Raw genomic sequence first — 71,651 nt, 5'->3', positions numbered from 1 at the left:
TTTAATCCCAAGAGTGCTTAAAAAATCGTATTTTATTAAAATCATATTTTTGAAAGGTCTATGGATCAGTCTTGATGTTTGGTAAAAGCATAGTTTTAATTTTAGCCTAAGTTTGTTAATTAATTTTAAGCCCAAGCCTTTTTATTTTATTATATATTATTTATTATTTGGCCCAAACATTTTATTTTATTTTTTTATTTTATTTTATTATTTTAGTCCAAAAAATAAAAAAGCCCGAAACTATCAATCGGCACTTAAAAAGTCGAAAGAAATTAGGGTTAAAAATGAATTTAGACGGAAAAATGGACTGGAACTGACCGTGTCACGGTACATCCTGACCGTGTCACGGGAAATCTTCCCGTCTGACGGTGGGACATCCCGTGACGCGGGAGGTCTGCCGTGACACGAAGAGTTCTGTGTCCTTTCCGCGTAAACCCTTAACGCGTTTTCCGTTCCGTTTTCTGAAAATTTCCCGCGTTACTCCAAAACTGACCGTGTCACGGGAACTTGTACCGTCTGACGGTACAGTCTGACCGTGTCACGGGATACTTTTTTAGGGTTTTTATCATTTTAGGGTTCCGTGTGCTCCCTCAGCACATTTCCCTATAAATACCCCCTCATTTCTGATGTACGGGGCAACCAGAATTCGATTATTCTTATTTTTCTCTCTTCTATGCTCTTAACCTAAACACTAGCCTACCCTTTTCACTTCAAAATTCCTTCTTCAAGCACTCAAAGGAGTCCATATTTCACTCGAGGTTCTGTCCTTAAACCAAGGCGTGAAAGGTAGAATCGTTTGAGGGTTTGGCCTCAAAATCAACCTTACTTTATTTAATTTAATTTAATTATTGTTTTATTATTTCCTTGAAGTTACTAACTCGTTTATTATTTTGTAGTTGCAAACAAACAGATTCAAAGTAAGGATCATGCTCTTTTTACTATTGTTATTTTTCTAACGATTTTTATGTTGTTGGAATTATGATTAAATTGGTTTTTATATTAATATTGATTCTATTATTTATTTTGATCACCATATTGCATGTTTAAGGGGAATATGTAATTGAAAATCACGACTAATAAGATAATTTGGACAACCGGTTTAGGATCCTTTTTAATCTTGTTGTTTAATCAAGTGATCACCAAATTTTTAGAATTATGTGTGCATTAATTTTGAACCAATTTAGTTAAATAATAGTTTGGAGCGAATTGAATTATTGTTTGTATGCCTTTGAGATCACAGGAATGCTTTTCAATATAAGAATCGAGTAGAGGCCAATACGGGCGAATGTGACTCCATGACTCACTTCGTACCATCATCCCCGATCCTCCTTTCGTGGTTCCGAACCATATGGAGTTAGTAATCTCATGGATTATGAATGGGGTGTAACCTTCACGGGTCAATCGTTGTTTCCTTCTTTGTCCCTTATCGTGGTTGTCTTTTTATGATCCGTGAACGGTTTACAAGTTCCTTAAAAACTTGTTGGCGGCTCCCTACTTTATTTGTCCCTAATCGTAATGTCAATTCCCACTTCCTATGAGTGCCAAGCATATTCACCACATGTTTTTAACGTAGGCGCACTTCGAGCGACGCCTACAATTTAGCGACTCCACTGGGGAGGATTCTTAATTATTTATCGATTTGAGTGATCGGTATTTAATTAAGATGAGTGGATGAGACTTGAAAGATTCTTGAAAAAATATTCCTGTGATTAATTTGGCATTTTTGCATCTGCATAGACGTTTTAACGTCGCATTCAGGTCTGTCCCGTAGGAAAAATTGAATAACTTGGTTGCGCGCAAAAGCAAACAGGGCACCAGTTAGATTTTCTGACTGCCGTGTCACGGCAGAGTCTGCCGTGTCACGGTACAGTGTACCGTCTAACGGTGCACTGTACCGTGACACGGGAATTTCTGCCGTGTCACGGCAGTCCTAAAATCAGTCCGGTGGCCTATTTTCTTTTCCCACAGTCGACTTCCTTCGATTTTTCTGAAAAAACGTATGTGTTCTACATGCGTCTTAGCCCCGGGGAATTTAAGCTTTATCAACCCAAAAATGCTCATGGCAATAAGGATTCATCCGAGTCATTAAATTCACCCAAACCATGGAGTCGAGTTCGATTTCATCACGATCTCGCGGAGCCGCCCGTTGGCATACACCCTCAAGGGAGGCTGCCTTGCTAACGCGTCCAAACTCTTAACCATGGTACCCTTTTGACACCCAAAGCTTGACCAATAGTTGAACATAGATCTTGACTTTAGGTTGCGAACTTTTTTTTACATCATCGTGCCTAAATGCTATGTGTTTGTTCGGTGCTAACCCTAATGTGTTTGCTCTTTTTGTTTGACCCATGACCGAGGGTTTTTATTCTCACATAAAAATTAGTACGGACTTAAAATCGATTAAAATCTGAAAAAAAATCACAAAACTGACCTGGAACTGCGCACCGTGTCACGGCATTTTCTGCCGTGTCACAGTGAACAGTGTCGTGACACGGTAAAGGCTACCGTCTGACGGTAGGCTTAACCGTGTCACGCCAGTCTGCACCGTGACACGGTGCCCAGGAAAGTGTCCCGTCAGTCTTTTTTCTCGAATTTTGTGTCCAGTATTGAGTCGTGTCTAGCTATACGGTCAAAACACGCGTCTATAACCTAACCTAATCACTCACATATTATGTCCACACATTTTTTTTTAGTCATGCACCACTTTTGACCGTATTTTAGGGAAGTTTCATTTTTTGTGTCGTTTTTTTTTTTTCGGAGTAAGTCGGATGGTATCCTCCCATGTGTTTTTTTTTTTTAATAATAAGTAGAGCTTCAATAATTTTTTTTTTTTTTTTTTTTAATAATAAGTAGAGCTTGGGGAAATTCCACCGTGTCACGGGAACCTTTGCCGTGACAATTTTTTTTTAATAATAAGTAGAGCTTCACGGTGACATGTGTTTGGTCATTAAGGGTGTGTTTGTTTTGGTGTCACAGCACTTGGGCAAGAAGCAAGGGTAGATTGTTACGGTTCGAGTCCATACCTCAACAACCTCTTGTACCAAAGAGGCGTACAAGGAAACCACCTCAGTCATCTCCACAAGATCCGTCTCCAGTCTACTTTCAACCAATGGCCACTAAGGAAGACATCGAGAACCTCAACAGGACAATCGAAAGGTTGTCTGACATGATGCAGACACTCACTACTAGAGTCAGCACTGTAGAACAAGACAAGCAAAACAGTGTCACTGCTGCTGCGATGGACAAGATCAAGGAACAGATGAGTAAGATTTCAGAAGAGTTCACTTATGTGGAACAGCCTGTCACTTCCTCGTCCATAAGAGAGAAGCTTCCTGAAAAGTTTTCCACTGTTGATATTCCCAAGTTCAAGCCTACTGATAACCCGCTGTTCCATTTGAAGGCTTTTTCTGCAACTATGGCTCTTAAGGGAGTAGATGTGACACTCTTCCCTACGGTGTTTCCTCTTTCCTTAGAGCATGCCTGTCAACAGTGGTTCTATTCTCTGGAATCCAAGCATGTCGCGACCTGGGAAGATGTTGCTGAAAGCTTTATGAACCGGTACAAATGTAACATCCAGGCCAAGACTTCTGAACGTGAACTCTCCATTCTCAAACAGAAAGAGAATGAAGGCTTCACCACTTACTTAAGCAGGTGGAGAGAAACAGCTGCGCTCTTGGTAGATCCTCCCAAGGAGAAGGAAATGGTTCACTTGTTCATTGCCAATCTGACGCATAAATACAAGCAACACTTGAAGTTTCTACCTTTAAGTACCTTTCAAGCTGTATACGATATTGGAATCAATTTTGAAGATGAACTGATGAAGTCTGTTGGTAGTAACAATAACAACAGCACTTGGAAAAACAAGAAGAACGACACTCCTTCTTCTTCGTCTTCTAAGCCCAATAATGCTACCAACAATATCAACATTAATGATGTGCTGGCCCTTAATGCCTCTACTCAAAAATTCCAAAGGCAAAGGAGGATTTATACGCCTTTGGGAATGACTTAAGATGCGGCTTATGACCGTGTACATGGTCAGGGACTGATTATGCCAATCGGACCATTTCCAGAACCTCGACCTGAGAATAGGACCGCCAACTATGACCCCAATGCTTATTGCAAGTATCATCAAGGCAAGGGTCATAACACTAAGAAGTGTTGGAGGCTGAAAGACGCAATCCAAGATCTGATAGATGCTAACCAACTTCCTGTCCCTCCAGGGGGCAAGAAGCCTAACATTCAAACAGGTCCTCCTTCTGATGCTTTGGCTATCATGGGAGATGAAGTCTCCTTTGATCCGTCAATACTCATTCAACCTGTGAATGAACCTCTGCCGGAAGTTGTATTTATTTCAAGCACTGCAGAAGTGAATGGGATTTGGGATAGTGATGATGAAGATGTCTATCTCAAAGATATAGCTTGTTCATCTCTCGACATCAGTAAAGATATTTGGGGGGACCTTGAGGTCAAGGTTCTCACTAGAAGTGGACGGTTGCAACAACCTAACCCACCTCCACCACAATCAAATCCGATAGTTGATCCCATCAACCCTGTGAATAGCGATGTGGTCAAACAGCTACAAAAGACCAAGGTGGAGATGAATGTATGGAAGCTTTTGGCCACTTCCCACGAGCATCGAAAGGCTGTAATGAATGCTCTGGTGAAGATAGGAGTCGATGACGACATGACTCCCCAAGGACTGGTCAACTTTCTCACTACTGAGCTGCCGAGTACCAGCAATCTGATTTCCTTTTCTGATAAGGATCTACCCCCGGAAGGGGACCAACATAATAAGGCCTTACACCTCACTGTAGTGTGTAGGCAGATGAATGTTCCTATGAGCCTAGTTGATAATGGCTCTGCAATCAATGTGTGCCCACTCCGTACTGCAAAGAAGTTGGGTATAAAGAATGAAGAGTTGACTCCCTCCACTCAAGGGATTCGAGCTTACGATAATACCCGCCGTCAAGCCGTGGGTACTATCATACTGAATATAACTACTGGGGCCGTTGAGCGTCGCACCAAATTTCAGGTGGTGGACATTAAGGCCTCTTTCAATCTGTTGTTAGGACGCCCTTGGCTTCATGAGTTAAGGGCGATTCCGTCGTCGCTTCATCAGAAAGTGAAAGCCATAGTTGGAGGGGTTCCGATTACTATCGATGTTTCTCCTATGCGCATTCAAGTTATTGATACCCCTATCGTCCATGTTGAACACGACGAGGAAGATGAAGATCTGTGGGGGTTTTCTTTAGATGATGTTCTTGCGATCGAAGAAGAGGAAAAGTGTCATCTCGACTTCGATCCTTATTCAAACACTAGTATCAACGCCATTCTGAAGAAGCAAGGTCACTTTCCTGGAATGACCCTTAGGCTCAAGAAGAAAATGGCTAATCTTGGGGCCATCCTGGTGCAATCAAGAAGGACACTTTCGGCTTAGGATTCGAGCCGACAAAGGAAGACCTGAAACGGGCTGCGTTGAAATTGAAGGCTCACAACAATGCTCGAATCACGAAGACAGAAATGGCCATGGATCCATATCCGTTCACTCTCAACGGCCAGTACATCAAAGAAGGGGAAGACTTCCCATGCTATGAATTCCCCGAACCATTTGTCCATGATGGGATCCGTGAACCAGGATTCGAGGTGTTCCTCGATTGTGACTTCATCGATGAATAATTCTCCACAGTCGAGAAGTCAGCCAGCCTGAACTCTGATGATCTGGGAATTAACCTTCTTTTCGGAATGGAGAAGAATGAATCCAAGCCGGTCTACAATGATAACTCTGAGCTCGTTCAAGCGGTCATAGCAAACAAGGAATTTGATCCCTCCGAGTTAATTGTCCAAGCTGACAACATTTCAAGGGGATGGCGCAAGACATTGAGGATCACTACGCCGAGTGGAGAGAAGTTGGAAATAACCGCTGGCGAGGGTCCTATGTTTGATGAGTCTGAATCTTCTGGGTCCGAGTCCGAGTCTGAGTCTAAGTCTGTAGATGAGTCCTTAGAGTCTGAGGCCAACCCTCTTTCTGCTATAGAGTTCAACCCTGAGCTTCTTGTTGAGCCCTATCCTTCTAGTCCTAATAATTCTGGTGAGGTCGCAACTGACCTTGCCTCTCTTGATGTATTAGCCAGTGATTTAAATAAAATGAGTACCTTTGCTTACGATGTGTGCCATTCCCCTAGCCCTGATCAATATTGCTTTGCTAATGATAAAAATGACAAAGAAATAATAAAAGCAATGGAAGAACACGAAAATAAAACAGCAGTCATTGAAGATACAGAAACAGCTAACATTTCCAATGATACGACCGTTAAAGAAGTAAAAATTGGATTAACACTAAGTCAAGATGAACGCAAAGAGCTAATTAACTTGCTTAGTGAATTTGTTGATGTATTTGCTTGGTCATACCAAGATATGCCAGGAATTGACAGGGATATAGCTCAGCATACGATACCACTCATTCCAGGAATGAAGCCTGTCAAACAAAAGTTGCGCCGAATGAAACCAAATGTGGCTCTCAAAATCAAAGAAGAAATCAGGAAGCAATTAGCCGCAGGTTTCATCAGAGTATCCAAGTATCCGGAATGGATAGCAAATGTGGTCCCAGTTCCAAAGAAGGATGGAAGGGTCAGAATGTGTGTTGATTACAGGGATCTCAATAAAGCAAGCCCAAAAGATGGGTTCCCTCTACCTCACATTGACATTCTGGTCGATAATACAGCAAACCATGCACTCCTGTCATTCATGGATGGTTACGCCAGATATAATCAGGTATTGATGGCCGAAGAAGACATGGAGAAAACCACATTCATCACACAATGGGGTACATATTGCTATACGGTAATGCCATTCGGGTTGAAAAACGCGGGTGCCACCTACCAAAGAGCAGCTACAGCACTTTTACATGACATGATGCATAAAGAAGTGGAGGTCTATGTCGATGATATGATTGTCAAGTCTAAGGATCGCCCAGGCCATATCGTTGCACTTCGCAAGTTTTTTGAAAGACTCCATAAGTACAACATGAGATTAAATCCAGCAAAATGTGCATTCGGAGTCACGTCAGGCAAATTACTTGGATATGTGATCAGTTCTCGAGGAATTGAAATAGATCCTTCAAAATTAAAAGCAATCATGGCCATGCCACCACCCAAAAACGAGAAGGAGATTCGAGGCTTCATTGGAAGGTTGCAGTACATAAGCAGGTTCATATCAAAGCTCACAGCGATATGTGAACCTATATTCAAGAAGCTCAAGAAGAATGTCCCAGTCACATGGGATGATGACTTCCAAAAGGCTTTCTACAAAATCAAAGAGTATTTGGCAAACCCACCCGTGCTAGCGCCAGCAATACCTGACTTTCCTCTTCGACTCTACCTTACGGTCACAAGAGAAACGATGGGGGCAATGCTACCACAAGAGATCGAAAGCAAGGAGAATGCAATTTATTACCTGAGCAAGAAACTCCAAGGATATGAGACGCGATACACGCCTCTCGAGAAGTTGTGTCTCGCACTTGTATGGGCCGCACAGAAACTAAGACATTACATGCTCACTCATACGGTGCATGTCGTGTCTAAGATGGATCCTCTCAAATACCTGTTCGAGAAAGCAACACTCAATGGCAGATTATCAAGGTGGATAGTCAATCTGGCTCAATTTGACTTGAGATTTGTGCCACAAAAAGCCATCAAAGGTTCTGCAGTTTCTGATTTCTTAGCAGACTTCCCGTTAGAAGAAGCTGAAAAAGAAGAAGATGAGTACGATTTCCCTGACGAAGATTTACTCATGACTGAAGACGATAGTTGGACGCTCTATTTCGATGGAGCTTCAAACCAAAAAGGATGTGGTGTGGGAGTCTTGCTCGTATCGCCCAATGAAGAACACATCCCAATTTCCATGAAGCTCGACTTTGATGTCACCAACAATGCCGCAGAATAGGAAGCATGCATTTTGGGATTAGAAACAGCTGTCGCCTTGGGAATCAAGAAACTCAGAATCTACGGTGACTCTTCACTAATCATTAACCAAATCTCTAAGAGATGGAAAGTGAGGAGTGAAAGTCTCGCTACGTATCAAGCTCATCTGGAAACTCTCATGGAGCAACTAGATGAAGTAGAATATACGTATCTACCAAGAGAAGAAAACCAGTTCGCTGACGCACTAGCTAAGTTAGCATCAATGGTGCGAATTCCAGCTGACACGATCAGAATGCCACTGACCATAGAGAGAAGATATGAACCAGCTTATGTTCATACACTTGATGATGAACAAGAATCACAGGAAGAAGATGAAGAACCATGGTATACAGACATCCTTAATTATGTAACAAGAGCAGAGTATCCTCCTAATACTGATAAAAGGGCACGCCGTGCTTTGAGGCTCCTGGCCTCACATTATGTGCTCATCAGGGGAGAACTCCACAAAAGAACCGCAACGGGAAGGAATCTCTTATGTATAACCAAGAAAGAAGCACATAAAACCATGGAAAACCTTCATGCCGGTATATGTGGAACTCACATGAATGCAAAGATGTTAGTCCAAAAAATTCAACGACAAGGTTACTATTGGACTACTATGGAGCGAGATTGTCACGAGTACGTCAAAAAATGTATGAAGTGTCAAATCTATGCAAACTTACAACATGTTCCACCTTCACTTCTCTACACGTATACTTCTCCGTGGCCTTTCTCCACTTGGGGCATTGACATCATTGGGAAAATCACACCACCAGGACAAGGGGGGCATGAATTCATTCTCGTAGCAATCGACTACTTCACCAAATGGGTTGAGGCGGCCTCATATGCCAAGCTGACGGCAAAACATGTGGCTCAATTCATTGAGAAAAATATTATATGCCGCTATGGGGTACCACATGAGATGATCAGTGACAATGGAACACATTTCCAAGCCGAATGCGCGGAATTGTTGCAGAAATATCATATCAAACATCATCGATCATCACCTTACAGACCACAAACGAACGGAGCAGTCGAATCGGCCAACAAAAACGTGAAGACCATCATCGAAAAGATGACGGAAAATTATAAAGATTGGCCAAGTAAGCTACATTTTGCCCTTTGGGGTTATCGAACCTCTGTTCGTACATCGACAGGGGCTACCCCCTTCTCCTTGGTCTATGGCGTCGAAGCTGTACAACCAATCGAGCTCGAGATACCTTCTCTCCGAATCGCATTGGAAAGCCAACTAGATGAAGTCGACTGGATTAGAGCAAGATACGACGAACTGGTCTTGCTTGATGAAAAACGCTTGGCAGCTTTGCATCATGTCCAAACCTACCAACAGCGTATTGCACGACATTTTAATAAAAAAGTCAAGACCAGGAACATCAAAGAGGGTGACCTTGTGCTTAAGGCACTTCGCAAAAACGTGTTAGATCCAAGAGGAAAATTCAGACCGAACTGGTCAGGCCCGTACATTGTTAAAGCCATCCTGTCGGGCGGAGCGGCACAACTGGTAGACATGGACGGCCACGGCTTCCATAATTTAACCAAATTGGATCAACTCAAGAAATTCTACGCCTAGTCGCATGGGTTCATGACCCAATAGAGCTACGTCTGGCCTGATTCCTTTAAGGATACATAGGCAACCCCTCAAGGGGGCCCGGCCACTTTAAAATAAAAAAATCCTCCCTCTATTGATTTAATATGTGCCCAGTTCAACATTGCGTCACAAAAAAAAAACAAAAAGGGTAAATATGCCGCGACACGGGAGGCATTCCCGTCTGACGGGAGAAAATCCCGTGTCACGGCAAACTCTGAACGGCAAGAAAGGACAGAGTGCCTCCCGTGACACGGGATTTGTTCCCGTTTGACGGGGGAACTATTCCGTGCCACGTTACCCTATCTGCCAAAAAAAAAAAAAAAAAAAAATTTGCCGTGACGCGGGAATTTGCACCGTGTCACGGGACCCTCTGACCGTGACACGGCAGATTTTCAGTTTCCCGTTATTTATTGGCGAATTTCCTGTTCGAGTTTTGTTTTCGTTCTTCCATTGCGTCCGACTCCTTGACTCGGATAAATAAATAAAAAGTCATTGTAATTTTTATTTTAAGGCTAAAATAAATGTGCTATTATTATTTAAATAAATGCGACTACAAGTATTGGCATCATGTGCCTTATTTTAAATAAAAATAAATAATAAAATGCAAAGCACTATTGATCTAATCTCTCTTCTCTTTAGGAACATCCTTCTCTTGTTCAATTAGGTCGGCCTTCACCATTAGTGTGTCTTTTGTAGCCCGAACCGTCACACCCCTAGTCGAACTTTCGCCCCTTTCACCTTTCTTGAATTTTTCGGTTGTTTCTCCCTACACACCATCTTTTCTTTACCCTTTCCTTTCACATAGGTCTTCTTTCTTGGCATCTTAGGAGTCTTAAACTCAATTCCTTGTGTTCTCGGACCTAGGCGATCTTTAAGAGGAGCTTTCTTCTCTCCAAGACGACTCTTTACATCAGACTTGCGCGATCTGAATCGTTCCCTCCCACTTCTAGGATTCAACCACGCCTTGTATGCACTAGATAATGGAGGAGGAGCTTGGTCACTTGCAGAAACGGTCCACAAAGGCCTTCCAATCCAATAAGCTCGTACTTGTGAACGTTACTTTCATGCAACGATACTTCACGAGGACTATCGTTATAGCGTGGAATTACTTGTTCCAGTCCATACTGCCGCATTAGTCGAGAGGGACAGTAAAAAGTCAGTTTGGAGATACTAGGAACACGGCAATATGGAGTTTCATTCGTGCCAACCATCCTAGTAAGCCTCCACCAAGGCACCACCCAACGAATGGAAAATTCTCTCTTTACAAAGAAATTTTTCCAATCTTCATACGACATGTTCGCAGAATAATTCTTCTTCCTACGGACTAAGTCGTTAGGGCCATATTTTTCAATATCGTCGGGGGCTTCAAATAATTCCAAACGCTCCATCAACCAAGTCTGCAAAACAAGGAAAAAAAAAAGAATATTAAAAAAAAAAAAAAAAAAACTGCAGTTTCCCGTGACACGGCAGTTTTGTGTCACGGGGGCTGTTCAGAGCATATTTTTACCTGTAATAGTACCAGAGAACCCTTCCTGATGGCTTTCCAGTCAGATTTTGCCTCGTCAAGGCCACGAAATGTTTCTCCAAGGCACGTTGGCATAGGAGATCTTCCGGATTCTACATGCTCAAGTACAGACGCTAGACAAGCATGTCCTACCCTACCGTTTGCAAATAGTAGCTTGCTAAACATGCAAAAAATATATGCCCTTCTACGATATACATGATAAGATTCAGAGATAGGGCGATTAAAATATAAGTTAGCAAGTTTTTCTAAGTCTACTTCATTACCACAAACAATTTTATTTAAATCTGGATCTGTTAGATTCGGATGGCGTTCAAAGTCTTGGTAATAATATTCACGTAAGGTAGGCATGGCTATAAGATTCCTAGCAGGAAATCCAAAGATTGCACCAAATTCCTCCGGCAGAGGACAGATTTCATCATAATCAAATTTGAAACAATGAGTTTCTAGACTCCAATAGTCTAATGCTGCTCTAAGAAAATCATGTTCAATAGCTACATGTCGCAGGGCTAGCAAACCCCTGACATGAAATAATTCTAACTCTCTTTTTTCAGCATTGGTCAAAGAATAAGACCAGTCGCGCAATGTATTATCAAAATTCTGAGACATGATTATTGAAATATGAAATTCTAAATTATTTTGTGTTTCGTAATTATGCACATCATGAATAATCTGGTCTTATTTTATAGCAAAAGCGCTCGGAACTGCCCAGAATTTATCTTTTCGCACGCGTGAAACAAACCGCTGAATAATACGCTTCCCGTGACACGGGAAATTCCACCGTGTCACGGGAACCTTTGCCGTGACACGGCAGGTTTTGCCGTGACACGGTGAACAGTGCCGTGTCACGGCACTTTACGCGCCTGATTTTTTCATCTTTTCCGTATCTATCCGGATTTTTTATATTTTCTTATCTTTAACATTTATTTTTTTAGTCTTTTCTGAGAGTTTTATTTCTAATAAAATTCTCACCTTTTTTTTTATCTTTATTTTAAAATTTTATTTCTTTTTTTTAGTCTTTTCCGAGAGTTTTATTTCTAATAAAATTCTCACCTTTTTTATTTTTATCTTATATTTATTTTTCAGTCTTCTCTGAGAGTTTTATTTCTAATAATATTCTCACCTTTTTATTTTTATTTTATTTGTTTTGTTTTCACGAAGATTTTTTTAATATATATTTATTTACTCATCATTTTATTTTATTTCTTTTCTTTTCTTTTGGGGAAATTTTATTTTAAGTATTTTCTTTATTTATTTCTTTTCTTTTGGGGAAGGTCGGTACCCTCCATTACTCCACTTATATTCTTCGTCGCGTCATTAATAAGTACACAATCACACACAAAGAGTCTCAAACACACACTAACACACGTAATAATAGATGTATAAACTGTAAATAATGTACAAAGAGTCGTAATATAAATATGTCAAGTGTCATCATAGTATGTACAAAGAGTCATAATACAAAAACCCTCGGTCAAAAATCTCTAGAATCAGAATCAGTCGCGTCTCCACCCTGTGTAGGTGGTTCGCCCTGGGTATATGGGAACGGCGAACCAAAGAGTCCCTCGACCATCCGAGTACGGGGAGTAGCATCCCTACTAGTCCCCGTAGGCCCAGTAGTAGTCAAGCTCAAAGCAAGACCCGTCCAGCCGGAGAACGGAGTAGACTGGCCCAAAGATACTGGAATCGTCGGCGAAGGCATCGTCCCATACAGCGAAACCGAGAACAAGCCCGACAGTGGTGGAGGAATCCCGGATAATGGGGCCGAGAATGAACCAGGATCCAAAGGAGACCCAAACTCAGGAACGGGAGGCTGTGAGAATGACGGACGCTGAGAAGACTGACCCTGCTGCCACTGAGCCTCCTGGAACGGCTGAGTAGTCTGCGGCTCTCGCTGAGAACGCCGGTGAGCCTCAGGAGATCGTCTACTACGACCAAGCTCCTCCTCGTCCGAGCCTCAGGGCCTCGAGCGCGAGCGGGACCTCCGTCGCTCCTGAAAAACACAAAATCAAAAGGTGTCAAGGATGCAAAATAAAACAAATGGTAGAAATGAAAAAAATAATAAGTGATACCTCAAGGAAGTCGCTAGAGCTCCGACAACTCGCACCACGCCGAAGCTTGATGATGCAATACTTCAGCGCGTCCACCAGCTTCATGATTCCCATCACCTCCGGGTGGTTAGGATGAGGATAAAACAAAGGAAAATCAGTAATAAGCAGCTTCAAAAGAGTGGGTAATGCGTCGAAGAAAACTCACCGGCTCAAAAACCTCGGGAACTGACTCCTGCGCCTGTCTATAACCCTCCGGCGCGTCGGCAATATGGTCCTCCGTGATACCGATCGGCCCAGGGTAGCGGACAGACTGAGGAGGAATCTGAATCCTCCCCACAGGGTGAATGGTCGTCTGAAAATATGATCGAATAATCAAGTTATCCGACTATTTAAAACAGAGACTAGAAAAGAAGATTCTCGAAAGAAATCATACCTCGGGAAGACGGGGTGGAGGAGCCAGAGAGGGAAGCAAATCCCGCGTGTAGTCGCTCTCCATATGAACGAGCTCCTGCCACGGAATAGTGTAGCGCTCTCCCCTGTTGATCGGCCCTCTGATCAAACGGAGTCCAGCATCGACTCTGGCGGGGAAGAAGGCACCACAAAACGATCGCCGCTATGCTGACGGACGACTCGCTCCCCTAAATACCAGACGAAGCGCCCGGTACCAACCAAGATGGTACGGTACGCTGAAAGACGTAGGGCCTCGGGTAGGTTAGTCATCCCGGCCCAAGGACGGTACTGGACATCGATGGGGACCTGGAAATCATAAAAAGTTAGGCGTGAACAACGGAAACAATGTCAGAAGGAAAGAATGCGACAAAACTAATCCTTACGCCAACAGAAGAGGTGCCACGGCGTAGTAGCCCACGAAGCGCCGGAACAGACTCCACCCGCGACTCTCCTCGGTCGCGCCAGCTAGCCCCGACAGGAAAGTCGTGGACCGCTCCCCGACGCCGGCGAGGAGCCAAGCCTGGGAAGTACTTGTAGAACCATAACTGCAACAAAAATAAAATTCAGCACACGAATCGAACAAGCCGAAATGAAACAAGAAGGGAAAAGATCATCACCTCTACGACTCTCCACAGGCCGTAAACGGTGATAGGGGACTCGTCATTCAGCTGACGACAGCCATGACGTAGAGATAGAAGAAGATCTGCGTACCCAAGACTGGCCCAGCTGTAGGATCCTATCTCGGGAATCCTGGCCAAAGAGGGGAGGTAGCAGAGGAGCACGCGTGAACTCCTTTCGGGAGAGAGGGTCATAGAGATCAGGATCAAGATGAAGATCCGCACCCGCTACTCGGCCGTCGTATCCTCCATATCAAATCCACGAGCAAGAACTGAAGCCGACTCCGATCGTCCACTCCTAGGACCACCTCGAGATACCGGTCGAGTCCTGATGTGCTGAACAATCGGACCCAACAAATCAGCTACCTCAGCCGATGTCCAAGATAGATCAGACATCTGGCCTACTGCCCGGTCAGTAAAGCGCAGCCCGCTGATCATGCTGAAGTCTAAAGGGGTCACCGTCATCTCCCCCCAAGCGAGGTGAAACGTGTTGGTAGTATCCCAGAAATACTCCAACAATGCGCGAACGACCGTCGCGCCACAACCCCGGGGGCTGCGAAACCCTACAACTGCCGCGTAGAAATCGACCAAGTCGGACGACTCCCATAAAGCGCGCGTAGCAGGATCCCTCGTAATAACCTGGTGAAGCCGAGGGATCAAATCACCGGCCCCGGAACCGTGCTGGCGAAGTGTGCCATCGACTATGCCAGAGAGTGCGCGGTGAGAGACGTGGTTTTCACGGTAGAAAACCAGCTGGTCTGGGGTCCATGAAGGTGGAACCCACCTACCCCTACTCGTAGATGTCCGAGGCTCGGACTCCAAGACGTCGTCGTCCATGTCCTCAGGGACCGTGGGAGTGTCCTCCCGAAAAGCCCGACGCCGGCCGCGGGTGGAAAGGTCGCAGTCTCGTCGTCTAGGCATGCTATTGTCAAAATCTAAATGTTTAGCATCATTTCCTAAACATTTAATTCAAGTTGCATATTTATAATAAAAATCTAAATACTTAGCATCATTTCCTAAGTTATTTAGTTGTTTATTGAATTATAAATGTTTAGCATCATTTCCTAAATATTTTAAAATTACAAAATAATAATCTAAATACTTAGCATCATTTCCTGAGTTATTTAGTTGTTTATTGAATTATATGCTAAATTTTTACCTCAAGGCTAAAAATTGGCAAAAATTATGATATTTAGTTTTTCCATGACAAACTAATACTACAGTTCTCCTAGCCGCATGATACTATGTTCTCCATGACAATATAGTACATATGCAAAATATGAATCAACACATCATTTCACAAGATTCACCACCATTTTTTTCGCCATTTCAAAGCATGAACATTATTTCACAAAGTAGCACCCAAAAATGGTGATTTGTTCAATTCTCCATCAAATCATGCAATTTTTGTCTCAAATTTCTCACAAACACACATGTACACATATACAAATAAAATCATGGCAAGAATTTCAACATAAAGCTTCAAAATCAAAAACCCCCAAATTGATTTTTTAGGGTTTGTCATGAAATTGTTAATGTGAAGCAAATTCAAAGCAAAAATCAAAGGGACTTACATGAATGTTTGTAAAAGGTCAAAAATGAGGAGAAGATCGAGAAATTACAACGAAATTGATGGAATTCGAACTCCAAAACTCGAAAATGTGTTCCGGCCACCAGCGCAGCTGCCGCGACACGGACAAGACTAACCGTGTCACGGTCAAGAGCAACCGTGTCACGGCAAACCTTCAAGGCTGACGGAGCTCCGGTGAACTGGGCGGCAGTACAGTTACAGAAACAGAAGCAGCAACGAAACAGCAGCAGCGCAGTAGCCAAACAACCACAGCAAAGCAAAAAGAAAAGGAGAAGAAAACAAAAAAGAGACTAACCGTGTCACGGTCTCCGTTACCGTGTCACGGCGAGTTTTGAACGGCCGGCGGTTAACCCCAGGCGTGGCGCGGCAGCTTTTGGGAAGAGAGAAGCTAAAATGGTGAAAGCAAGTTTGAAAGCAAGAAAAATGAAAAATGTGAAATAGTGGAATGGTGCACGCAGATTTAAAGGCAGAAAAGGACAAAAAAGAGCCGTTGTTGACTGATTCAAACAACAAAAAAGGAAAAAAAGAAAAAAAAGAAAAATAGGTGTCCCGTGACACGGGATCCTTGTCCCGTCTGACGGGAAGCCTTGACCGTGTCACGGCGACCTGCTTACGTGGCGCGGCAAATCTGAGCCTGGTGAGGGAATATTCTTAGCTTTTTGACCAGTTTGATTGACTTTCCGAGTTTTTTGGGCGATTATTTTTCGCTACAGTTACGCAGAAAATCCCAACTGATATTTAAGGGGGGCTAAAATTACTATTTTACCCCTGGCAAGCGTCAAAGCCTATTTTTCGGCATTTTAAGCATTTAATATGGTCGGATAATCGGCTTAAAATTGTGAAATATCTGCGGCCCACGTTCGGGGATAATCGAACCACCATACACTTATCAATTTTCAGCAATCGTCGGCTTTCCTCAGGCTTGGAAAGCGTTATCGTTGGATTTTTCTTCAAGTATAGAAAACCGCCAAGTCGGCTTTCCTCAGGCTTGGAAAGCGTTATCGGTGGATTTTTTCTTCAAGTATAGAAAACCGCCAAGTCGGCTTTCCTCAGGTATGGAAAGCATCATCCGTGGATTTTTCTTCAAGTATAGAAAACCACAAAATCTCTTTGTCGGCTTTCCTCAAGTATGGAAGGCATTATCGGTGGAATTCTTCAAGTATAGAATGACACCAAATTCGTTCGTCGACTTTCCTAAGGCATGGAAAGTATTATCCGGTAGCTTTCTTCAGGCTTAGAAAGGTACCAAATTCTTCAGTCGGCTTTCCTCAAGCATGGAAAGCATTTCAACCAATGTCACTCGGTAGATTCCTTCAAGCATAGGAAAATACCAAACTCGTTTGTCACCGACACACTGGTGTCAGATATGTATTCTATTCCTTTACTCTTTTATCTGTGGAATTAACATTTTTCTGCAGGTATTGGCGTATACAGAATGATTTAGGGTCGCAGAACGTCTTAAATCATTCTCCGTCCCTATCGACAACTTTGACTATCGTTTTCGAAACTGACGTTTCTACAAACTCAGTCAAAGTGGGGGCTTCTGTAGACACCTAAAAATGTCTCCCCAAAACCAAACCCGATGATAAATAACCTTTCACCGCCACTATTGGTCGGGTTTAGTATTTAATCCCGAGAGTGCTTAAAAAATCGTATTTTATTAAATTCATATTTTTGAAAGGTCTATGGATCAGTCTTGATGTTTGGTAAAAGCATAGTTTTAATTTTAGCCCAAGTTTGTTAATTAATTTTAAGCCCAAACCTTTTTATTTTATTATTTATTATTTATTATTTGGCCCAAACATTTTATTTTATTTTATTTTATTATTTTATTATTTTAGTCCAAAAAATAAAAAAGCCCGAAACTATCAATCGGCACTTAAAAAGTCGAAAGAAATTAGGGTTAAAAATGAATTTAGACGGAAAAATGGACTGGAACTGACCGTGTCACGGTACATCCTGACCGTGTCACGGGAAATCTTCCCGTCTGACGGTGGGACATCCCGTGACGCGGGAGGTCTGCCGTGACACGGAGAGTTCCGTGTCCTTTCCGCGTAAACCCTTAACGCGTTTTCCGTTCCGTTTTCTGAAAATTTCCCGCGTCACTCCAAAACTGACCGTGTCACGGGAAATTGTACCGTCTGACGGTACAGTCTGACCGTGTCACGGGATACTTTTTTAGGGTTTTTTATCATTTTAGGGTTCCGTGTGCTCCCTCAGCACATTTCCCTATAAATACCCCCTCATTTCTGATGTACGGGGCAACCAGAATTCGATTATTCTTATTTTTCTCTCTTCTATGCTCTTAACCTAAACACTAGCCTACCCTTTTCACTTCAAAATTCCTTCTTCAAGCACTCAAAGGAGTCCATATTTCACTCGAGGTTCTGTCCTTAAACCAAGGCGTGAAAGGTAGAATCGTTTGAGGGTTTGGCCCCAAAATCAACCTTACTTTATTTAATTTAATTTAATTATTGTTTTATTATTTCCTTGAAGTTACTAACTCGTTTATTATTTTGTAGTTGCAAACAAACAGATTCAAAGTAAGGATCATGCTCTTTTTACTATTGTTATTTTTCTAACGATTTTTATGTTGTTGGAATTATGATTAAATTGGTTTTTATATTAATATTGATTCTATTATTTATTTTGATCACCATATTGCATGTTTAAGGGGAATATGTAATTGAAAATCACGACTAATAAGATAATTTGGACAACCGGTTTAGGATCCTTTTTAATCTTGTTGTTTAATCAAGTGATCACCAAATTTTTAGAATTATGTGTGCATTAATTTTGAACCAATTTAGTTAAATAATAGTTTGGAGCGAATTGAATTATTGTTTGTATGCCTTTGAGATCACAGGAATGCTTTTCAATATAAGAATCGAGTAGAGGCCAATACGGGCGAATGTGACTCCATGACTCACTTCGTACCATCATCCCCGATCCTCCTTTCGTGGTTCCGAACCATATGGAGTTAGTAATCTCATGGATTATGAATGGGGTGTAACCTTCACGGGTCAATCGTTGTTTCCTTCTTTGTCCCTTATCGCGGTTGCCTTTTTATGATCCGTGAACGGTTTACAAGTTCCTTAAAAACTTGTTGGCGGCTCCCTACTTTATTTGTCCCTAATCGTAATGTCAATTCCCACTTCCTATGAGTGCCAAGCATATTCACCACATGTTTTTAACGTAGGCGCACTTCGAGCGACGCCTACAGATAGCATTCTCGAGCCGTCTTCTGGTCCCCGTTCAGGGAGCCAACAGTCCCATCATCCCTCTTATACTTGACAAGCATAAGAGCTGGAATGATGACGGCCTTGCACTCGTTTAGAATGGGTCGCCAAGGATGAGGTTGTAGGCGGTCAGCTCCTCGACCACCAGGAACCGGATGGTCATATGTCGACCGCTACCTTTTTCTCCCAGTTGGATGGGCAAATCAATGCGTCCGACTGGATGCACAACTCCTCCCCTAAAACCCACTAAGGGATGGGAGACATCCGTCATACTATCCGGCCTGTATTTCAGGTTAGATAGACATTTGTAGCTAATGATGTCTGAGGAGCTTCCTGTGTCAATTAAGATGAAACCAACCAATTGGTTGGCCACTTTGCATTATATGACCACAGGGTCATCATGCGACCGACGGACTTTGCCTCTGTCCTTTTTGGTGATGATGACTTCCGGGAAGGCGGATGTGCTGGCCGCCTGTCCCTCATCAAAAGAATGGACCATCTTTCTCATATGGTCCTTGTTTCCCCGGATGGTTAGACACCCACCGATGAATTCGTCTGCTATCGTATAGACCGGTTCCTCATACGTTTCAGAGCTGATAGCAGGTTGGGGAGTCTTTTTGCTTGACTTCCCAGGATTTGATTTGGAAGCCACTTTGGACTTCACATAGGATTTCAGCGCTCCTTTGTCGGCCAGACGGTCAAGCTCCCGCTTGAGGCTGAAGCAGTCGTTGGTGTCATGGCCGACATCCACATGGTAGTGACAGTGTTTGTTTTTGTTCTGATTTTCAGCGGAACCTTTCATAGGAGTTTGCTTCTCAAGAGTCAGCCGATCCTTAATCTCCATGAGGATGGAGTAGCTGTCCTTGTGGAACTCGTACCTTGGAACGTACGGTTTCCACTCTTTCTTTTTCTTCTGGGTCGGCTGATCGGAGTTGTCAACCGCCCAGATTTGTATTTTCTTTTTGCTTTCTTCTGGTTTTAGAGACGGCTGAGTAGGCCGAATCTCCTTCTGTCGGTCAGACTTCTTAGAGTCCGACTGCTTATTAGAGGAGCAGAGCTCGGTCGCCTGTATATAAGCGTCCGCCTCCATCAGGGCTCCTTGGAGGGTGAATATTTTCTTACGGACGAGTTCGAACTTGAAAATCGACCGTCCTTCAGACCTTTGAAAAAGTATGTAAAAGCCACTTCGTCAAACAGTCCTTGTATCTGGATTCTCACTAGATTGAACCGCCTGACGTATGATCGCAACCCTTCTCTATCTCCCTACTGCGCATGGCCTAAGTCAAGGCTCGTTTTCTTTATAGGGATGTTCATAGAGAATTTAGAAGCAAACAAGAACGCGAGAGTCTTGAAGCTATTTATACAACCAGCCGGCAGGTTGCCAAACCACTGCTGGGCTATGCCCTTTAGGGTGGCTGGGAAGCATCGACACCAGGTGGCATCGTCCAACCCCCTGCAAATACATGAAGTGGGTGTATGCCAAGAGGTGGTCTTCAGGGTTGGAAGTACCATCATAGGTTCCAACCATGACATTTTTAACCTTGGCTGGCTATTCGACCTCGACTATTTCCCTGGAGAATGCAGAGGGCTGCTCCCCAAGGTTTTGTAGCCGAAGTTGCCAGTCCAAGGGCTAATAATTATATGTCGCCTGTCCTCCGAAGAAGGCAGGCTGGATGTAAGGTAGAGCAGGCGGTCTGTATGGTGGTTGTGCCACATATTGCGCCGAATTGATTAAGTGAGGCCCCGATTGTATGAAGGGGCCGCTTGAGGGAGTCCTCGGCCCGGAAGGGGAATTACTCACCGAGGTGTTCAGAAAATTGTCATGATAAGTCGACGTTGAAGCCGATTCTGACAGCTGTTGATTCCTTAGCTAGTCGATGTACTGACGACCATCATGAAATGTCTGTTTACTACCATCCGGCTGAACATGCCGGATGGCTTTCCTTTTCACCGTTTTAGGGAAACAGAGCCTTAATAGGTTAAACTGAGGCTAAGCCTTCTCCGGGTGAGGAGTCGGCTGTCGGTCTCAGACCGACTTCTGCTGCCTAGACTTTACACGCCTTGTGGTCGACTGCTCCTTTCTAGGGGCAATTGTCTGCTTGTTGATTAGTCCTTTGATTTCACCCCTGAGGCTACTCATGAATTTCATGAGCTCGTCACGGGTGACTGGGGCTGATCCTGCTGCCTAGGAGGCATCAGTCGCATGCCCGGTGGGCTTACTGGGTCCAGGGGGCCTATTAATACCCGTCTGGTTAGCATTGCGCTCCCGCCTGTCTTTCTAACGGAGGCGCTTAGAGATGAGTGACCCATTAGGGGCCACATAGGTTTTGACATTAGCATCGTCACCTGAATCATGGTCCGTCTGAACATGTACTTCTTCCAGAGGTCGGGTGGTCTCTAGAGGCGGCATAGGATTATCTTGAGAAGCCATCTTAGAGGTACTCTCCCCACAGACGGCGCCAAATGTTTCGGGGTTTTTTGTGTCCCTTGGGAGAGTTACAGCTTAAGACTGGATTCACAAGGTCGACTGTACCTGCAAACACAAACGGACCGCCGGATGGTCGGTGGTCCACCTCCGAAGATTAAGTTAGTATAGGGTTTGGAGTAAAACGTGCGGAAATTAAGTTATCTGCTCGGATTCCAAGCTCAAGTGCTGTCTGTTTCCTGAGAACGACAACTCAGTAATAATTGAAATAATTAATGTAACGTTGTCCCCATAAATGAGGGGAATGTCCCTATTTATAGGGTCCTTGGAAAGTGTGCCCTCCCTAGGGTTTAATGACCTAGGATTAGGGCACGCCGTTTTTGCGGCGCCCTCAAAGTTTGGGCCTTGAAGGCCGCCATTTCAGAGACGGTATATGAGTGACACGTGTCGCTCATCCAGAGAGGTCATTTGGGCGCCTCTCAGAGAGACACGTGTTGCTCTCTCATTGGTCCACTTGGGATAATCAAATACCCCAGATCAGAGCTTGTTTCTACCTGACACGTGTCACCAACTGGAAGGTCCAAGGTGGCACCCCTTCGAGTGACACATGTTAGGTTCCGATTGGGCCACTTAGCCGGGTATAAAATACCCAAAACAATCCTTATAGAGTATTGAAACATCTTGGAGATAGTGCCTACAAGATCGAACTTGCTAGCTCTGATGGAGGTGAATTGAAATTGCTACATTCAATGTTGAAAACTAGGCACCATACATAAATGACAAGAATTTGAGGGAAAATTCTTTTCAAGACAAAGGGGACAATGATGAGGATCAAGAAACTCCAAGAGGTACATATTAGATGTGGAAGGCTTTATCTTGGCATGATCTATGATCAAATTCCATCTTATGAGCCAATTGAAATTTGCTTGGATACTTTAGGGTTCAAATTAGACTCTCACGGAAATTTGGGCTTTCTCATATGTGTTGCTTAGATTTTTATACTATCTCTAATTGCTTTATTTTATTGTCTAGCTAGCATGGTTTTATCTAAGTCCTTTAATGTGGGTTTTAGCCTGTTAGATTATTCAAGTTCAAGTCGATTCCCTAAGCTAGTTAGGATTTCATAATTTTATTATAAATACTCTACTCCACACTAGAACAAAACTTTAAACGGGAGGGGGGGCTTTTATGAACATTATTTCTGATTTATTACCTAAATTTATTTTTGTCTTATTATTGTGTTTGAGGCTAGCTTGACTAGGATATGAAGTTGTTGCCTATAATCTAAGCTTAGAGTTGTAGCCTCTAAGGCTATAAATGATTTGGTTCATGAGTCTGTTCAAGAAAGATCTACAAATTTCGCTAAAATTAGAACATTAAATTGGACACATTATCTAATGCAATATAAGAGAGAAAACAAACTATTTAATTTAATGCAAGCAATTAAAAAGTTTGAATTGTATGTTAAGGACAGAAGAGGGAGAAAGAAAGGGTGGACTAACGGAGTGCAAATTTATAAAAGGTTGTTAAATATAAGAAACATTGTAATTACAAAAAAGGTTGTTAAATCATGCCAAATAGGCAAATTTGCAATTTTAATGAAATAGAGGAAGTATATCAAGTTGAAATCATCGAATTATATACTTGCTTGTACCCCTTTTTTGTGAACAAATGGAAAGAAAAAACAATCATATGTCGATTCAATATAGTTAGAAATGCTGTTAAAAAAAAAGTTAGAAACGGATGAAGAAGACAAGTATTGCAATTATTTATATATTTTGTCCGGACACACTACATAAACAACTACTTGTAGACACCCATTTGTGTCTCCCCAAAACCAAACCCGGTGATGAGTACCTTTCATGTCGAATCACAATCGAATGAAGCAAAAGTGTGGAAAGTCTAGTGTTGCGAATAGTTTTAATTTCTTTTCTCTTCTCTCTGTTTTTGAAAACTTATTTTAAGAAAACAGCCAATCCAGTTTGGTTGGTCCATGATATGGGTCCAATAGTAGTGTAGTTGGATGGGGCTTGAAAAGACCTTTCTAACGATATATTATAAGCCCAATTCCGATGAATATTGAGGAAGTTATGGCTAATTTACTAAACTAGGCCCGGTTTGAACCTTATATGCGGCCCAATGATCTAGAGGAGGGCCTAATAGATTTATCATTCCTAATGCAATTAGGAATGGTTTTAGTCTTCTAGGTTCTTCTAGAAAGTTCTTTTCATTCCTAATTCAGATAAATTGACTTTTGTTGACTTTTCAGAGTTTTAATTAAAATCAAAGAACATTTTTGAGGAAAAGATACTATTTTATCCTCCTGTACGGCAAAATTTATCTGATTTTAGAAAACGCGTCAAAAACAGGATTGGCGCCTAACGCCAGGCATTGGCGCCTGGCGCCAATGGCCAATTCCTGGCGCCAATCTCGTTTTGCGTGCGCCAAGACTCTGTTTTGTTAATTTTATCTTTTTGGTTGATTTTCTCTATAAATAACGTATTAAAATCTCCGTTTTCATTCATCAACAACCAGCTTTTCAATTATATTCACCTACAATCAGTTTTCAATTTTCTCATTCTCTTTAATCATTCATCTTTCTCTTTCTTTCTCAAAAATTGCTTTTCACATACAAAATTCCGCATTCGCAAGATCTAGAAACACCTAGCCATATTCGAAGTTGCCTTCGCCCTAGATGTGAAAGGTTTAATTTCTGAGGGTTTGGTCCCAAATCTCTCTTTCAATTATTTAATTTAATTGTTTGTTTATTATTTTCCTTGAAGTTACTAACGTGTGTATTTTGTTATTAGAAAGAGGTACGAGGCATCAAAGTAAGTACTTTAATGGTTTTAATTGATATTATGAAGTAGAAATCATGTTTAAATTGTTATTATGATATTCCTAGTATCATGTTTAGGGAAAAAGTTATAATATCAAGTATGCTTATTATGATTCCTGCGATGCTTCCTATGTTCTTTCTAATATATATGATTGTTAGTATCATGTTAGGGTTAAAGATTTGATTTTTATTGCTTAGTGACATGCTAGGGTTTGTTATTAATCTTGTTAGTATCATGCCTAGGATCTTGCTATTATTATGCTTTAATATTAACATGAACATGATTATGATTATAATTGTTATAATGATTATGAATATTATTATTATTATTATTTTGATGATGATTATTATTATTATTTATGATGATTATTTATTTATTATGTTGCTTGATTATATTTATTGTTGTTGCTTGATCACGCCTTTTACGCATGTTTAAAGGGAATTGGTACTTGTAATCACGCTTAATAAGATATTTAATAATCTTGTTAGGGTTAATTTGATTATAATTTCAAGTGATCGCCAATAATAGTTTTATTTGTGCATTAATATTCAACCAACGCAACATAGATAAACAGGTTTAGGGTTAATCCTATTGATTGCATGTAATAAGAAAGCACACATGAATACGATCAGAATAAAGTAGAGGCCTATTATTAGGGCATGTTCAATCTCTTTTAGGTTGGATTTGTACCTTCATCCCCGAACCCTTATTTGGTTCTAGACCTTATGGAGTTGACGATCTCTTGGATCGTTAAGGGGTGTAACCTTCACCCTGTGAACGGTTTACAAGTTCCTAAAACTTGTTGGCGACTCTTTTGCTCTATCTTCTTCCCTTTTGGACGCCACCGTACTTTAGTGTATGATCACAGTGGGGTTCAAGCCAGGGGTTAACGCTTGAAATTATTCCCGACGCTACTAAAACTAATAAGGTACGTAGCACAACACTTATAATTGATAAGATGTTAAAACTGACAGGTTATACTTGTACTAGATTATATTTTAAGTGAAAATTGAATAGTTAGTTAATTCCATTAACATCTTGATAGAACTGCTCTAATTGCTATATTATTTACTTTCACATCTAAATATTTTCTATTTGCATCATAAATAAAATACCAATATAAAATCTTTTTAATAAAATAATAAAAAAAAAAAGCCTATATGCATAGATAATTAAAATAAAAGGGTCAACTATAACACTAAATATGAAGCAAAGAGTTTTTAATTAATTTAATTTTATTTTCAAATTTAGCAGAAAATAATGCTTACTTCGTATATGAAGTACTTCCTCCTTTTTATTAAAAAAAAAATTATATTTGCTCACTTACTTTTGGTTTTTTTTATTTTTTTAAAAAAATTTAATTGACATTAGTACTATATACTGCATATTTTATCATTTCTCTCTCTTCCCTTAAACCTCACTCAAAAATATTTTATCACTTTTATCTCTTTTACGGTGTCCTTAAGTGCTCTTGATAAGGTGATCTCTAAGCCTGATGACATTTCCAGTTGGGTCTCGTTATTGGAGTTACCTTTTTGCACCCTTAAAACCTTTCGCCCTCGGAGTAGTCATGAGTCTAGGTCTTCCGTAAAGCGTCGGCATTAAGAGGAGAGTATTTCTCGTGCTATATGCTCTTGGAGTTCACCAGGTGGTTGTGAGCAGCTTGTGAGGGAAACTTTGGCAAAGGATACTCCTACTTTGTCGGTGGTTGATGATGAGGACCTTGATTTGGATGAGCGTAATATCAAGCAATGTTGTAGGAAGATTTGTGATGGCCATTACACAGCTGCAGTCCGTGTTCTTTCTTTTTCAGGGGTTGCTCCGTATAATGAGGCCACTCTTGCAGATTTACAATCCAAACACCCTTCTTTTCTAGCTCCATCCTTGCCTACTGATATACCTGTTAATCAACTTCATCTCGTTGCTACTTCTGCTGTTGTTTTGGATCAGATTAAGAGTTTTCCGCGTGGTACTTCCTGTGGTAGGGACGGTTTACGTGCTCAACACCTTATGGATTGCTTGAGTGGTGCTGCTGTGGCTGTCTCAGATGAGTTGGTTGCCTCTATTTCTGGGGTGGTCAATCTCTTTCTTGCTGGAAGATGTCTTACGGAATTAGGAGAGTATATTGCTAGTGCTCCTCTCACACCACTTATCAAGCCCGGTGGTGGTATACGTCCTATAGATGTGGGTAATGTTTGGTGACGTTTGGTTTCGAAGGTCGGTGTTGTTATGGTTGGCCAGTCTTTAGGTACTTACTTTGATGGTCTTCAATTTGGCGTTGGGGTTTCTTCAGGGGGTGAGGCTATTCTTCATGCTGTGAATCGGTTGATTGAGGATTGTGGTTCTGACGTTGGTCTTTCTATGTTGTTGGTGGATTTTCGAAATGCCTTCAATCTAGTTGATCGTGCGATCATGTTACGTGAAGTCCGTCGTCGTTGTCCGGGTATTTTGCGGTGGGTTGAATTCTGCTACTCTAATCCAGCCAGATTGTATTATGGGGACCACACCTTATGGTCGTCTCAGGGGGTGCAGCAGGGTGATCCCCTTGGTCCTCTCCTTTTTTCTTTGGTTTTACAACCTCTTGTGTGTAAAATCAGAGATACTTTTGAGGTTTGTCTTCAGGCGTGGTATTTGGATGACGACACTATTATTGGAGACACTTGGTGTTAGGGAAGGTTCTACAGTTGATTATGGAGGAAGGACCTCGTTTTGGGTTGCATCTTAATGTGGAAAAAACTAAAGTTTTCTGGCCTATAGAAGACCCTCGAAGCAGGCTTGTGAGTGTTTTTCCCCCTTCTATTGCTCGACCATTACATGGTGTTAAGCTGCTTGGTGGTCCCGTTAGTTCTGATTCCAGGTTTAGTGGCGAGCTTGTGATGCAGAGGGTGGCCAAGACCATTGCGCTTATGGATAAGGTTGCTATATATGCTGGATGATCCTCAGTGTGAGCTGTTGTTACTTAGGGCATGTACTGGAGTTTCTAAACTCTACTTTGCCTTGCGTACTTGTCCTCCAGGTGCTTTCGAGGCGGCTCAGCGCGTTTTTGACGAGGCTCTTCGATCTTCCTTGGAGCGTATTGTTACTGCTTCGGGGCCCGAGTTTGGTGATTGGCAGTGGCGTCTTGCCACCTTACCATTTGCTTTTGGAGGGCTTGGTGTTTATTCCGCAGGTGATGTTCGTCATTATGCTTTTCTTGCTTCTGGTTGCAGTTTGCTGGGCTGTAGACGCAGCTTCTGCGTCGTACTGGTATTGTGGTCCTTGGTCAAGCTTTTGAGGATGTGTTGAGTTTGTTTACTGGAACGGTTGAGTATGACATTTTAGGTAATCCTTGTGAAGTCGTTGCCCCTAAACTCGTGAAGAAATTGGAAGATATATATTTCACAAAGGTTGCCGCTTTTGCCGAATCCACCTTTTCTTTGTCTCCTCGGCAGTCGGCACTATGGAAGTCGCAGTAGGGTGATCACACCTCTGCTTGACTTAGGGCAGTCCCTATTTCTGGATTGGGTCAGACGATGAACGCTAAGACATATCGATGTGTGTTGTGTTATCGGATGGGTGTTCTATTGTTCTTTGTCTCGACACCGTGCTCTGCTTGCTCTCGGGTTTTTACTGGGGATGTATTCGGCGACCATGCGGTGTCGTGCGCTGGCATTGTAGGTATTAAACATCGGCACAATGTTGTTCGGGATACATTTGTTGATATTTGCTACATATCTGGGATTTCAGCAAGAAAGGAGGTTGACATAGGATTATCTGGAGGGAATGACGGGGCTCTCAGACCTGCCGATGTGTTACTTTATTCTTAGGATCATGGTCGTGATGTATGTGTCGACTTCACAGGGTCTTCTCCTTTGACACAGACAGGGCTATCTGACTTTGTTCCGGGACAGGTTGTGGCTGATGCGGCTCATCGGAAGCGGGTTAGTATGAAGCTCGTTGTCTGGCGATTGGATATGGTTTCATTCCCTTCTCATTTTTCGTCGCTTGGGGATTTAGAGAAGGAGGTTGTTACGTTGCTGAAGCGGATTCAGAGGTTCTCGACGACGCAAGACATTGGGGCTCGTGCTGCAGCTCATATATTCACTAGGGTAGGCTTTGCTATAGCTAGAGGAGTGGGGGCCCAGATTGTATCTCGACTTCCCACTAATTTATTGTAGGTTGTATGACTTTTGTTTTTGAGATATAATAATAATAATAATAATAATAATAATAATAATAATAATAATAATAATAAAACTAATTCCCTCACATGCTATCTCTTTCATGCATCCCTTCTTGTACGGTACAAAGTATGACATTGAGCAAATAAACTTTCCTCTAAAACTTTGCGAATCATCAAGTGTTGCAAAAAAAAAAAAAAAAAAAAAAAATATAAATAAATAAATAAATAAATAAAAAAAATAAAATAAAAAAATCGATGGAGCAGTTGATAAGTCAAGTTAAATTCATATTAGAAGGGAGTGAGGAGTAGTTGGTTAGAACCCCTCTCGGTTTTAGGAAAGGCTCTAGGCAATAGGAGGGTGTTTGTTTGTAGGGATTGTAGGTGGGATAGAGATTAATAATCCCTTATATCTTATAATTCCTTGTTTGTTTAATGAGAATGTTTTTATCCCATATGAAAGGGATATGGATAAAAAATAAAGTTATCCTTATATTTTTATAACAAGGGGGGCAGTGTTATAAGGTGTAAGGATTAATATTGAAAAGTAAAAGACAATTTCACCCTTAATGAAAGGGAAGGAAGAGGAGAGATGATTAATGTTAGTAAGGATAGTTAAGTAATTTCATTACTTATCCCAATTTAATTCCCAAATCATACCAAATAATTGATAACATAATTTTTATCCTTATTCTACGTTCTTATCTTCATTATCCCTATTCCTGTTGCCAAATGTACCGTAGACATTACCTATATTATTATTACTTCCTCCGTTTCTTTTTAGTTGCTACACTTTCTTATTTTGGAAATGTTAATTAGTTGCAACACTTTCATTTTTAACATTTTTTTTTTCTCTATCTCTCATACCCACACGAATCCCTCTTATTTTTCTTTCTATATTTTTCCTCTTAAAAAAGTGTAGCAACTAAAAAAACGGAGGGAGTATTACATTAACATCTAGATGATACCTCAACATAGAGGAGTATGTTTATTAGTTTATTACAAAATACTTTTGGTAACATATCAATCAAGAATAAAAAAAAAAAGGAAATTATCTTCAATCAATATCAATCAAGCTACACAATATTTTCAAAAGATTTCTATAGAAAAAATAAAAATAAAAATAATAATAATATTATTATTTCTTTTTTCAAATTGATACATCCAAATACTAATTAGTGTAAGAAAATGACTAATGCGATTCTACGAGTAAATGTTTCAACAACAGTCAACTTTATTTTTTAAATAATTCTATTGCATATTATCAATGATTTAATTACTGTATTTGTTAAATAAAGTAAAAAAAAAAAAAAATTAAAAAAAAAAAAGGAAAAAAAAAAAGCTACCTACTAAAAACATAGATCTGTCCTCTTTCTCTCAGTTTCCATTGAAGCGCACTCAACCTTCTCCATTGAGGCGAAATCTATCCTCCATTGAAGCACCTTCTAAGGTAAGATGTTTCTTTCTTCTTTTAATCTTCCAATTTCAATCCCAGAATCTAGGGTTTTATCCTTACTTTTATTCTCAGTACACTCAATTTAGGGTTCTCCTTTGCTCGATTAGTGAGCTATTGTTTATAGTTACTGAACTTGATTTTGTTGCTATAGAAGAAAATTACGAGCTTAATTTGTTGTTTGAATCAAATTTGGTGGATGAAACTATGTAATTGGAGCTTTTTTCCCAAAAAATATGAGTTTAATTTTATAATTGAATCAAATTTGGTTGTTATTGTGTTGGAGTACCCTTTAAAGTTAAGATCTGGGCTAAGGGTGAGTGCCCCTTTTGCCCCGGCTCGGGGACGGGCCTGATTTGTGGGTGTGAAATTGATTTTGAATGTCGATGCAATCCCCGGATCTTTGTTTGTGGGTACATTTTGCTGTTTAACATGAGTGAGAGTGGTGTAGTAATGTAATGGAAGTCATATTTTTGACCCTGGGGTAATCTTTTGTTCATTATGGTTGTGAGAATATTGCTAAACTGCTTGAGTTTGTGAATCATGTATCGCGCTTTTGAGTTATCCGCAGTCTTGCTTATGGATAGGTTTAGGTTGACATTGTCAATTTCAACAACCAGAATCAGAACAAAGGGTCATAGTTAGAGAACATTATTATAATATTATCAAGGAAGACTATACTTTTTCTTACATGATCTCCAATCCGTTAGCATTGTTAGTAGAGAGAGGAGGGAAGATGGTTCTGGGATGTTTTGATTCTTCCGTAGGTGCCTTTTGAATTCAAATTAATTAGAAGGTCTCTCACGAGACCTGAAAATTTTACGAAACTTGCCAGACTAGTTATTGTAATTAGACTCAAGTTTCTGTAAATTGTTTGGGCCTGATAATGTCTGATAAATAGTTTTCATACTCTTCCGTGGATAATTTTTGTGAATGACTATTAGTTGACCGATCAAACTCTTCTTATGCAGTTTCTCCATAATATTTTGACTCTTTTGGAAGTGGTGTGTGTACCTTCTTGGTGATCAAAGAGATCAGCCTGATGGGTTCTCGGTTCCCATCCCATCAGCTCAGTAATGGGCTTTATGTGTCAGGACGCCCGGAACAACCTAAGGAAAGGCAACCTACCATGAGCTCAGTGGCCATGCCTTATACTGGAGGTGATATCAAAAAGTCTGGGGAACTTGGGAAGATGTTTGACATACATGGAGATGGGTCAAGGTCACGTAAATCTGGACCAATAAGCAATGCTCCTACTAGGACTGGATCATTTGGAGGAGCTGCATCTCACTCTGGCCCAATTGTACAGAATTCTGTGAACAGGGTTTCATCTTCTAATGTTGGAGGTTCTGGTTCAGCTTCCATGAAAAAATCCAATTCTGGCCCACTTAACAAACATGGTGAACCAGTGAAAAAGTCTTCTGGCCCTCAAGCTGGTGGAGGTGTTTCTCGGCAAAATTCAGGCCCTCTTGCGCCAATCCTTCCCGCCACAGGATTGATAACTTCTGGACCTATTTCATCTGGCCCCTTGAACTCATCTGGAGCTCCTCGAAAGGCATCTGGTCCTCTGGAGTCCACTAGTTCTATGAAACATCATGCTGCATCAATTGTACACAACCAGGCTGTGACAAAGCTCACTCAGGAGGATGAGTACTCATTCCACAAGAGCTTCCCGAAGCTAATTTTGTGGGCAATGGGTCTTTTGTTTGTGATGGGTTTTATTGCTGGTGGTTTTATTCTTGGAGCTGTGCGCAATCCAATTCTTCTCATTGTCGTGGTGGTGCTTTTTAGTGCTGTTGCTGCTGTCTTCACATGGAATACTTTCTGGGGAAGGAGAGCTATCACAGGCTTTATTGCTCAATACCCAGATGCAGAGCTTCGAACAGCGAGAGATGGTCAATTTGTCAAAGTTTCTGGGGTATGTGAGATCTATCTGAATGCTACAAAAAGCTATCTTTTTTTATCATTATTTTTTTGCGTGTTGTCAGCATTGGTACACGGACTTCTAATTTTGGGAACTAAAACCGCAGTATTTTCTTTTGATTATCTTGAATGTAACTTAGGATGGGCATTAGATTTGTTTTGCTAAACAAGAATGTATTTTGGCTCTTTAGTTAAAGGGATACATAGTGTTGATAATTTTGCTTTAATGAGTATGACATGATGTGGATTTTTAGATATTTTACTAGTCAGTGATTGGAATATACTTTATGGTGTTTTTTTTTTTTTTTTTTGTCAGAAACTGTATTCTTTAAAGATACATGTTTGTTGAGCACATTAGAGTGAATGAAAGTTAGGGACGTATGGTATACTTCTAAGTTATGCAGTTAGCATTGTATTTTCCTTGCTGAAAAGGGTGTACTATTGTAATATACAAAGCAGTATGACAGGTGAAGCTGTGGAAGGGAACATTGTTTTCTCTTTAGTAAATTTTGGGGAAAACGTCTAACCTGAAGAAAAAAACTGAACAATAGAGTAAACTGAAGAATAAAAAGAAGGATGAGTGATTGATAAAGTACAAACTGTCAACCGATCTCAGTTATGATGTCTGCAGGCTAATCAAAAGTCTTTTCAACATGTGGTTTTCCTTTTGAGTTAACTTTGTTGCTGATTCTGTTTGATAGCTTTTATGTATTGAATACAGTTTTTTCCATGTATTTTAAATCTATCTAAACAGAACTTTAAGAGTTTTTGAGCTCTTGCTGTTTTGTGTTTTGTTTTTGGTTCTGAAATTCTTGCTGTTGTGAGAAGTTCAATATCTCATGAAAAATATATGCTGTTTTATGCTTCAGTTGGCATTGTTTAAATTGGTTTTTCTAACTAAATTAATCATGCTATTGTGAAGGTGGTAACATGTGGAAATGTACCTCTTGAGTCGTCTTTCCAAAAGGTTCCACGGTGTGTCTACACATCAACTAGCTTATTTGAGTATCGAGGTTGGGATTCAAAAGCTGCTAACCCCAGTCATCGGCGTTTTACGTGGGGCCTCAGATCGCTAGAGGTGATAACATCTTTCTTATTTGACCTTTTAATTTGTTTCCTTAGCTTCTTCACTGCTTTCCTTAGGTATAGAATTATAGAAAAATCTGGCTATTGTGTGTATATGGAGAATTATACTTTCAACACCCTCCAGGATTGTGGGCTTCATGTGGCCTTGTAAGCCGCTGCATGATTTTTGATGGTTTGAGGATTGACAATTTTTTTGCGTGGTAACTATTGAACCCTTTTTTTGCACATTTGTACGGATCCCCTTGTGTCTATTATGTTGCTAAAGTTCAAGCCATTTGCGTTTTTTATTATTTTTTATTTCATATTAATAGACTTAATTGTGTTTCCTGGTATTGACTTGAACTTAACGATTGAAATAGTTGGTGCTACTTCATTGAACTAATGCTAATGTTGATCCCAGGGTTGCTCTAACTTGCTTGTTGGCATCACCGTCAATCCAGATTCTGATTGAGGGCATATCTAATAGTTTATGAATTGGGTTTGTAGTTCCATAGGAAGAAAGGTTATCAGGTTAACGATTCCATAGTAAATTATGATACACCTAATTTGCATGCTACTGTTTATCTAAATGTCTAAAAAAAAAACCCCTCCTCCCATTTCAAGTCTCAATAAAAAAATTCTGCCGCTTTTTCTCTCTCCAATGTTTTCATCTTTGTAAAACCTAAGTTTGAATTTTTTTTTTGGATTGAGGGAGTAGTAATCTAGTTCCAATTCTAGAATACTAAAATATTTCATGTATCTTTAGGTAGATGCTGAGAAGTTATTTTCTCCTACTATGTGCTGCCTTTTTATTTTTCACAATTCTTGACTATAACTTAGTGAAACATTGGAAGATCTGATATATACCCAATATTTAGTGACGAAAAAAGATCTGAAATACTAGTAATTACTTTTAGAATATATACTCATTGTTTGTTAAAAACAAAAAAATCTAAAGCTCGTTTTATTTTCAAATACTTTATTTTGCAACTGATTGGTTTTGATGTAGATTATTTCGTTGAAGGTGCCTGCATTATATATTGGGTTTATAGAAAATTCAAGGTGAGTTGTGTTTCTTGCGTCTGTATCAGAACTCTATATATTTAGTGGGGAAGTAAAGTGAATTAGCAGTTAGCACCAGCCTATTTTTGTGCACATCTTGTTCCAAATGTTTGTTTGTTAAAAAGTGTCTATCAACATTTTTTTTATATTTTTTTTGGCAGTTATATGTTAGGCTGTGCAAGTAAACCTTTGTTTTCTTTGAATTATATGGATTTCCGGTAGTCTTCTCTAAAGAAATTGTGAAGCTAAACTAGAGTTCAAATTACAGCATTTGCCATTGATGGAAAAGCCTTAGAATTAGAACAAACTTGGTGTAGTCATTGAACTTGTTCTCTTTTTTCTCCCTAGAATTTAACTAGTGATGACCAGGCTTCCATTTGCATATTGGCTAGTTGTGAATAAGGTGTATGTAATTAAGGTAGTTTCTGTAAGATTAAGATAAAAGCTGGTTAGTGCTAGTGCCTCTACTGTGCATGTTTTTGTTCAAACAGCTATGATATCCAATCAGGGAACAAGCTGTCTTGATTATCATTCTCTCCTGATTTGTTTTAAACTCAACTGAAAACTGAACCAATTCTAATTCTACGCCCCTTCTGTGCTTTGTTTGCAAATAAAGTTGCAGACTGACGTGAGTGTGTGAATGCACAGATCAAATGCTTTGTGTTCTTTTGTGACATAAATTCTCTTATCAGAGGTTCTAAATTGTGCAAAATTGTTGTGATTTTATTTGCAGTATGCTTTTTATCATGGCATTGATGCCAGATTATATTCTTTGTTTCAGTCAGCATCTGTCTTGGCTTAAGAACATATGAACGATTTTGAATAGCAATACATGTTAAATTTTTTTAATCTATTCTGAACTTGATTTGTCATTGCAGCGGCACGTGGTTGATTTCTACATTTCTGATTTCCAATCTGGGTTAAGGGCTCTGGTCAAGACGGGCTATGGTGCTAGAGTGACTCCATATGTTGATGAATCTGTTGTCATTGATATCAATCCATCAAACAAAGATATGTCACCTGACTTTGTTCGGTGGATATCTGAAAGGAACCTCTCTAGTGATGACCGTGTCATGCGTTTGAAAGAAGGGTAGGTACCTATTTTCATAAATGCTTTATTCAGAGGGTGTTACATTTTTGAACTACTCTGAAATTTAGGGTATTACTTTAAAATTGACTAGTGGTTTATTCAGACCCTATACCTGCTGCTGTTACTTCAATAAATCCTTTTTTTATACGGAGTATCAATGACAAAAATAGCTTAAACACTCAACAAACTGTCATTTTGCAAAATATATACAAGTAATATTATTTGAGCGACTCTGTATTGGAGCTATGTAACATGTTTCGTATTATTTTATTATGATAGGTACATCAAAGAAGGTAGTACCGTGAGTGTGATGGGGGTTGTACAAAGAAATGATAATGTGCTAATGATTGTTCCTCCTCCTGAGCCATTGCCAACAGGGTGCCAGTGGTCTAAGTGCATACTCCCTGCCAACCTAGAAGGTATTGTCTTGAGATGTGAAGACACCTCAAAGATCGACGTTATTCCTGTGTGAAAGGGTATTGTTATATAGGAATCTCACAATCATGAAGGTTCTGCTATTTTGGAATATTTGGTGATTTGTTTAGTGGTGGTGGTTGTGATGTTCGTATTTTTTTTTTCTTTTTTGTTAATCTCGTGTGTATAGCTTTTATATGATTCCTTTTCATGTTATGGTTAGGGTTTTTAGATATCTTTTGTAATTGGGAAATGGTATGGGTGTTATAATGCAAAGGAAAACCGTATTATGCCCGTTGAAGAGATTCGGAAATTTGGGTGATATGTTTAGATACGTTTCAAATTTGAACATAATTTTGAGTAATATTGTTCCCTATTTTCACCGAGTTAATATACTTTATTGCTGTATATGCCTGGTTCACCAATTTTGTTGGTGATCTGTGTAAGAAACAAAGCTGATCTTCTTTGTTAGTGTATTATTTGAGAAATTCTGTAATATTTTCTTCAAATTAGCCTCCCCTGGCTTGAACTCTCAGAATGATCTTATTTTTCTGGGCTATCAGCTTGATATATTACTTCCTCAGTCAAACGGCTTGTATACTCGTTATGAATTCAAACAGTTTTAGTGCGTGGAAATGGTACTCCGTAATATATGTCTTGTAGACTTGTACAAAAGAGGAGTATACCCAATTTTATCAATTATGTTTACACCAATTTTATCAAGATTTATGTACATTAGTGTCCATAGAATATTACTCCGTATATGTTTTCGTTTCTATTAGCTCACCAGACTCATAATCAAGTCGGCGAGATAATAGAAAGTTTATCATGTAATTACTAATTAGTGTACAATGTACATGTAATCTTGGCTGTGACAAAGTCATATTCACCACTTGAATACAAAATCCAGCTACCCAAAAAAAATGATGCATAAATCCAGAACACAGCTGTAAATTATAGTACAGAGTTGGTCACTACTCTACCAGCTTTGAAAATGGTACAAAGCTGCTGTCATATTCATTTACCAGAAAATCCACTTTCTGTCTTATTTCTCTATCTCCTAACCAAATATCAGTGTGTCAACTTACAAGCAGTTACAACTTACATCAACAAAAATACTGCTATCTTTTACCTGCAACTACTCAAAAATTAGCATCTCCTTGAGAAGTCTTAATATGCTTTCATTGTCCTTACACAGCTCAATCCTAATGTTTAGGCAGCAAGGGTGAATACGTTTTATCAGAACCTGCTGAGACGCATGTCTGTGGATGACTTTCCCAGGCAACACACAGTCCAAAGAGATACACGAGAAAGAATTCCTGGAAAAGTTAACAAGCAATCAAGTATCACTACTTGCTCAAATGCATTAAAAAAAAAATATACATCGAAGAAAAAGCCATCACATTTCCTAAAATGGTGGTTGGTGATTGACATATCTAAAATATATTATAATATCTTACTAGGGTAGAGTAATGCAATATGGGAATAATTCAACTATTATAGAGGGCTTTTTTAGATTAAATTTTCTCACATCCTTAAATACAAGGGATTGAGACAATGTGGCAAATAATTCTGCACAGAATATTGTTGAAAGTCAATAATAATGCAAAGTGAAGTTCCTTGAGCAAGCTATGACCTCATCACCTTGCTCAATTTAAAAACAATATATCAAATACATTTATAAAAGACATTTACAAATCAAGGCATCAACTCAATCCATCCCAAAATGATAGGCTACATTTGACTTTTGCCTTTTAGTAACAAATTTTTCTAAACTTTGACAGTTTATTTCTGATACAATACAGGTTATATGTCGTCCTCTGGGCATTTAATTTGGGGATGAATGGACTAATGGAGTACTACTCTGAGGTCCTATTTCTAAAGCAAAATTCTTACACAAAGTTGTCAAAATTGAGATGTTATGCAGGATGTTGCAGATTAGGAAGTCCCAGAAATCAGATTAGAGTTAGGATAATTGTAGTCCACTAGTCCACAAAGAAACAGAAATTCAGATTGCATGCTAAGATCTTCTGGATAGGTAACACTAAAAAAATAAATGTTTTTGAGATATGGTGCATTATTGGATTATGATGTGGTTAGTTTTGACAGAATAAGAATTATGGTCTGTGTTGATTTCCTAGAAGAACTTTAATCTGAAGCAAGCAGATAGTTGAAAGAATTGATAATTATACTTAAAATTGAAGCAGAAAAATTAATCCCAAGAACTAGCTCACCACGAATTATAGGGAAAACAATAAATTCAAGATGCATTCCAATGTCTATATTTACATATTCCGCGACGACTCTCAGAAAAGGAATCATGTATAGATTGCATCATGGAGCATACGACAGGAAGTTGACCCAGTTCTTCATGCTGCTCCTGTGAAAATGTTATCAGTTAATGGCACGTTAAAGTTTTAATCGATTCAGAAATAGCCCAAATAGGGAGGAAAATTACCAATTCTTTGAGACGATCATCAATGCTCCTGGATTCAGTGTCAGTAGGCATGAAAATCTTGCGGTAGGCAGCTCGCAAGCCCTTAATCTAGATCCTTGCCAAGTGGGATGATTTACATTCATTATTGTTCTCAAAGATTCAAACTATTGTGATAACTAATGATATAAACTTTTACTCAAATTCCAAATAGCATAAATCTAGATAAGAAAACTATTATCTCAATGCTGTCACGAAATTTATTAACAACAATGTCAGAAATGATGCCAGGAAATAGACAGCAAGATGTTCCACATGCTCATATAAAGAAACTAATCGAGCTACATACATCAGATCTCCACGATGCCTAGCAAACAAGAATGAAGCTAGCTTGCAAGAAATTTTTTATCAGTAAAATGTTTGTTTACAAAAAAAAAGAGCCCTTTTTTCCCAGTATCAGTAAGCAAACTAATTTACCATTTACAACAACTAGCCATAGGAATGTACTGAAATCAGTAACATATTAAACTGGTCACACAATAAAATTATGGAAGGTTTTATTGCTTTTGTAACATCAGTTCATTCTTAGGCAGAGGCACCAAATCTATTACAAAAATTTAACATACACTTGTACTGATTTTAATTAAAAACCTCGAACCTAACTAACCTCTGTGGCAGAAAACCCACGACGTCGCAGGCCTTCTAAGTTCAAGCCACGGAGCTCAGCTCTGTCACCAGATACCATCATGAATTTTGGAACATCTTGAGAAACCTTAGAAGGATACAATTATTAGAAACTGCATCTTGGGATGACTACAAAGTATGCACGCTCTTGTTAAAGCATAGTGTAGCTGATGAAAGGGCTAAAATGCATCAAGAAAACAAGATAGGCATCTTCAACTGGTTTTTATCACCCTATGTTCTATGTCTAACGTTTACTATAAGCCTAAAATCAATATCTTTTGAATAAGGGATAAAATACATACCACTGAGCCACCACCAATAAAACAATATGAGCCAAGGTGGCAGTACTGATGGACAACAGCTGCACCGGCAGTGTGAATGTAATCCTAATTCAGGTATTTTAACAAAGTAAAATGAAACTGTTGAATTTATATACTCTGAATGAAATACAGGACAAAATGAAAAATATTAAAATCAAATTAGAGACGATAAACTTACTTCTACTACTATATGTCCTGCCAACAAGGTATTATTTGCCAGAATGTTGTTGTTACCAATTTTGCAGTCATGAGCAACATGACAGGATCCCATAATTAGATTATTATGACCAATGATCTGTAGTCATGAACAAAGTGTGAATAAAATAGCAAGGCAATCAAAACAAAATGTCTGTGATTGAAGTAAAGTTGCACTCCACACCGTCTGCTCATCTGGCTTGGATGATCTATGAACAGAGCTGTATTCTCTTATCTCATTATTGTCACCAATGTCAAGAAAACATTCATCCCCATCCTGAAAACATGTAGAAGGATAAGTGTCACATCTTTTGTTACTGCTACATTTTCGCAGGTAAGAGCAATGAAAAAATTGGCAATACAAGGCTAACCAAAAAACAAAGTTCATGCATGCAACAGATATCACAGTGCAAAGACTGCTTTACTGCAAATTTCATTCATTGTTAATTAAAGATTAAAGATTGACCTGATCTACGCAAGGGGTGTCATACTCTGTTGTCTCCATATCTCAATCCAAAATTGAAAGGACTACATCACGACTGAATATAGTTTTGATAATTAGGACTATCATGTGAATATGTGATATTTATAAGCCTAATTCTGACTCTAATTTGGAATATAATTTTCAAAACAAGTTCATTATCCTCTTCACAAATTGTCTTTCTTGACAATAGCGTAGGGCCTGAAGGCCTTTGTTGAATTCATGGCAGACATTGCTGTTACAGATTTTAGAAAATAAGATCACAAGTTGAAAATTGGATGATGAAGGTTTACTTTCCATAACATTTTTATAGATGAAAACTAAATATATATATAGTCATGGTATACAACGACGCATCCATTACTAATTTCCTGAAATCACAATTTTCATGCTTAATATATGATGCTTCTTTTAGATGTTTTAGTACTTTAAAATGCTCTTTGTGTAAATCATTACCAGAATCGACCGCACACTAATTTCAGAACTATTGAATCTCATAATTCTTGATTCTATCATGAAGACCCTCCACTAATCCTTTGTAAAATTACTGACAATCATCACCACCTAAGGCGTCACAACTCTCGAAACATCTCCAAACTAAAATAATATGAAAAACCAAGTATAAACAACTTAACTAAACAAACATCTTAATCTAGGCTTCACACCATACATATCATACATATACATAAACTTTAGTAGCATCAATCAATCAAAGCCTTAATCCCATAAGTGGAGTCGGCTACATGAACCAAAAGTGATTATTCCATATAGTCATAAACTTTAGTAGCATGTACGAAGAAATATATTTGGATTTCAGAACTCATGAAAAATCAAGGCACATTAAGTCCAAAAATGCAATACCAATTCCAATATTGTTACAACATTTAAGAATTTACAAATAAACACCTTATATTTCAAGTCTTGGCACTTTACTCCAACAACAGCATGATGTCCAATAATGTTGTTTGATCCAATCATAGTCTTGCCAGGAAGTTCATCACCAACCACAGCACCACTATCGACCACCAAATTTTTTCAATTAAGCAATAAAACAAGAAAATCACCATACATTAGAAAACATACCGTAATACTACTCTTACACCTCATTTTTTTAGTAAATGCATTGTAGGGGTTTAAAACTAGTAATCATAAAAAAAAACCGTCAGAAAATAAATAAATAAATAAATACTAACGTCATAAGAATACAGTTATCACCCAATTGAGAATATCCAAAAATGTGACTCCCAGGATACAATTTACAAGCATTGCCAAGTTTTACTGACGACCCAACTGTACAAAACGGCCCAATTGATACACCCTGCCATCAATCATAAAAAAGAGCATCCTCCATTAATCCGATAATTCTAAATAAAGGGTACTCCCTCCGTTTCTAATAATTCTTTTTTTTTTTTTTTCGAGACAATCACCGTCCAAACACGAAAAAACTTTTAGAGATGGCGAGAGTATAATAACATATATTGTACTTAATAATAAAACAAAAAAATAATTGAAAAACAACCTGACCAAGAGTAGCATTGGGATGAACAATAGCAGTTGGGTGGACAAAAGTAGGGTTCAAAGCATCTGCTGCTGCATCTGTAAATCAATCAAAGCAACCCCAAAAAAATGTTAGAAATTTAGGAAAAAGAAGAACCCAGAAATCAGGATTTGTTGATGAAGTTAGAGTGAGTAAGTTTACTGGAGAGAAGTCTGAGGAAGGAGAGTGAAGGAAGTTGGAGCAGTGATGTAGGAAGTGTGTTGATGTTGCGAGGTTTGCAAACCCACCTCATTTTTTATTTTTTTTTTCAAGTTTGCAGATTTTGGTTGTGTTTTTGCTCTTTTCAGTCAATCTCCCTCGTTACTATCTTTCTTTTTCTTCTCCTCAAATGTTTTTTAAGTGACAATACAGAATTTTAAAATTAAAAATAAAGCTTTGACCTTATTGAGTTATTTTTACATCAGTAAATATTAATAAAAATTAATTATATTATAAAAGTTTATATCAATACCTATTTAAAAACCTAAAATAAAATATATTGTTATCATGTTAATAAAAAAAACAACAATTAAAGTTAATATATAAATAGTGAAAAAAATTCTAATGAGTTAGACATTTTATATGTATAAATTTTTGAAAACTTTAGGATAAGGCTATAAGCTAGTCCCTCCCTATTTACTTGAGTGAAACGTTTCTCTTATATACGTATGTCAATGCAAAACTTTGACTAGTAATATTTTTAATTATCAATAAATAAAATTATAACAATTGAATATTAACAAACTATTCATTGAAAGAGTTTCAACAAGACTATATTTGTTATTATGTATTAATCACAAATATTAGTCAAAGTGAATTACATGAATATTGCAAAAAGTCAAAATGTTTCACTTATTTAGATACAGAGCGAGAATTGGAATAGGATAGTCCATGCACTAGTTTTACCTTATGTATTGGATAGGTGGATTTACCGTAAAACCGGATGACATATTCAGCCAATACTTTATATGCAATAATATTTAGTTTATACCTTTATTAGTGGACCACAAGTCCACGAGTTCCACTAATAAAAAGAAAGGGTTAGATAAAAGTTAGCCTCTGTTTATTTCATCGTAATTTGACTAATTTTATCAAAATAAGTTAAGTAATTTTCATGATAATTAAGCGCAAAATAAAAAAAGTTAAGAAAACTCTGCTTTGAATTTTACAATTAAAGATCAAACAATTTAAGCTCAACAACAACAAGATCATTTAAATACGTCAATATGTGTTATATGTCACAACAATGAAAAAATGTTTAAAAGAGTACAGGGTCAATAAGCCTAAAAGAGATCAACATGACATGAAAATTTTAATTAGATGAGCTTTTGCATTTATTAGAAATATATAGGGCAAAATTATCCTACAAAATTAAGCAAAGTAGTCCCCTTAGGGATCGTTATATTATTAAGGAATGTGTAATGAAATAATACAAGAATATGTGTGCATGATTGCTTTATTAAATCTGTACACCTTCAATTTGCCTGCATGACCCTATACAGCACAGTGCCACAGTATATCACATATGGGCTCTACTAGTTTACAAACGCGCTTTGTATGAAAGAGGTAGATAAGGAAGATTAGATATCACTACTAAAAAAAAACATAGAAATCTGGCATGAAGTCTCCATCTTCTGTGTGACTCTGCATGGAGATTGCTGCATGTTTGCAGACATTGTGAGTTGAAATCGCACTAATAGTCATTCTGAGGTGCTTCAAACAAAATTTCTTCAGCTTCTTAGCACTAGTTCTTCATTTGCACAGAACTTCCAGTGCATGTCCGAAGTGAATTCAGAGCTGAACAAGGTATTTACTTTGCCAAGGACTTCTGCTGAAGTATTGTTCAGGATCTAGAGCCTTTAAATTAACCGATTGAGTTCGAGTGGCCACTCTCCAACATCCGCAGAACCTAATAAACAACTTATTGTCAACAATGTGGAGTAAGATAAGCAAACATAAATCAGGACATGACGATAAATTAATCATGGATATCATGGTTGGCTTGGCCTTCCACATCCCAAGTTATGGGATCAAATATTTTACTCGAGTGAGGATATGGTAGTTTTTAATTCAAATCACGTTGTTGGGGGTGTGGGGGGATGCTGTTTAACTTTACAATGCCAAATTTAACTGAAAACAGTGAAATAACCATAACAATAGGCTAAAAGTTGAGTATGTAAACAGACTTTCAAGCAGGCCCCGGCATTACTACTATCTTCAGCTACAATGAGCTTCCTACATTGGGAATTATTACTTCACATGCCTTACAGTTTGGTACTTGGGATCATGTTTGATTCCTCCCAGCCCAATAAAGCACATTGCCTATTGCTTCTGGTTTTAAATTTTCACAGGGGGTTACAGAAATCAATCGCTCCTTTAAAAAGTTGGATTAAAAATTCAAATTACAGTTTGATCTATAAATTTAGATTGATTACAAATCTGTCCAAAATGCACAACTAAAAAAAGCGTTTTAGCATTAATTTCAAATTCCTAATAACCAACATTTTTTTTTTTTGGGTTATCTGAGCATGATCTTTAAGAGTCAATGCGGCTAACTAAGCCAATAATGACGTATCCTATTTGTATGTTGACCAATGATACATTCATCTCTGACAGTAGGGCATCACCTGCAGCTCCTTATGACCCCCCCCCCCCCCCCCCCCCTCCCCCCAATCCCACCCAAACAATGCCCAACCTCATGTAAACCTGTTGCATTTATGCATGTCATGCAACAGCATAAAACGATTTACACATGGAAGATTTCTGTGAAAGTTAACAAGGGATGATCTTAACACTCATGACTTAATTGAAATTCAAATTTTAGATTCAAATCTCAACCCCAGTCCAGATTACAAAAGCTAGATCTTAGCTTACGAGAGGCATAAGAGCTCAAAATGAACTGTACCAGTTGTTTGAAGAAATGAAGAGTATAGTGCAGACTTTCAGAACTCAAATTGAATTATATTTATTGCCTAAAAATCCTAAAATATGGTGCAGACTTTCAAACCTGAGACATGCGAGGCCTCGAATCAGGATCCTTTCTGATGCTCAATGAGGCACAATGTAGCATAGAAACAAGATCCTCTTTCACATAGCTGTTTCCCAAACATGGATCAATCAACTTTTTGAGATTCTCTTCTTTAACTACACGCCGTGCCTGAATGACCATCCAATTAATGCAATTTTATTACTCATTTGAGAGACATGGGTTATCATAAGATACCTGGAAAATCAAAATCATACCCATTCAGTCAGGCATTGCTCTCCCTTGGGACGATTTATGTCTACAGCTTTCCGTCCTGTGATAAGTTCCAATAACACTATGCCAAATGAATAGACATCAGCTTTTTCTGTAATCTGACCACTTTGAGCATATTCTGGAGCCAAATACCTGCATATAACATGGATGTAACTATCTCTTGCAATTATTAATAATAATAACAGGAAGTTGTCACCGAAGTACTGAACTTACCCAAATGTTCCAATAACTCTAGTTTCCTCACCTACACCTCCATCAGGCTGGCACCTTGCTAATCCAAAGTCCCCAACCTATTAATCAGAGATATATCGTGCATAGTTAGCTTGTTCAAGAAAATTATGAAACTTATAGATATAGGACACGGCATCCTTGAACAAAAAAAAGAAAGAAAGAAAGAAAAAGAGGAAATAGAATACATCAAATTCCAAATGGTGATCAATATAGCTCTGTACAGAATACTTGATCAACAACTTGTGATGATTTATACTGAGAATCTTCTATGCAAGTGTATGATGGGAAAATTCTTCTAAACAATCTAGTAAATATTAATGGAAAGAAGCATACCAATGGTTCAAAATCATGGGTTAACAGGATATTGTTTGGTCGCAAATCACGATGAACTATACAGCCAACTCGGCATTCTTCATGAAGGTATCTCAGTCCTCGAGCAGCTCCAACAGCAATCTTCTGCCTCGCAGGCCACTCTAATATATTGCTGCTACGACCTGTACACCCCAAAGTAAAGTAAATTCCATTTTGAAGTTACATGTGATAGGCCACACGGAAACAAGGTATAACAAAAATATGTCACGACATATATGTAAAGGGTACTTTATTAGACATTGTAATGTACAAAAGCATGTAAAGACAATTTCAAGTGCAATATATCCGGGAGAGCTAACAAATTACACTATAATAAGTTGAGATTAGAGGTTTAGATAAAGGGCCGGTTGCTTATTTTATTCACTGTATCACAATAGTATTAATAAAATGGGATATTTCTAAGCATCTCGCTTTAAATGTAAATACTTTGTATACACGTAACTCTAACAGTCCACATCTCTTTTCAGTAAATGGCCAGATATGCATAAGGATTTGCGAACATACCATAAAGATGATAATCCAAAGAATTATTGCATATATATTCATATACCAACAACCTTCTTCCGCCTTCTACGCAGAAGCCTATCAGAGTTACAACATTACGATGTTGGGCACAACTCAAAACCTCCACTTCAGAGCAAAACTCCTTATCTCCCTGAGAGCTAGCCAATTTATATTGTTTCACAGCAATTAACTGTCCGTCTTGTAGTACCCCACGATAAACAGAACCATACCCACCTTCTGCCAAGAAATTATTGACTGAAAATCCATTGGTTGCCATTTCTAGCTCTGCGTATTTGAATGACTGTGGAGGTTTACCAAACGTTGGTGTCCTATGTTGGCATTTTGAGCATAGTGGCGGTGGCTCAGCAGGTGACTTTTTGGACAATGAGATAGCGTCCCGTACGCTTGTTGAGTTTAAATTAAGTTTCTGCTTAGGATTTTGCATTTCAGCAACTGAAAATCTCTTCAGCAGATTTATAGATGCACGGGCCAGTATCTGATCTGTAGTTCTAAGTGACCCATCTATGTCAGATTTCAAGCTGTCACTACCGACGATAGGACTATTCAGCATCCATGGCTGACAACAACTTGTTGAACTCATTGATTCATTGTCCGTATCAGAATCCTCTAGATTATCAATTTCACTAGCAACAGATAAAAGTGCTTTCCTTTGGTCCTCAATCGTTCCTGAGAGGAAATAAGACGAAGTCCCTGCATCTGAGCTTGATATGGATGATGTTCCAGCATCAGTTGCTGTGTACGATGTATCATGCTCTGGACTACTGGTGGGTGTCACATTTGGCACCCGAATTGTATTCAGGCAATCTAATGCATCATTAGCACGTGACGCTTCAGACATGGTGGACAGTGAGTGCATCACTTCAGGTTCAACATCACCCGATCCAGTTAAATTTAATCTAAGAACCTTGGGATGAGATCCTTTCATCATGATAACATTGCACTGAAGCTGCTCCATACAGAATTTTGCCTCATCCTTTAGCTTTCTGGAGAGAAACCAACATCCTTAGACAAAGTGCATACTTGCGTTTAGTAAATTACTATTAAATACTAGCCTAGTATGAAAACTCTGAAAATTATATGGTTCACGTACATGGACAAGTACAAAGAAAATTGAAACTAAATTACTTACTTATCCAGTATCACCCAGTTTGTTTGGTCTTTCTTGGCTTCAGCTGCCACAACTCCGTCAACAGAACCGGTCAGAACTTTAATCTTCACATTAATCTGTATAGAAATTGACAAGGGAATAAGCTCCTACTGGACTAATCAAGCCTACACCAAAAGTTACTTAAGGTTCTCAGTCAAAGAACTAGCCTTGCATGATTTCTGATCTTTACACAATTGATGCATCAACTGTGAGCAAGAGTCAGTAATGTCTTCCTCTTGATCCAAAAGGGTTCCTGTGCGAGATCTCCATGCTCCACTCGCACAATCAGAAGTAAACCTATGAAGCCCCCAAAGTTTTTTTCCTGAATGATGTACATTCACAGTTCACTAATCACTATCAATGCACAAGCTAATTTCAGCACAAAGGTCAGCCTATAGATCTTACAATGACAAGCGACAACTGCTGTGAGCAATAAAGAAAACAATTATATTTCATTGGTATGTTAGAACACTGTGGTTGCATTTAATAATCTTATTGTGTACAAATCTTCTGCACCCAGCACCCCTGTCTTAATAAAGATGTGAAGAATAAAGGGAAAAATTTCATCCAACTGATCCAAGAATTCAAAACCATGACTGCTAGGCAATGAAAATGTAAAAAAAGTAGCAGCTATATTCTTGAGGAGTTGTACTGATTCATGTGAGAAATACAAATCAACATTTGAATTAGAGGAAAGGGCACATTTTTATTAAAAATCTTACCAGTAATAGGCAAGGTAGCTCAGCTAAAGAGCACAGTAACATTAGGTTTATTCATACTAATATATCGGGGTTTACTCAGAGACTTACACATAAAACGGCAGTATGTAACCATGAGGAAATACACATTTAATGACCTAGCACTAAATTGGGCAGAAAACCATGAATGTAACATTGTTTTGCAGTTACACAAATACATTATTGCATAAGCATGAGAATACATTTGCACTTTCTCTGGTATAGAATTCAGATTTCAGAAGGTGTTCTGATGCGATTTGCTAAATTGCTTTAAGCAGAGAAGATCACTACATAGAGGTAAAATATCAAAAGAAAAGGGTAGCTTCAGTTATAGAGCTTCACGCTTGAGTGCTTGACTTTCCATTCTTGAACATTAAGGCATATACTGATATACTGAAGGGAACACCCATTTAAATTCGAAACCTATTGCTGTTGAGACGAGAAGATTTTTAATGCTATATTCTCTGGTTCAACTAATATCCCTTAAACCTTCTGAACTGCCTATTAACCTATGATTATTTCCGGCCAGAAAGGGATCAAATTAGGAAAGACATCCAATTCTAAAGCAGAAAAACAACCAAAAGCGGCGGAAAACAGTTCCCTTTTCACTTTCAAAACAAGAAAAGTGCTAATTCAAACGCTTTAAGCACTGCAAAAGCAAATTAATCATGACTTCCTCCCGAAAACCCACTCTAGAAGTGAACCCTCATCATGTTCATACACTATGAGTTAATTCTAGTTAGAGGCAGTACTACTACAGCAGCAGCACCCAGCAGGTACTAAGGCAATTTAGTCCCTAGACCGTCTAATACAAGAACTACAATTCGCAAAATAAATTAAACCCGAATATTGTATAATAGTGATGATTACATACAAACAGGATGAAAATAAGTTAGACAAAATTAAAACCAACAAGAGCATATTATTCAATTAAAAACACCCAATAAGCAAAAATAAAATATCATAGAAACAAACTTAACAGCAATAAATTAAACTGAAAAAGAAAAGTAATAAAATTATGGAAGAAAAATTACCAAAATTTTGAGGAGAAGTTACCACCAAAAGCTTAATGCAGTTCTCAGGTTGAACAACATGAGCAAGAGCCCATTCCATTGCATTTTTTGGAATTTCTTTTGTAGCTTTCACAGCAACTATAACAACCACCTTCTTCTGATTCGAATTCATCTTAATTTCTTCAACCCTAAACCTCTTTAATCTTCACTAAAACCCCAATTTTAGCTCAAACCCAGAAAAACCCACATCAAAAAACAATGAATTTTCTCTGTTATTTCAGCTTTAACAGAAAAAAATTTCTGTTATTTTGAACAGTGAGCAGCAAAAGCATGAGTAATGATGCAAAAAATGAGATGGGGTTTTGGGGAAATCAATCAAAATGTCATGATTTCTACATTTTTTTCTGAAGTAACTTTTATTGCATGATTAAATACAAAAAGGGGTAAAGAAGATGTTAAAAGGGGTAATGTTCTTGGAGCAGAAATTGAGGAAAAAAGAAGAGGATAAAAAAGAGAGCTTAGACAAATTTGATGTATGGAAGTTTAATGAAGTTTGGATTTGTAATAATGACAATGAAATTGATCCCATAAACAGGTAAGATCAAAATTATTGAGAATTTTTTTGTGGGACCACTGACACGGTGACAATCCCACATTCCCACTTTGTTCCATGTTCTTTCTCATTAAGCTAATGTTTTCATGCTATTTTAGCTAACTATGGACTAAATTGATCTTTCTACTTTATTTGGTATAAGAAAATTATTTCTTACTAAAACAAGGAGTATGTGATTTGAAGATAATTGATTGATTCAAAATTTATTTTTGAGAATTTTGATGTTTATTTTTTTGGTTGTAGTGATGACAAAGATAAATGATATTAACGAGATTTGGTCTCATGTTTTGAATATCATCCTTATAAACTTTAGGTATCAAGATGATTGATCATCCATATGTTTACTTTTATTTTGTTACTCTCGACTAAGTGACAAATAAACTCTTGGTAATATAACTTGTTTTAGCTATTTATAAGGATTGCTCAATTAGAGGTAGGCATGACAGCCTGATTTTGGAAAAAGGTTCGTCTTGTAGAAGTCGACAATGTAATCAATAATCAATCAATAATATACACTAAAAGACACACTAGCAATAACACATGTCATCTCCTAGTGTGTCCTTAATTATTATTATTTTTTATATAAAAAAATCTATTAATTAAGGATACAAATCAATTTCAAAAATAATATTATTTGTTGTACATATTACATATTAATGTAGTATATTTAAAATAAAGATTTCACAAATAATTTTTCTAAAATAAATAATTGGACAATTATAAACCAAGAATTTTATTCTTAAAAATATTTTGTGATTTGTTTTACAACAACAAAAAAAAATATTGGTCGGATTTTTTTGCCTACTTTTATTTTTAATTGTGTATTAGAAGCTACAATTAAAATTTAACATATCACATACTTTTATTATTCCTCGACTAATTTATGATTATAATATGTATCCATTAATAATGTATAATGATCACCATGCATGGCACGGGATCTAACCTAGTAGTGTAAAATAGTGAACTTGTTGTCTCTAAACAAGGTAATTCAAGCAATTGAACCAAATCTTGGCATCCCTTGCTACCTCCATTTTTGGAAACATTACACTTCGCACTTTTATTTTGTAAACGGAGGTAGAACTTTGTTTTTTTTTTTTTTTTTTTTTTTTTTTTTTGTTTAGCAAAACTTATTTGAATATGGAATTTTTTATTATTGAAAGTAAATTAATTGGAAATTGATCAAGAGCGACTTATTATTTTTGTTAGGGGCTCCCAAAGGTTGATGGTTGATGGTTGATGCCCCTTAAACCATTCACGAGTAGTAAAAAAATTGAAAAGTTCAGAAATTTGAGAGACATGCATGGGATTCGCGTGTCATGCAACTTGACTTGTGTGTCTCGTGGTTTATAGAATTTTCAGATTTTAAAATTTTCATAACTTTTGATTATGAATTCGAAATAAGGCTAATATATCGCTGGAAAGTTCAAGTCTACTTTCTAATCAAACTAGAATAAGATCAATATATTTTGTAGACTTCAATATTTGGCCGAACTAGTGCAAGAGTGTCGGTTTTAGGCTCTATTATTTGGTATTTTAGTCATATCTCTTCCATTTTAAGTCAGAATTGAGGTTATGAATTATCACTAAAATTGTGATGTCAAGGGCTATCTATCCATCTAAGCTTCATATAAAAAATTATAAGAGTAAAAAATCAGGTTAGCTCTGTTTTGGATTAAGGGCTTAAGGCTACGAGAAAAAGAAATTGGCTTTAGGTGTATGGATTATGGGCAAAACAAAAGATTTTAGGCTAAATTAATACTCATAAAAAAAAAAGGTTTAAATGGCTGATGGGCTTAAATAAAATGGCTTTGGGTTAGAACAAAAGTTTATTCGATCTTCATGTTCATTATGTACTCATTATCGGGCTTTATTTTGGGTAGACATGTTTTGGTGTCTACAAATGTTATGTAAGATACAATGTCTCTAAGATACAACGTCTCATTATTGGGTTTTCAAGTTGGGTAGGGTAAAGTTAAGTTTGGATTATGTCAGATCGCTGGTTTACCCTTTTATTCGCTTGCCGAGTTAAAATCGAATCAAACTAGATGATGCCCGTGCGATGCACGTTTTGTTTGAATTTTTTAAAAAATATATTTTTTATGTATGTGCTAAAATTTGTTATATATTTAGATAAAATTCATAATATCAAAAGATAATGATGAGGTCGGGTTCGGTTGGGTCAATTTTTAAAGTTGAGTCATACTAAATTATTATGTCCACGTGATTCGAAATCTGAATCGGATATTTTTGAGTTAGTTTCAAATCGGGTCGGATCGGGTGTGGTTTTGATACCTCTACTTTCAGGTTTGGATTGTACCAAGTTGTGTTTAACGTAGGTTTAAGATTAGTAAATGGCAAATTGGCCTCAACACTCTGAACTTATGCTTAAAGTGCACCCACCACCCTGTACTTTGCGTAGTAGCTAAAGCACCACAAACTAATAACTTGGGTGCAAAAAAAACCTTTAGCGAGTTTTTCGGCCACCATTCTTGACGGAGTCGGTAGAGTAAATTTTTGGTTTTTGATTTGCGTGTCGAAAACTTTCTCGTTATGGTTTCGGAGGTCATTTTGGCTCTTAAGGGTCAAAATTGAACTTAGAATAAGCAAAAAACTAACATAAAATATATCGATTTGCGTGTCATTGTTTTTTAAGTTGAATTGAGTAATTTACGCTGTTTTTTTTTTCCTTATTTTGAGCTCAATTTTGATCCTTAAGAACATAAATGACCTCCGAAACCTTTAATGGGACATTTTTCGGCACGCAAATCGAAAAATTTAAATTTTATTCTTTGGCTCCGCTAAGAATGGTGGCCGGAAAACTCACTAAAGGTACGCTTTGTACCCAAGTTATTAGTTTGTAGTGTTTTGACTACTATACAAAGTACATGGTATTGGGTGCACCCAAGTCATAATTAGGAGTGTTGAAGCAAATTTTGCCTTAGAAATTGGAATTCTTGGCCCTTAAAGGGATCAAATCAAGTAAACGTTAATGACGTGTGACCGCGTGAAATCAAGTAAGCTTTTTGTTATTTTGGTATAATGGCCCTAAAAGGGATCAAATCAAAGAAATAAAACCCATAAAGCAAATACTTCATAAAGAAGTATAATCGAATCTCCTTTTAATGGAAAAAGAAATAAAAAGGGAAAGAGATAAAATCATTAAAATAAAATTCAACCACACAATTTGTAACATTTTCACATGGGCAACCTTGTCACAAAACAAAAATAAATAAATAAATCAAATTATTGAACTCCAACTATAAAAAGCCGCCTAAACTTTAACGGTCATTTCTTTAAACGCACCTCCAAAAAATGGGAGGAGAGCCTCAAGGCCTCACCACTCCCTCCACCACCACACCAAGGCTAAAGAGGGAGAATTACCGACAGACGAAACACGATACCGCCTTCTCAAAATGGAAAATCCTAATCGGTCCATCAGATTGGGTTAATTATGAGGCAAAAAAAGAAGGGGCAGAAAGATACAGAGTAGCTAACCTCCCACCAATTTGTAATCCTGGATTGTATGAAATTGGAGTTGCGGTTTGTCACTCTGATTCGGGCCGTGATGTTTCGAAACTCGATACCGAGTTTATTGTTGTGGTGTACTTGGGACAAGCTGATAATGTGAGGTCTAGGCTTCAAGATTATGGGCGTAATGGATCACATTTGATTAATGGTTTTGGGTTATTTAAGGAGATCTTTTCTCGAGGCTATCCCATTGTTTATCGATGGGCTCCTGTAAGTATTTGTACAAATTTTAATTCTTTGTTTTTAGTCATTTTTTTTTTTTTTTGAAAGAAGTTTTTAGTCATTTTTATTTGTTGTTTCTTGATTTTTTTTTTTTTTTTTTGGCAAGTTTTTATTTTTAATTGGGGTTTTGGGTCCAAAATTATTGTTCAATGTATCAAGATTCTACAAATTTTAATTCTTGGGCTCATGCAAGATTTTTCCACTGTTTTATTGATTTTCCTTATTTTTTTTATATGAATTTGTTAGGTGCAAAGGTCAAGAAGATTAATTATAGATCTTGAATTTTGTTTTGTTTTATATTAAATTGAACCTGTTTCCTTCGCTTATTAGCTTTGCCCTGTGTTAAGCCATAGTGTGTATATATAGCTATTGGGCCGTGTACATGTTCCGAGCCCTAACTTGATAGGTTGTATATATATGTGTGTATACGCTAATACGAAATGAGACGATTCTATTCTCTCTAAAACTCTCTTAATTCTCTATTATTGACATGGTATCGGAGCCAATACAATTCTACTCCCTAAAACTATAATTTTTTTTCTAATCTCTACTCCTTAAAATCAAATCAATTTCTGAATACTACATTCTAATCCCCAATATCAATTTCAATAATATATCTTATTTTTTGGTTTTTGGTTCGAATTAAGGGTTAATCCCTAATTCTGGTGATTTCTAATTCTAAGAATTTTGGTTGCTTCGTAGTGGTGTGTGCGTTGCGGACTTGCAGTGCTACATTATTGCTTTGGTTTGCGTGCATATTTAATTTGAGTTGTGTGGGCTTCTATCATTCTACTACTTCTGCTTCTTGTTTTTCAATGGCGAACGACAACATCGATCAACATGATACTCTGACTACTAGGCCTTCTCAGTCCAACCGTGGTGATAAATCGACACGATATTGTACTCATTGCAATCGTCCGGGTCACGATTATGGTGGTTGCTTCCTTGTTCATGGCCTCCCTGAATGGTGGTTGAACAAATATGGTCGATCGTCGACAACGGCTACCGCTTCCTCTCTACCTGCTGCTGCTTTTTCTACTACCCTGCCTTCTGCTACTTTGTCTACTGCTCTGTCACACATTGTGCCAGACCGCGGGGATGGCCTGCGCCCCTGTCCCGCGGGTACTGTCACGGCCCAGGAGGCTCTGCCAGGCCGCGGGGATATCCCGCGACCCCAACCCGCGGCTGCTGCCTCCTGCGTTGCTGCTGCTCTTCCTCGGCTACCTACACCTTCTACTACCTCTTCTATTTTGGGTGTGTTTGATCCTACTACTAATTCTATGGCTACTAATTCTCTATCTTTCTCATGGATTATTGACACCGGTGCATCCCATCATGTTACCGGCAATGAAAATTTTTTACAAGATGCTCACTCTATTATCTCTTGTCCCGTTGGTCTTCCCGATGGTGCTAAGGCCATGGCTACTAAGGAGGGTCGTGTTGTTCTGTCGGATGACATTGCTCTTGAAAATGTTCTACTTGTTCCGCAATTGAATTGCAATTTGATTTCGGTGTCTAAGTTGATTGATGACTCTAATTGCTTTGTCCGATTCACTAATTCTCTTTGTGCTATACAGGATCAATCCTCGGGGAGCTTAATTGGAGGCGGTGAACGGATAGATGGACTATATTATTTCCGGCGTCTCCCAAAAGTGTGTGCTCTCACGGGTTCGGACATTTCTACATTCGAGTTGTGGCATCGTCGTTTGGGGCATCCGTCGGAGAAAATTGTCAAATTGCTTCCTTCTATTCGAGGTAGTTCTGCTCCTATGTGTTTACATAAAGCATGTGAAATTTGTCCTCTAGCAAAACAAACCCGAGCCAGTTTTCCTGATAGTGATAGTCGTGCTAGTCGTATTCTTGAAATGATACATTGTGATTTGTGGGGACCATATAACACGGCGTCTACTTGTGGTGCTCATTATTTCTTGACGATTGTTGATGATTTTTCTCGTGGTGTTTGGGTTTATTTATTGAATGACAAAACTGAAGTTTATTCTTCTTTTTGCTCTTTTTTTGCTATGGTTAAGTGTCAATTTGATGTCAATGTTAAGTGTGTGCGGAGTGACAATGGCACTGAATTTAAACCCATGATCCCATATTTTACTGAAAATGGTATTCTTTTCCAAACCTCTTGTGTTGGTACACCTCAACAAAATGGGAGGGTAGAGCGTAAACACCAACATATCCTAAATGTTAGTCGTGCTTTAATGTTTCAAGGCAATTTGCCGATTTCTTTTTGGGGAGAATGTGTCCTTGGGGCGGTTTATTTAATTAATCGTACTCCATCCCTCTTACTTGCTAATAAAACCCCTTATGAAATCCTCTTTAATAAAGAACCCAATTTTGATGAGTTAAGGGTGTTTGGCTGTCTTTGCTTTGTTCATAACCAAAAGGCTAAGGGTGACAAATTTGCACCTCGAAGTCGTAAGTGTGTCTTTGTGGGTTACCCTCATGGCAAGAAGGGTTGGAAGGTGTATGATTTGGAGACGGGTGATATCTTTGTGTCCCGTGATATTAAATTTCATGAAAATGAGTTCCCATTTATGGCAAGAAGGGTTGGTGTGATTCGGATTGGGCTAGTTGTCCTTTGACGAGACGTTCTATTTCTGGTTGGTTGGTGTTTCTTGGTTCTTCCCCTATCTCTTGGAAAACTAAGAAACAGGATACTGTGGCTAAGTCTTCTGCAGAGGCCGAATTTCGTTCAATGTCTAAAACCACCGATGAGCTGAAGTGGTTGAAGGCTCTTCTTCTGAGTTTGGGAGTCGCACATTCGCGCGCCATGAGTTTGTTTTGTGATAGTCAATCTGCATTATATATTGCGCGGAATCCGGTCTTCCATGAGCGTACTAAACACATTGAGGTTGATTGCTATTATGTACGCGATGCGATTCAGGATGGTATTATTAGTCCGTCGTATGTAAAAACGACAGATCAACTAGCGGATATTTTCACTAAGGCTTTGAACAAAACACAATTCTTGTATTTGCTTGGCAAGTTGGGCATTTGTGATTTGCATGCTCCAACTTGAGGGGGGGTGTTAAGCCATAGTGTGTATATATAGCTATTGGGCCGTGTACATGTTCCGAGCCCTAACTTGATAGGTTGTATATATATGTGTGTATACGCTAATACGAAATGAGACGATTCTATTCTCTCTAAAACTCTCTTAATTCTCTATTATTGACACCCTGTCTTGGCCCGACCCATCAAACCAAACACTAGAGTACTAATTCTGATCAAATCCTCATATGAATTTGATCAGATATTCACAAAAAAGAAAAAAGCCCAATTCAATTTTTTAGGGTTTTTCGATTTTGTCAAATTGTTAAAGAAATATGAAGATTTTGGATTTCAATTTTTGCTTAGATAGCTACTTAAATAATTTGTAGCAAATTCATGCAAAAGTAGAGAATAATTTGTAGCAAATGGGTTTTTTTTTTTTTTTTTTTTTTTTTTTTTTTTTTTCCTACAAAGTGGAATTTGTAATAATATGTGGCCATCATGAGACAAAAATATTAATGTTGTTAAAATTGTAGTATATTGAATGATAAATACGAATAAGTTAAAAAGGCTAATTAGGTTCTGTAAACTTAAGGTGGAATCAGGTAAACTTGAGGTAAAACCAAAGGTTCAATTTATATAAGTTTAGGTGAATAGAGTGCACCTGTATACATGCAGAAGCAAACTTATGCCAAAAATGAGTAGTAGATTAGTTAGTATGTTATTCAAAATTAAATCTATAGATTTAATTGATCAAAAATCCTGAATTTTTATGTTGAGTAATGTCGGATCGTAGGCTGCACATTCTCTAGATTGAGTAGCTCAAGGTTCAAGCTATAGTAAAAGCCATTCACTAAACCTTGGTCTTTCGGAATTTGTTCCAAGCTGTCATAAAGTTGGCTGTATCACCAGTTCATGGCGGTAGCTCGAATGTACATAGTGCAATAGGTGTGAAAGGGATTTGCTTAGAAAGATTACCAATATTTCTAGATGGTTTTGAATCATTGAGTTATTTGCCCTTTATTATGGGACTTGAGAAAATTAGTTTAGAGCATTCATTCGTCCCAAACAAGATTTTGCACCAGACATGATGCAAATTTCTAAGCTCATACCCACATTTTTTTTACCATTCCAAAGGAACACTGGTACTAAATTGTGTATCAAAGTAATGTATGACCTTCATACTTGCAAGGCCCTCTTACAGATCTGTTGGGCAGAGGACGATTCTGATTATATTGGTGAAAAAAAAAAAAAAAAGCTGATAGAACTGTGAGCTGCTACTTTAGCTGTTTGGGACTTTTGAGTGTGAAGTATGAGTATTGGAGGACCAAAAGTGATAGACTGCTGTTAAATCTTGTGGTAGAATGAATCTGAACACTTCAATATGATCAGAATTACATTTGAAATACACAGAACAAGGGTAATAGATTCTTAGGTAGCAATTTCTATCTGTTATAATTTAAGCAATAACATAAGTTCACTGAATTCACTCAACCCTGGCCTTTAAATATTTGCTCCAAAGACTTTGTCAACAAAGTACCCTACTTTGCTAGCTTATTGGTAATATGCTTGATAGGTAATACATTGGTCTGTACAAGTATTTTCATAATGATTAGTGATCACCAACAAAGTAAGATCTTTGGGACTTAAGAAAGAAAAATGGTAAAAACCCATCATTTAACAGGAACATAGATATTTGTGCATCCATCTTGATGGATGATACAATGTTTTAAGCTTAATCACAAATTTGATCCTTCTTAAAGGAAGACCGCGATATTTTCTTAGCAAAAGTAAACTTGTTAGAAGGGTACAGCATGGACATAACTTTTGCTGCTACCCCTGCTAGCTAACTGGTTGCTGCTACCAGAACTGCTGCAGGGTTCATCTCTCCCAAATTTAACGTGTAGTTTTGGTGTGTTTAGCTTCAGTTTATTATTGAGGTAGAATAATTTCTTGTAAAAGTGTAGGTTTAGTACTTAAATTTGCAAGCTGAAAATCCGTTTTCAATGCTACAAATTGCTGAAGAGTAAAGATAGCATTATCCAAATTTGAGTGTATGCTCCGGCATGGTACTTTACGGCAGTAAAGAATTTGGATAGTATTCTGGTTGGTTTTGACTAGAAAACCGGAGTTTATGCTGACTAGGGCAGTTCATGTAGACAAAGACTTGGAGTGGTAAAGAGGGGAAGAATTCCTGGTGTTTTTGCTGATAAGACAAACTTGTGAGAAATTATATTAGCATAGATCTTTCAGATTTAATAGCTTCTTTCAGTATGTTAGATTTCGATTCTATGATTTTCAGTGTTTATATGTGGATGATACTCCCTGCATTGCATCTCTAGATATCATATAACTAATATATAAAGCTAAACTTTTAGCCAGGTGACGAGACAGCGACACTTGGCGTTCCAACTTTTTGCCAAGTGTCGTGCCACGTAGGATAGAGTTGTATAAAATTCAATTTGTAAGATAAAAAAGTTAGTTTAGAATTTTATTTTCAATTAACTTTGGATATAATTTTAGGATAAAATTGTTAATTTAGAGTTTTATTTTTGATAAAGTACCAATATTTCATATGTACAAATTGAATTATAATTTTATTCAAAAAATAATTAGATTATAACTCTCATAAATTATCATATAAATTTATTTTTTGTATCATAATATTTTTTTAGAGCGAAGGAATTAGTTCAAAATGTACCACATCCATGGGTTATAATATATTCTAATCAATTAAAATAATATACTTCACAATCTAATATAATTTTATTATTGTGTGTATACCTGTTAATCAGGTCGGGTCACGAGTAATTTCAGACAGGGTCAAGAAATGTTTTTCACCAATATTATTATTATTAGTCATTACATGTCTACAAGTTTAAATCGTTACAAAAATACGTCAATTACTAACTAATTTTATATCAATGATACATTTTAAAATTTGACATATAGATTAAAATATATTTTAAAATTTAATAAACAACCCGGGCATCGCACGGGCACAAAACTAGTGTATTATATCTCTAAATGGATAAGTAGGAGAAACTGCTATAATTTTTCCCAAAACCTTTTGCAATCTTAAAGGCGGTATTCCTTGTTATGAATGGTTTGCTTCTTGGTTGAACCGTGAAACAGATGAAGAGCAAAAGTGATGCTGAGAGAACAGAAGCTAAGCTGCTTGAAAGATTTGATTATGCATGGAACAAAGCTGGAAATGGTGCACGCCGCCCTAATGATGTTCTAACTAAAATGGAGAAGATTTCATCGCGAAACATTAAAATCCCTAAGATTCTGAAGATGCTACAATCTTTCAGAGAGCAAAAAGTAGGCATCCAAATCAAAGCAGAGAAGTTTTCACTTGGCAACAAACCAAGTCATGATATTTATGACAAGAATTTCAACCTCTTTGATCGAGTTTTCAAATTTTCTCGTTCACAACCACGATTAGTTTCTACTAATCCTGAGGCCAATTCTGAGGACACCAATAAAATTCACATTTGTGGAGTGATTTTAAATGATGGAACAATTTGTAGTAATTCACCATTTAAAGGAAGAAAACGTTGTTCCGAGCACAAAGGAAGAAGATTGACTAGTGTATCAATCAACTCAAAAATCATGACAAAGGACTCCAGCACTAATAACTCTCGGGTAGAAAATTTTGTTAACGACGAGTTTTCTTCTATTTGTGGTGTAATTTTACTTGATAGTTCTCCATGTACAAAGTCACCCTCTCCTGGTAGGAAAAGATGTGAGGAGCATAAAGGTATGAGAGTTAACCAAATAATGTCCAAGTCTCTGATATTAAAGTCTGTTATCGAAAAGCCTCTATCTGATCCCGACCCTGCAGACTGTTGTGGAGTGAATTTGGGTGATGGAAAATGCTGTGAAAGGCAGCCAGTGAAAGGAAGAAAGAGGTGTGAGCAGCATAAAGGGATGCGCGTTAATGCATATGTGTCTAAATCATCATCAAGAGTGAATTTAGCAAATGCTGGCCAAAAATAAACCAATTTGATACAATCTCAGATGTCAGGCCTGTACAAGATTATCTGCTACTCACTTATTGTGGACACTGGGCTAGTCCGAGTGTTTTCGACCATCAGCAGGTAGTTCTTACTGCAGAAGGAGGACTCAAGACTGGCACAGACTCAAAATAAGCACTTATTGTGTACTCAAAATTATAGCTCTTTTTAATATTTATTTTAAGAAATAGAAACACAAAATACAGTCTGTTTTAAATTAAATACAGAACAGAAAATGAAAACAAAAGCAATGTAGAACAACGTGTGTATTTTTCTTTTCATTAATTTTTCCATAGGAATAGATTTGTATCTTAGAGTTTAGCCATACTTTAAAGAGACATCTGAAAAGTTTAAGATATATTTTTATACTCTGTAATTTATGTTACAGATCAGAAGGGAGGAATAAAAGTTGGATACCTCTTTTACTGGAAGTTTTAATTGTTGTTGATTCTTAGGAACACTATGATTTTTTTTGTCTTTGGTGTTGGCTATTAAAATCTGATGCACGATACTTTTACTCAGTAAGGATGTACTCACTCAGTAATTCTATTTTGTAAAATTTGAGCTTTAATGAGTTTTAAATGAGCTTCTAAATGAACATGAACAAGTTGTCTACCATACTAATGCTTTGTTTGGATAGGAAACAAGGAAGGAAAGAAAAGAGAGGGATAGAAGAGGAAGGGAAGAGAGAAGAAAGGGAGGGTGAGGTGAGCTTCGTTTTCCCTTCAACACCTTGTTTGGATAGAAGGAAATAAAAGGAAAAGAAAGGAAGAGAAAGGGAGGGAGACACACTCTCTTGTTTGGGTAAAGGATTGGGGGAAGGAAGGGAAAGGAGAGGGAGGGATCCATTTCCCCTCTCTCTTTTATAAGCATAATCCCTCCAAATTTGAACAGATTTGGAGGGAAAATGAAGCTCCCCTCCCCCTCCATTTTCTTCTCTCTTCCCTTCCTCTTCTATCCCTCCCCTTCCTTTCCTTCCTTGTTTTCTATCCAAACAAAGCGTAAATCTCTCCAATTTTGGAGGTATTATGTCTAGAGAGAGGAAAATGGATCCCTCCCTCTCCTTTCCATTCTTTCCCCCAATCCTTTACCCAAACAAGAGAGTTTGTCCCCTCTCTTCCTCTTCCTTTCTTTTCCTTCCATTTCTTTTTATCCAAACAAAGTGTAAATGAGTCGAGTACTAAGTGTTACTAAATAAGCTCAAAAGTTTGTTCAAGCTCATTTGTTTAGTAGTGAGAGACTTTTGATATGATCGAGCTAAGTTTAATTTGTTCATGAGCCATTCAAGAGCGCATTGACTTATTGACATGTCTATTAGTGAAGACCTTCTTACATTTATCTCTTGTTACTCTACCACATGGTTGTAGGCGTCGTTTGAAGTGCGCCTACGTTAAAGCATGTGGTGAATATGCTTGGCACTCATAGAAAGTGGAAATTGACATTACGATTAGGGATAAGGAAAGTAGGGAGCCGCCAACAAGTTTTTAAGGAACTTGTAAACCGTTCATGGATCATAAAAGGCAACCACGACAAAGGGACAACGATAGGCAACAACGATTGACCCGTGAAGGTTACACCCCATTCATAATCCATGAGATTACTAACTCCATATGGTTCGGAACCACGAAAGGAGGATCAGGGATGATGGTACAAAGTGAGTCATGGAGTCACATTCGCCCGTATTGGCCTCTACTCGATTCTTATAGTGAAAAGTGATTCCCGCGATCTCAAAGGCATACAAACAAAATATTAAATTTGCCCCAAACTATTATTAAGCAGAATTGGTTTAATATTAATGCAACATATAATTTTAAAATATTTGTGATTACTTGATTAAACAACAAGATTATAAAGGAACCTAAACCGGTTGTCCAAATTATCTTATTAGGCGTGATTTTCAATTACATATTCCCTTTAAATATGCAATATGGTGATCATAATAAATAATAGAAGAATTAACATTAATATTGCAAGAAATTTAACAATAATAGCGTTAGTCAAATCAAATATAAAATAACCCTAATCATGATACTAGCAATATAAAAATAAAATAAGTAATTAAATTAATTAATTACTCACATTCCGCGCGTTCCTTTAAATTGCTACATCATGAATAATTGTTAGTAACTCCAATAAAAAATATAAATTAAATAGAAATTAAATTAAATTAAATAGAAAGTAGAGTTGATTTGGTCCAAACCCTCAGTTATGTGTACCTTTCACGCCTTGGTTTAAGGACGGAACCTCGGGTTAAGTATGGACTCCTTGGAGCGCTTAGGGGAATTATTATGGAAGAATAAGGAGGCTAGAAATTAGGTTAAAGAGGGAGAAGAGAATGATTTTTGGTGTAAGGTGAGAGAGAATGATTATTGGTGCCCCGAACTGCAGAAAGGGGGGGTCCTATTTATAGGGAAAATGAGCAGACGGAACACACGGAACCCTAAAAAGATAAAAACCCTAAAAAATAACACCGCGACACGGTAGAGAACGCCGTGACACGGTGTCCGACACTGTCAGACAGGGGAAGGCACCGTCATACGGGGGAAAATCCCATGACGCGGTGGACAACTGGAGTGACGCGGGAAATATTTGACCTACGGGAAGTGAAAACGCGTGAAGGATTTACGCGGAAAAGACATGAGAAAATTCCGTGACACGGCACACGTACCGTGACACGGCAGTGTCCACCATGGCACAGTACAGTACACCGTGTCACGGTATGAGAAAACGCGGAAATTACACGGAAAAAGCAGCGTGACATGGTGGGATATACCGTGTCACGGCAGCAGGTACCGTGCCACGGTGGAATTTGACGCGAAAGAGCTTCAAAAATGGCACCGTGACACGATGTACAGTACCGTGTCACGGAATAAGGCACCGTCAGATGGGGGAAGGCACCATCAGACCGGGCAAACTCCCGTGACACGGTGCTTTTGCATTGTGCGTGGTGATTCCAGTTTTTTACCCGTTTTTAAAATCATCATAAATTTTGATCCGTAACTCGGAATAATATATCATTGGAAATCTTATCAAGTCTACCTTCCAACCCAATTTGAATCAGGTCAAAATGATTTGTATATTTTAATATATGGTCGTTTTAGTGGAAGGGTGTCGGTTTTAGGCCAAGTTTAGTGTTTTGCTCATATCTTTTTCATTATAGCTCGGAATTGGGCTTATGATATATGGTTGGAAAGCTTATTTAAAGGCCTATCCAACAAAATAATAATTGGATGAAAATTGTATATCCATAAAATCAGTTTCTCTCGGTTTTGCGATGTGGACACGAAAAGTGAAAAATAGGTTATGGTTTAGGGAAATGAGCTAGAAATTGGATTGGTTCATGAAATATATTGGATAGAACATGGATTTAAGCACTCCAAAGATTAAATACTCAACCCGACCAATAATGGCGGTGAAAGGTGTTCATCAACGGGTTTGGTTTTGGGGAGACATTTTTAGGTGTCTACAGAAGCCCCCACTTTGACCGAGTTTGTAGAAACGTCAGTTTCGAAAACGATAGTCAAAGTAGTCGATAGGGACGGAGAATGATTTAAGAAGTTCTGCGATCCTAAATCACTCTGTATACGCCGATACCTGCAGAAAAATGTTAGTTCTACAGATAAAAGAGTAAAGGGATAGAATGCTTATCTAACACCAGTGTATCGGTGGCAAATGAGCTTGGTAGCTTCCTATGCTTGAAGGAATCCACCGAATGACGTTCTGTTGAAATACTTTCCTGAGGAAAGTCGACTGACAAGTTTGGTAGCTTTTTATGCTTGAAGAAATCTACCAGATGATACTTTCCATGCTTGAGGAAAGCTGACAGGGTAAAGTCGTATCCCCTAATAAAAAATAATTCCTAAGTCCTCTAACTAAAGAAGATAGGGAAGTAGGGTCGATTTCCACAGGGAAACAAGTCTTTCTATTCCTAATTAACTAAAATAATCTAGATTATGAAGTAACCAATATTTATATTTGAATAAGGAACTAAACTACTAAGATTGAGATTAGGGAGAAAACAATATATAAAAGGATCTAGGGCATAGGTTCACCAATAAATAATATTCCAGGGTAGAATATAATAATCATTCATCAATGCATACATCAATCAGATTATAAAGGGCTTTCTCTACGTATTATAATCACACAATTAATTTACCGGTATTAAATCTCATCTTTCGAATCTCGACTTAACCATTTATAAATTAACCTGCCTATTGAAACTAGACCTAAACATTAATTCTCATCTATCGAATCTCGAATCAATATTGCCAAACTCATGCATAAAAGATCAGGCCTAATCTAGTCACAGAGCATTAAATCAATCAATAGGAAATTAATCTAGCATTGATAATTAACAACAACAAACTACCCCTTCATATTATTTATGGATCCCCTTAAACCCTAGAAATAAAACTACTCACACATATTAAAAACTAAATTAATCAAAGCAATAAAATAAGTCATGATGAAAGGAATAAAATAAACAACTAAGATTAAGAGAAGAGAAATCGTTACCAAAATAAATCTGGAATTAAGAGTAGATTGAGAACAAAGGTTTAGGAGAAAGAAATCTAAGACAACCAATTAAGAGAGTAAAGAAAGAGTAAAAAGAGAGAGAGGAAAAAGAGATGAGAGATCCCCTCAAATCGTATTACGGAGGAGTATTTATACTCCGTACAAATCCTAAACTAAAACAAACTAAAACGACGCTAATCGTCCCTTAATGAATACACGCGCCTGATCGGGCGCGCCTTTTTGCTCCCTAATACTAATCTCGCGCCCGGCCGGGCGCGTAACCGGGCGCTAACCTTAGCTTCTCCCGCCCGGCCGGGCGCGCCTCCAGGCGCCAGCCTCTTTGGCCGGGCGGCTCACTTGGGCCCCTATTTGGAATACGATTGGGCTCTAATTCTTCGGGCCAATCTGGGTTTCCTCTTCCGGTCTTGAATACTCGGTCCAAATGCCCCGGTATCACCTATACCGAGCCCTTAATCACCTGTTCGATGGCTCTAACCGACCCTGGGATATAAAATCTGGTCGTGCTTCTCTAATGTTCGTGATTGCTCCAAAATATCCCGGGAAAATACTCCAAAAGCATAAATCCCTGCAAAAGTCAACCAAATCTACGAAAACACTAGAAAACACCAATTAGTAATAAAAGTGGCTCTAAAGAGCCAAAAACACTACTAATTATGACCAAGGGACGGGAGTAAAATACTATATAAAATAGACACATCAAACTCCCCCAAGCCAAACCTTTGCTTGTCCCTAAGCAAAGATCTCATCAATGAATCAATAAATATGCTTCACCCCAAAAGTAAAAATCAAGCACAAACGATCCAGGGTAAATCAAATAGACATGTTTCAAAATTAACCAATCAAATCCATCTAATTACCAATCTTCCCTAACAATTGTCAAACAGAGCAAACCACAAAAGCATATAGAATTCAAGACTAGTGCTCACGCACTCAACTCTCATTTTTGTGGCGAGTAAAAGATGTACTCGATCGCTCTCCATCCAACCCCTTTATGTGAACAATGCCCTCTCAACTCACACTCTCGTGTGTATAAAACAATGAACGCTCAATCCTACTAGTCGACTCAAAATATGTCAAATCATAACTTGCATTGATAAACAACACTTTCACATTCATACAATTCTATGCACAAAGGTCGGAAGGTCTTTAAAGCTTGTAATGTAGGCTAGGGTAAAAGGTAGGATAAATTTGGGAATAAGTGAGAGAAAAGCTATGCTTAAAGGAGCCATATCCTAATAAAATCCATGATCAAAATAAATAATGGTCATACATCTCCTACATAACCAACTCTAACATCAACCAAATATACTCCAATCTTAATAAATAATCCCAACTCTTACAATTTCATTCATAAGATATAATAATGAAGAAATAGAGTGAATAAACAAACTTTATTTCCAAACTTGAATTTTTCATTGAAGCTCAAAATTATTCTCTTTGATCAACCTCCAACTAGAACATTTGAACACTTTTTTTTTTCTTTTGAAGTTCACTTATTTTTTCAACATATTTTTTCTTTGAACTTCTCTTTTTTTTTCCATAACATCATGCTTTATTTTTTTCAAGAAAATATAATTCTCAAACTCATCAAAAAAATAAACATGATCAAAAACAAAATAACTTCTCAAAAGCCCACCCAAATTGTGCAAATAATAAGCACACTACAAACTCCCTTATCTCACTCACTAATAGCTCCCCCAAGCCAAGCTTGGGACTAGTAACCAATGGGGCAAAGTAGGCTTGTAATATGGCTAATAAAACAACAAAAAGTCAAGGCAACAACATGGGTAGCAAGACGGGAACAAATGTATCTACAATATCTGGAGGCTACCTAAAAGAACAAATGCCTTCGTCCTCCTCAATGTGCATAATAATGAATCATATAAACATCACTAATAGTTGCAAACCAATACTCAAATTCATTGACATACCAGAAATTATGGAACTATCACACATTCCTTACCAAATCAACTAGTCAAGCACTATATTCACAAGCAGTTGGACAAAATTGACGCATGTTAAGGTTTCAAGGCAATCAAACATCAAATCATGATCAACTAATCCACAATGCCTATCATCAAATACCAAGAATCAAAACAATTTTTTCAAGTAAGGGGCACATGGAAGCATAATTTACAATTCATTGGAACGTATTTTTGGATTTTTTTTATTTTTCAATTTTTTATTTTTATAAATATAAGAAAGCAATAAAAACTAACCTAGAAAGAAAGAAATCTAACCTAAGAAAACACACCAAAAATAAAAGAAAAGAGAAAAAGAAAGATACCAAAACCAAAATCTCCCCCAAGCCAGAATCAGATAATGTCCTCATTGGCTCGGGAACTAGCCCAGCATAGCTAGTCCTGATCATCCTCATCCATCGAGCCGAAACCTGCACCTCCACTGCCACCTGCACCAGAAGAGCTACCACCAAAATAATCAGCATGAAAACTCCCCCCCGCCGGTCCCCCGAAAGGAATGTCCTGGCCGTACCCGTAGAAGGAAGAATAGTCAGTGTAAATACCACGGGAAGTGGGATCCCTATCGTATCCCTGGGGTGGAGGCTGAAACCAGTCAGGGTGAATAGCGTCGTCGGGAATGTTGCCCCGACGAGCATAATCATCGTACATAGGGTAGAGAGCTCTACCTTGGTTCCTCTCTAGGTACCCTAACCTCTGGTCTAAAGAGCCTACCATCCCCCTAACGTCAGTATGGGAATGCTCTATACGTCCTAAGGCCTGACCTATACTCTGAAGATCCCAAACTGGGTCAAAGTCAACATGAGGGACGGAGTGAGACATACGAGGTGGATAAAATGCCACCTCCGGTTGAGGCTGGGGTGGTGGAACTGGTGGTGGTGGTGCCTGCCCCCTAGCGTTGGCAACTAAACATCATAAGTGTAAGAAGGTTGCCCTGGGGGAAAGGCGGTCAAATCAGGACTGGGTAGGGGAAAAATGGGCAAAGGTTGCTCGCTCCCAGTCCGAATACACCAAAAGGGTGTCTGCTCGCTATCCGGTCTAACCCACCCCAACTCCTCAAAATACCTAGCAGTCATATAGGTATCTGATCCACAGTTGGTCAGCTGGTGGGGTCCGTCCACTACAAAACCGGTCTTTTTCACTGATATTCGAGTGATAAGGCCACCTAAACGGATAGGGGTCTTGGATGTGGTGCTGGCCGTGGCATGCCTACTCAAATGGTGAACTATAAACCTGCCTATGTTCAATTTCCCGTACCCATACACATAGTGTCCTATGACAGCTAGTTCGTTAGATTGGGCATTATGGGGCTTGGCCCTACCTAAAAAACACAAACTCGCAAATCTTTGCCAGATTTTTGGGACAGGGTGGTGAATAGGTTTGGTACTAGCATGTTGGGGGTCGGGGGTAGGCAAACCAGTCAAAGCATTATATATGTCACCCATTTTATAGTCTGCATGCCATTGGTGAGATAGTTCAGAATTTAATTCAAATATTTTACAAAATTCTACAAAAGTTAAACTAATATTTCTATTGTTCAACCTGAAAAATAAATTTGGCCCATTTCTACTACTAACAACATGTAAAGAAGACAAGAATTCACAAGTAAGTTCTCGGAATGTAGGATAGTGCATATCAACAAATTTTCTCATGCCAATGTCATTTAAAAATCGTTTTACAAAATCAAACAAACCAAATGATTCTAGAGTAGGGCAGTGTAACCACCGAGAAGGAATTACCTCACGACCGATCAAATGTTCTAGCCGCTCCTTTTGCTCTCGGCTAGCAATGCGGATCGTTGGCCAGTAAGGAAGCTGCAAATCTAGGTCGTATTCCTCCCTCGAACTGGAGCTCCTATCGAAAATGGACCTAGCCCTCTTTGAAGCCATGGTAGAAAATGGGTTTGAAAATTTATTGAATTAAAACTGAAAAATTTTTATATGGAAATGTAGAGGATGAAGAGATGATTACAAATATGTAAAAATCTTTGAATTTGGTTAAGGGATGAATGAGAAATCTTAGAGAGAAGGTAGAGAGAATTTGAATTTTAGAGAGAGGAAGTAATGGAGAAAGAAGAAAGAATGAGAAAAGGTGAAGAAGGAAGAAGAAAAAAGAGCACGGGTATGGCTCACGCCCGATCGGGCACCAGCTCGCCCGGTCGGGCGATCTATCGCCCCGATTTTCTCCAACTCTCGCGCCCGGTCGGGCGCCATTCGCCTGATCGGGCGATCTAACGGTCGAATTTTTAGCTTTTCTCGCGCCCGATCGGGCGGAAAATTTAGTCCGTATACGACATATTTTGCGCCTGGTCGGGCGCCCATAGCCCGGTCGGGCGAAAATACGTATTTTTTGGACCCTTGCTCTCGCGCCCGATCGGGCGAGCTTCGCCCGGTCGGGCCCGAGACTAAATCGGCGAAATATTATTTTTCTTCTTTTCTCCAAAATTTGGCTAACTCTTTTCCTTCAAACCTGTACAAACACTCATAAAACTCGTTAAATTCCCTCATCTCTCCTCTCATAAGAAAAAGGAAAGAAAAACTAGTCTAAAAAGCATTAAAAATACGGGTTGCCTCCCGCAAAGCGCTGGTTTATCTAGGTCCCGCACGACCTTCTTAGCAAGTACAATAACTAGGACCCTTGGCCTAACGCTTGATCGGGTGGTTTCTCACCCGGTCTAGCGGTGTTTAGGCTGCGATGCGGCTTCCTGACATACCCTGTGGGACGCCAAATCACCTTATCTGGTGGATCCTCCTTGACTTGGACTGGGGGATCTTCAATGCTACGCACTAAAGATCCTTCTTTGATCGAAAATTGCTTCAAATTGTCATTGCATTCAACACTTGCAACTTGATTTGGCGGAACACTTACCGTAGGCTCAAATCGCACAACTTGCTCGATCGGTTTCACCTTTATTTTCATCCTCAAAACCAAGACCAACATTGTAGAGCGCTCTTTCTATTGCATCGACTTCCTTCTGCCATTTGTCTATCTCATCTGAAAAGGATGCAACACAAGATACCGCCTCCAAGGGATCTTTTTCAAGAGCTTGGGGCTTGTTAGAATAATTCTCAACCACATTAACACTGAAACATTTTTCCTCAGTTATGAAGCTTTTAGGAGCATTATTCAGATTAAAAACAATTTTATCATCCCCTACTGATAGTGTTAACTTACCACTTCTTACATCTATGACTGCTCCTGCAGTGTTGAGGAATGGTCTACCCAAAATAATTGGGGTTTGCATATCCTCAGCCATATCAAGAACAACAAAATCAACAGGTATATAAAATTTACCTACTCTAACGGGGACATCCTCTAAAATACCTAAGGGGTATTTGAAAGAACGGTCGGCCATTTGTAGAGTTATATTGGTAGCTTTTAATTTACCCATATTCAACTTAGAACACACAGATAATGGCATGACGCTAACACTAGCACCCAAATCACATAATGCATTATCAATCAAGAGATTGCCAATATTATAAGGGATAGAAAAACTACCCGGATCTTTTAATTTACGTGGAGACTTATTTTGAAGTACGACACTACACTCTGCAGTGAAAGCTACTGTCTCTACCTCACTAATAGACCTTTTCCTCGTCAACATTTCTTTCATAAATTTTGCATACGAGGGGATTTGTGTGATTAATTCAGTGAAGGGAATTGTTACCTTCAAATCTTTTACCACCTCCAGGAACTTACCAAACTGCTTATCCAAGTTTGTCTTCAATTGACGATTGGGGAATGGAAGTTTGATAATTGGCTTTGGAGCATTATTGCTCTTATCTGGAATAGCCACCTTCTCTGGAGTCGTACCCTGCAATGTAGAATTAGATATGTTAGTATTATCCTTTAGCCCTGCAGGGCTATCAACTACATTGTTTGGTTTAACGGAATCAAGATTAGCATTATTTAGTAAAACAGGTTCATCAACTCCGGGCATAGAGGGCCCTTCATAATTTGAACCACTCTTTAGAGTAATTGCAAATGCTTGATCCGTAGGCCTGGTCGGCTGTGCCGACAGAGCTCCCTGTTGGCGGGCTTGTAAGGTAGCAGAGAGTTGCGCAATTTGATTATCTACAATTTTATTATGCGCTAGAATTTGATCAATTGTCGCATCTATACTCTCCATGTGCTTTTGCATATTAACCAACATTGCTCTGATTTCCACCAGAGAAGGGTCAGAAGATGAGGAGGTTTGTTGTGGTTGGTTCTTCTGGATAGTATTGGGATGATAATATTTCTACTGCTATTGCTGCGGCGCCTGTGGTTCTTGTGGTGGTGGATTTTGAACATTAGTGCTCCGGTAGGAAAGGTACGGATGATTCCGATACCCAGGATTGTAGGTGTTGGAGTATGGGTTATTCTGCCTATAAGCTTGGAAGGCATTAACTTGCTCCACGGAACTCCTGCAATCTTGCTCCCAATGACCTACAATACCACAATTTTCACAGAAAGCCTCATTAGAAGTATTATTAATTGCAAAAACATTAGCTACATTGGCAGTGCTAAGATTATCTAATTTTTGGCAAATAGAGGTCAGCTGAGCTTGCAAAAAGGATATAGAGTCAACACTATGCTTCCCCTTGTTCGCAAATCCTCTAGGATTCCCATATTGGGAATTTTGTATCGCCATATCTTCAATAACCTGACCTGCATCATCAACATTAAGATTCATAAATCTCTCACTAGCTGTAAAGTCTAAAATTATTCGGGAAGAATTTCCAATGCCATTATAAAAGGCTTGGATTAACTGCCATTGTGCTAAATTATGGTGAGGGAATTCTCTTTGTAGGTCCTTGAACCTCTCCCAAGCCTCATATAAAGATCCATCGGCTTCTTGGGCAAAGTTCTGAATCGCACTCCGTAGTACGACTATTCTCTCTGCAGGATAATACTTGTTATAGAAATTCAAAACAAGAGTTTCCCAGTCAGTTATACCAAGTGCAGTTCTATTTAAGCCATTAAACCACAATTTAGCTTTTCCAGTTAAAGAGGGGAAAGAGAATCTCCCTGATTTGGTCTTGAGTGACCCTGGCTTGCCTGATGGTGTTACAATATTGACAATAGTCGACAATGTGAAGATTTGGGTCTTCACCCTTGGCTCCACTAAATTGCTTCCTCTCTATCATCGTTATATATTGAGGCTTAATTTTGAATTGAACCCTATCAAGAACCGGAGTAGGGGTGAGATGCGGAAAATCTGTAAGCTTTGGTTGTGAGTAATCACTAAGCTTCTTTGGAGCCGTCATCTCTGATTCTGGATCTGATGATACCTCTGAATCGCTAGAACCAGTTGGAGGATCGCGGTGATTATTATTATCACCAGAATCCGCCAGGATTTG

The 71,651-nt window shown here is 38.5% G+C and overlaps 4 protein-coding genes and 1 non-coding gene across 8 annotated transcripts; 3 read left to right on the top strand and 2 right to left on the bottom strand.

The window, feature by feature from the left end:
• The first annotated feature begins 29,758 nt into the window (after nt 1–29,758).
• LOC145635906 (protein SHOU4-like) lies at nt 29,759–35,873 on the top strand. The gene is made up of 5 exons (XM_081687280.1): nt 29,759–29,908; nt 30,883–31,829; nt 32,757–32,912; nt 34,840–35,051; nt 35,331–35,873. Exons 2-5 carry the CDS (start codon nt 30,954–30,956, stop codon nt 35,521–35,523), a joined length of 1,437 nt encoding a protein of 478 aa, XP_081543406.1. The 5' UTR covers nt 29,759–29,908; nt 30,883–30,953; the 3' UTR covers nt 35,524–35,873.
• Nucleotides 35,874–36,382: 509 nt separating this feature from the next.
• On the bottom strand, nt 36,383–41,428 carry LOC145634648 (putative acyl-[acyl-carrier-protein]--UDP-N-acetylglucosamine O-acyltransferase, mitochondrial). 3 transcript variants are annotated; one of them, XM_081686051.1, is made up of 11 exons: nt 41,279–41,428; nt 41,099–41,175; nt 40,773–40,897; nt 40,486–40,594; nt 39,283–39,375; nt 39,082–39,198; nt 38,886–38,969; nt 38,567–38,671; nt 37,924–38,010; nt 37,700–37,845; nt 36,383–36,784 (listed from the first exon to the last, which is right to left on the bottom strand). In XM_081686051.1, exons 1-10 carry the CDS (start codon nt 41,367–41,369, stop codon nt 37,726–37,728), a joined length of 1,008 nt encoding a protein of 335 aa, XP_081542177.1. In that variant the 5' UTR covers nt 41,370–41,428; the 3' UTR covers nt 36,383–36,784; nt 37,700–37,725. The 3 variants fall into 3 exon arrangements, 2 of the variants coding, with proteins under 2 accessions (XP_081542177.1, XP_081542178.1); XM_081686052.1 differs by having other exon boundaries at nt 37,700–37,839; XR_014113463.1 differs by lacking the exon at nt 36,383–36,784 and having other exon boundaries at nt 37,829–37,845; nt 37,924–38,017.
• A 1,059-nt stretch (nt 41,429–42,487) lies between these two features.
• LOC145635904 (inactive protein kinase SELMODRAFT_444075-like) lies at nt 42,488–48,950 on the bottom strand. Of its 2 annotated transcripts, XM_081687279.1 has the most exons (10): nt 48,422–48,950; nt 46,818–46,972; nt 46,633–46,727; nt 46,449–46,486; nt 45,483–46,406; nt 44,940–45,100; nt 44,589–44,665; nt 44,360–44,507; nt 44,124–44,273; nt 42,488–43,025 (listed from the first exon to the last, which is right to left on the bottom strand). In XM_081687279.1, exons 1-10 carry the CDS (start codon nt 48,570–48,572, stop codon nt 42,981–42,983), a joined length of 1,944 nt encoding a protein of 647 aa, XP_081543405.1. In that variant the 5' UTR covers nt 48,573–48,950; the 3' UTR covers nt 42,488–42,980. The 2 variants fall into 2 exon arrangements, with proteins under 2 accessions (XP_081543405.1, XP_081543404.1); XM_081687278.1 differs by having other exon boundaries at nt 45,483–46,486.
• A 3,348-nt stretch (nt 48,951–52,298) lies between these two features.
• On the top strand, nt 52,299–60,219 carry LOC145635903 (protein EFFECTOR OF TRANSCRIPTION 2-like). Its single transcript, XM_081687277.1, has 2 exons — nt 52,299–52,754; nt 58,905–60,219. The coding sequence occupies exons 1-2, from the start codon at nt 52,329–52,331 to the stop codon at nt 59,769–59,771; spliced, it is 1,293 nt and encodes a 430-aa protein (XP_081543403.1). The 5' UTR covers nt 52,299–52,328; the 3' UTR covers nt 59,772–60,219.
• A 10,853-nt stretch (nt 60,220–71,072) lies between these two features.
• On the top strand, nt 71,073–71,179 carry LOC145637657 (small nucleolar RNA R71). The gene has a single exon (XR_014114403.1). It is a non-coding gene; the product is annotated as a small nucleolar RNA R71 (small nucleolar RNA).
• Nucleotides 71,180–71,651: the final 472 nt, after the last annotated feature.

This window comes from Chenopodium album, chromosome 6 (assembly GCF_948465745.1).
Source record: "Chenopodium album chromosome 6, dcCheAlbu1.1, whole genome shotgun sequence".
NCBI lineage: Eukaryota > Viridiplantae > Streptophyta > Magnoliopsida > Caryophyllales > Amaranthaceae > Chenopodium > Chenopodium album.
This window is presented reverse-complemented; position numbering and strand designations above follow the sequence as displayed.

Bases quoted from the DNA above. Each gene is read 5' to 3' on its own strand.
- LOC145635906 (XM_081687280.1), top strand. From the start codon at position 30,954: ATGGGTTCTCGGTTCCCATCCCATCAGCTCAGTAATGGGCTTTATGTG. The intron at 31,830-32,756 runs GTATGTGAGATC...GCTATTGTGAAG, and splicing joins AATTTGTCAAAGTTTCTGGG to GTGGTAACATGTGGAAATGT. The intron at 32,913-34,839 runs GTGATAACATCT...TTGTCATTGCAG, and splicing joins GGGGCCTCAGATCGCTAGAG to CGGCACGTGGTTGATTTCTA.
- LOC145634648 (XM_081686051.1), bottom strand. From the start codon at position 41,369: ATGAGGTGGGTTTGCAAACCTCGCAACATCAACACACTTCCTACATCA. The intron at 41,176-41,278 runs GTAAACTTACTC...ATTGATTTACAG, and splicing joins CTTCCTCAGACTTCTCTCCA to ATGCAGCAGCAGATGCTTTG. The intron at 40,898-41,098 runs GTTGTTTTTCAA...GATTGATGGCAG, and splicing joins CCAATGCTACTCTTGGTCAG to GGTGTATCAATTGGGCCGTT.
- LOC145635904 (XM_081687278.1), bottom strand. From the start codon at position 48,572: ATGAATTCGAATCAGAAGAAGGTGGTTGTTATAGTTGCTGTGAAAGCT. The intron at 46,728-46,817 runs GCTAGTTCTTTG...ATTTCTATACAG, and splicing joins AAGATCAGAAATCATGCAAG to ATTAATGTGAAGATTAAAGT. The intron at 43,026-44,123 runs GTTTGAAAGTCT...GTTGTTTATTAG, and splicing joins CGAGGCCTCGCATGTCTCAG to GTTCTGCGGATGTTGGAGAG.
- LOC145635903 (XM_081687277.1), top strand. From the start codon at position 52,329: ATGGGAGGAGAGCCTCAAGGCCTCACCACTCCCTCCACCACCACACCA. The intron at 52,755-58,904 runs GTAAGTATTTGT...ACCGTGAAACAG, and splicing joins TTGTTTATCGATGGGCTCCT to ATGAAGAGCAAAAGTGATGC.